Below are 72,089 nucleotides of genomic sequence, written 5' to 3'. Positions count from 1 at the left end.
GTGTGCAGAAGCTCTGCTCCTTGAGGTCCTGGGAAAGAGTAAATTAAGAGCAGAAGGCAGTGAGATGTGTCTTGATTTTAATGCTATGAGGATGAGAAGTTGACTGGTTTTATCGCTGAACTTAAAAACTTGCTTTTTTTTTTCCCCATTTCATCAAACTGTCAGCTGTAATCAGTCAGCTTTTGATATAGCGATAATCCTCTTGGACTAAAACTCCTGATGTGGGAAAATCCTTGATAGAATGACACCCCTTCTATGCTAAAGCTGCTGGAGATAATTAAGCTCGTCACATAGACCTTCTTCAAAAACAGAAAAAAACTTTAGACATTACACAATGCCTGCCCAATGAACAGATTTTGTTATTCATGGAATTTGGACATTGCTGGCTGGGTCCTCATTTATTGCCCATGTTTAATTGCCCTTGAACTGAGTTTCAGAGGCATTTATGAGGCAAAAACATTGCTGTGAGTCCAGAGTCACATGTAGGCCAGACCAGCTAAGGATGGCAGATTTCCTTCCTGACAGGATATTAGTGAATCAGGTGGGTTTTTACTACAATTGACAATGGTTTCATGGTCATTATTAGACTTTTTAGTTCCTGTGCCAGAATTTTCCAACCATTCTAGCCAGTGGCATTTTCCCATCCCGCTGCAGTGAACTGAGATTCGGCTTGTTGCCAAAATTTCCGTCTTCGGTGCAACAGGAGTACGGCATGAATGGGAGGTAATATCGCGCCCCAGATTTTTATTACCATAGAAAAAACCATAGAAAATAACAGCTCAGAAACAGGCCTTTTGGCCCTTCTTGTCTGTGCCGAACCATTTTTTGCCTAGTCCCACTGACCTGCACTTGGACCATATCCCTCCACACCCCTCTCATCCATGAACCCGTCCAAGTTTTTCTTAAATGTTAAAAGTGACCCCGCATTTACCACTTTATCCGGCAGCTCAATCCACACTCCCACCACTCTCTGCGTGAAGAAGCCCCCCCTAATATTCCCTTTAAACTTTTCTCCTTTCACCCTTAACCCCCATGCCCTCTGGGTTTTTTCTCCCCTAGCCTCAGTGGAATAAGCCTGCTTGCATTCACTCTATCTATACCCATCAAAATTGAATTCAAATTTCACCATCTGCTGTGGTGGGAGAGTAAACGCGGCCTTGGTTTAACATCTCCTGTGAAAGGCGGCATTTGCGACATTGCAGCATTCCCTCAGGACGGTATTTTACTGATGCACAGGCTGGCGGGACCTTTCGGTCCCACTGAAGTCAATCAGGATTTGGATGGCTCCCTGCATCTGACATGGAGAAATGCACAGCGGTGGGGCAGGCAACACTTGGCACCAGTATCATATTGAGAGTGTTGATCTGAATTATTCGCTCAAGTCTTCCTGAGAGTGATCTGAAACCACAACCTTCTGTTGCAGACATGAAAGCTAAAGTTTAAAGTTTATTTATTAATGTCACAAAAAGTAGGCTTACATTAACATTGCAATGAAGTTACTGTGAAATTCCTCTGGGTTTCTTATGTACCCACTGCTGTAGGCTCACACAGCAACCATTATGGTTAAAACTAGTCAAAAGCAATGCAGTTGATCGTGTGACAAACCTTTGTCTTTAAGAAATGTATTTTTCGTGTTTTTGTGCAGGATCTGTTGTAGAGGTTTGTTTTTATTATCAGAGCTGCTGTGTCTGGATCCAGCAGCACTGTACAGCCACTGCCACAACATCATTGATTTAATTGCTACCCTGTTTGTTTTAATCTGAACTAATGCAGGGTTCTATTATGTTGTGTTTTTCCTTGGGATATTTCAGAGTGAAGCTTGATTCAGTTGATAGACAAGTAAGGTCATATGACTGGGTACAGCTAGACTTACACAGAGACCTCAAGGCAGTCTGTTTTTTTGGGATCTTTAGAGAGAGGTTTATTTCTCTGTATCTCTTGCTCTGTTTGAAGTGGAAACTGGAATCAGCCAAAAAAGAAGCCTCTTTCTCTGAGATTCTACTGTTTGAGGGTGGAACCTTCTCCAGAAGTTGCTGCATGAGAATGAGAAGACAAGTGTCTGTATGGATAACTCACCAGAAAAGGCTGGAGAACGAATACCTATGTAAGAATCTTTGGTTTCTGTGCTAAGAACAAAGAAGAAAATTACAGCACAGGAACAGGCCCTTCGGCCCTCCAAGCCTGCACCGACCACACTGCCCGACTTAACTAAAACCCCCTACGCTTCCGGGGACTATATCCCTCTATTCCCATCTCATTTATGTACTTGTCAAGATGCCCCTTAAAAGTCACGACCGTATTCACTTCCACTACCTCCCCCGGCAACGAGTTCCAGGCACCCACCACTCTGTGTAAAAGATCTGCCTCGTACACCTCTTTCAAAGCTAGCCCCTCACACCTTAAACCTACGCCCCCTAGTAATTGACTCTTCCACCCTGGGAAATGCTTCTGACTATTCACTTTGTCCATGCCTCGCATAATCTTGTAGACTACTATCAGGTCTCCCCTCAACCTCCGTTGCTCCAGTGAGAACAAACCAAGTTTCTCCAGCTCTCCTCATAGCTAATGCCCTCCATACCAGGCAGCATCCTGGTAAATCTTTTTTGGACCCTCTCTAAAGCCTCCACATCCTTCTGGCAGTGTGGCGACCAGAATTGAACACTATATTCCAAGTGCGGCCTCACTAAGGTTCCATAAAGCGTCAACATGACTAGCCAATCTTTAAACTCAATACCCCGGCCGATGAAGGCAAGCATGCCGTATGCCTTCTTGACTATCATCTCCACCTGCATTGCCATTTTCAGTGACCTGTGTACCTGTACATCCAGATCCCTTTGCCGATCAATACTCCCAAGTGTTCTGCCATTTACTCTATATTTCCTATCTGTATTAGACCTTCCAAAATGCATTACCTCACATTTGTCCATTTTCTAAAGAATGGATTCCTGTCTGTCAGGGGCACAACAAAATTGGAACAATAAAGATAGCTAGCTTTTAAGAAATGTGTTTTTTCATATTTAAGTATTTTAATTGGTAAGAATTGTGCTAATTATCTTTATAATATTCTAACTTGGATGGAACTTGAGTTTAAAGATTGGCTAGTCATGGTGACGCTTTATAGAACCTTAGTGAGGCCGCACTTGGAATATAGTGTTCAATTCTGGTCGCCACACTGTCAGATTTTTTTCAAACTGCGCATGCACAGTTCAGAGCTCTGATCGCTCCACCAGCGCTAAGCCCCGCCCACAGCGCGGATCGGGCCGGAGCCGGCAAAACGTGTATGGGCGCACTGGAAAGAGGATTCCAGGCGCGGATCTATTTGACGCCCAGATCCGGCACTTAGACTCAAAATGGTAAAATTCCCCCCTATATACAAGAAAGCCCACCAATGCCTCTACTTTCTCAGAAGACTAAGCAAATTTGGCATGTTAGCTCCAACTCTCACCAACATTTACAGTTGCACCACAGAAAGCATTCTTTCTGGTTGTATCACAGCTTGGTATGGTTCCTGCTCTGTACAAGACCGCAAAGAACCACAAAAGGTCGTGAATGTAGCCCAATCCATCACGCAAACCAGCCTCCCATCCATTGACTCTGTCTACACTTCCCACTGCTTTGGCAAAGCAGCCAGCATAATTAAGGACCCCACGCACCGTGGACATTCTCTCTTCCACCTTCTTCCGTCGGGAAAAAGATACAAAAGTCTGAGGTCACGACTCAAGAACAGCTTCTTCCCTGCTGCTGTCAGACTTTTGAATGGACTTGCCTTACATTAAGTTGATCTTTCTCTACACCCTAGCTATGACTGTAACACTACATTCTGCACTCTCTCCTTTCCTTGTCTATGTACGGTATGTTTTGTCTGTGTTTTGTCTGTATAGCGCGCAAGAAACAATACTTTTCACTGTATGTTAATACACGTGACAATAATAAATCAAATCAAAAATCTCCACCTTGGGGGGGGACGGGGGGGAGACAGCGGGGGGGGGGGGGGGGGGGGGGGGGGGTGGAGGGGACGCTTTGCGAGACCAGCTGTAAGTCTGTAAATAACCAAATTGAAAAAGAAAATTCATGGTTTCCTTGATTGATCGCAGGGATGTCCAGTGGATTATTCTGTCATCCTGAACGAGCCGGGAAGGTTGCCGACCCTAACTTGCATTTTTTGTGAGTCAGACGTCAGTGAAGATAGGGGCTTCCTACTCAAACATTACATTTGAGTGGTTGGGGAGTAATTGATTAGTACCTGACCAGGAGTGTCAAATGGATGGCATGACTACAATGCCAAGGGAGACAAATCCAAAGATTAACCAACATTGGTGCCAAGGTCTGATTTCAATATCAAGTCTCCAGAATACTAACCCAACAAGATTGTTCCAATTTTGGGCTGCTTGCCTCATTGACAGGAACCCATGGGTCACTGGAATCAAATCGAATCGAATCACTACAGTGCAGAAGGAGGCAATTCGGCCCATTGAGTCTGCGCCAACAACAATCCTGCCCAGTCCCTATCTCCGTAACCCCACATATTTACCCTGCTAATCCCCCCGACACTAAGGGTCAATTTAACATGGCCAATCCACCTAACCAGCACATCTTTCGGACTGTGGGAGGAAACCAAAGCACCCAGAGGAAACTCACGTAGACAGGAAGGACGTGCAAACTCCACACAGAAAGTAACCCAAGCCGGGAATTAAACCCGTGTCCCTGGAGCTGTGAGGCAGCAGTGCTAACCACTGTGCCACCGTGCCGCTCCCTGGGGATGGAGTTGGTGAACAGGAGCACTTCAGCAGCCGACTGTATGAGTGCCATATAACTGGAAACAATGCCTTCAAACATTTGAATTTTCATTACTTGGGATTTCATCACTTGGGACGTGGGTAGCACGGTGGCACAGTGATTAGCACTGCTGCCTCACAGCACCAGAGACCTGGGTTTGATTTCTGTCTTGGGTCACTGTCTGTGTGGAGTTAGCATGTTTTCTCCGTGTCTGCGTGGGTTTCTTCCGGGTGCTCCGGTTTCCTCCCACATTCTGAAAGATGTGTTGGTTAGATGCATTGACCCGAACAGGTGCCGGAGTGTGGCGACTAGGGGAATTTCACAGTGACTTCATTGCAGTGTTAATATGAGCCTTGTGACTAATTTATTTTCTCAATATGAACAGCAATGTTAGTATACCAACCTTTGCGTCCCCATATTGTCCCTGTTGTACATTTTATATATCTCAAAGCAATGCGGAGATGACAGTAGTTTTTACGTGTTTGACAGGTTTGAATCACAGTGCTTCAAAATGTCTGCTCTGTGCCTCAGCTCTGGCTTCCAGCTCTTTCTGCAATCTGTTTGTCTTTCTCTGAGCTCACACCCAGGCTTAATCAATCAAGCACAGAGAGCATCAATAGTAACAGACTCACTTAATCTTATTAATTATAAGGGGTGACCTCAGAGATGTTTTTAAAATTATGAGGGGCATAGATTGGTCCCCTTATTCGAGGAAAGATATAATGGCATTGGAGACAGTTCAGAGGAGGTTCACTAGATTGATTCCAGAGATGAGGGGTTTGTTGTATGAAGAGAGATTGAACAGTTTAGGCCTATACTCTGGAATTTAGAAGAATGAGGGGAGATCAAATTGAGATAATCAAGATGATAAAAGGTGTGGATGAAGTAGACGTGGAGTGAATGCTTCCTCTTGTGGGGCATTCTAGGATGAGAGGTCATAGTCTTAGGATAAGGGGCAGCAAATTTAAAACAGAGTTGAGGAGAAACTACTTCTCCCAAAGGGTTGTGAAACTGCGGAATTCGCTATCCCAAAGTGCGGTGGATGCTGGGTCAGGGAGTAAATTTAAAGAGGAGTTAGACAGATTTTTAATTGGTGATGGGTTGAAGGGTTATGGGGAGAAGGCAGGAAAATGGGATGAGGAGCATATCAGCCACGATCGAATGGTGGAGCAGACTCGATGGGCTGAATGGCCTAATTCTGCTCCTATATCTTATGAACTTATGAGGTGAATAGCTAAAGTATTTTCCCCACTGTAGTCCAAATCTAGGGGGCATTTTGTTAAGATGAGAGGGGAAAAATTTAAAAGGGACCCAAGGGACAACTTTCTCACACAGAGGGTGGTGTGTCTATTAAATGAGCTGCCAAAGGAGGTGGAAGATGTTGATACAATTGCAACATTTAGCATACATTTGGACAGGTGCATGGATGGGAAAGGTTCAGAGGGATATGGGCCAAATGCAGGCAAATGGAATTAGTTCAGTTTAGGAAACCTGGACAGCATAGACAAGTTGGGCCGAAGGGCCTGTTTCCATGCTGTATATCTCCGTGACTCTATGACTCAAATCAAACACAGAAGGATTGAATCATACACTCTCAACGTCAATAATTTCCTAATATAATTTTCATGGTTGTTTTGGGGAACTGTGTCAGATGGTCTTAAATTTGTTGGGTCAGATTTTATTCACTTTCTCGACTGGCGTGGAGACTCTGAGGGCAAATTGATTCATTTTCCAAAATGAAATATTCTCACAATTCTATTCAGAAACTCAATTTTCATTAATATTTTGTATGGTAATTGTGCCTAAAGGTAGGCACATACTTTTTCCATTAAAATGATCATAAATGATAAATAAAGCTACATCAAAAGATATTCATGTGCTACATACTCAGTGTCAGAAAGCTCTATTCTGTGTAACTCTTTTAGTAAACTCTTATATCACATGGAATGATGGGAGTGAGCTGCCATTCTTTTCCTCAATTGAAAATAATTCCTTTTTAAAGAAGTTGAAAAATAAAGTTAAGAAACTGGGTTTGATGTGGTTTTCCGTTAAGTTACCTGGAGTATTTGGAGTATTGTGAGCAGTTTTGGGCCCCATATCTAAGGAAGGATGTGCTGGTCTTGGAAAGGGTCCAGAGGAGATTCACAAGAATGATCCCTGCAATGAAGAGCTTGTCGTATGAGGAACGATTGAGGACACTGGGTCTGTACTCGTTGGAGTTTAGAAGGATGAGGGGGGATCTTATTGAAACTTACAGGGTACTGCGAGGCCTGGATAGAGTGGACGTGGAGAGGATGTTTCCACCAGTAGGAAAAACTAGAACCACAGGGCATAACCTCAAGCTAAAGGGACGATCCTTTCAAATAGAGACGAGGAGGAATTTCTTCAGCCAGAGAGTGGTGAATCTGTGGAACTCTTTGCCACAGAAGACTGTGGAGGCCAGGTCATTGAGTGTCTTTAAGACAGAGATAGATAGGTTCTTGATTAATAAGGGGATCAGGGGTTATAGGGAAAAGGCAGGAGAATGAGAATGGGAATATCAGCCATGATTGAATGGCGGAGCAGACGCGATGGGCCGAGTGGCCTAATTCTGCTCCTTTGTCTTGTGGTCTTATGGACAAAAATACAAACATGGTCGATTGTGACTCTGAAAATGACCCACTTATGAAGTGCTGTTGTAATGTCGGAAACACATCAGACAATTGTGCCGACAAACGACAGTGTGATCATCGTAGAGTCAAGGGTTGACATCAGGAGCACCTGATACTAATGTAATGGCTGATGTAACTAGGATGAACAGACACCTGATTCAGTCACCTTGTGTATAAATTGGAACAGAAGTCGGCCATTCAGCCTGCCAAGCCTGTCCCACCATTCAATACAACCATGGATGATTGGATACTTCAATGCCAATTAAACCCACTGGCCGGGATTTTACCGTTCTGCCCTCCACGGGAATCGGAGCGGGTGAGGGACAAACCATCGAAAGGTCCATTGACCTCAGGTGGGATTTTACGGTTTTGGGATGAGCAGGGCTATAAAATCCCACCCATTATCCCCACAATCCTTTACATTATTGTGAATTATTAAGTTCAAGTTAATAATATTAGCGTCACAAGTAGGCTTATATTAACACTGCAATGAAGTTACTGTGAAAATCCCCTAGTCGCCACACTCCGGCACCTGTTCGGGTACACTGAGGGAGAATTTAGCATGGTCAATGCACTTAACCAGCACGTCTTTCGAACTGTGGGTGGAAAACGGAGCACCCGAAGGAAACCCACGCAGACATTGGGAGAACGTGCAAACTCCACACAGACAGTAACCCAAGCCAGGAATCGAACCCGGGTCCCTAGCATTGTGAGGCAGCAGTGCTAACCACTGTGCCGCTCATAGAAACTATCTGTCCCTACCCTAAACATTCTCAATGAATGAGCTTCCACAGCCCTCTGGGTTGGGGAATTCCAAAGATCAACAACCTTCTGTGCAAATAAATTTCCCCTCATCTTGGTCTTAAGTGGCCTTCCCCTTATTTTGAAATTGTAGATTACTGAGATGTATATATATACATATGTATATCTATAGATCCTGGAGTAAACAGGAATGTTTTCTCTGAATAATAGTCAATGACAGTTAGAGTAACAGGATCCCAAAATAAACCCCAAAATAGATCCTGAATGCAAGACAAAAGAATAACCTGTTTTTTTAATGTTGCTTTATGAATAAATATTGGTCTGGACACTGGGGATAACTCCTTGCTCTTCCTCAAAATATTATCCTGGGATCTTCTATGTCCACCTGAGAGATTGAACAAGTCATCAAATGGTTCAGTACTCCCTCGGTACCATAATAAGTGCAACTTTGATGTTTATGCCCAAGTACTGGAATAGACCTTCATAACGTTGTGACTCAGAATTTTTAAAAAAATTTATTCATGGGACATGGACATCGTTGGCTGGCCAGCATTTATTGCCCAACCCTAGTTGCCCGAGGGCAGTTGAGAATCATCCACATTGCTGTGGCTCTGGAGTCACATGTAGGCCAGACCAGGTAAGAATGGCAGATTTCCTTCCTTGTGAACGATGTGAAATGAGCCACGGGTCACACCAGGGAAATATAGGTGAAGTAATCAAATAGGTGGGTTACAGAAAACATGGACACCAACATTGAACAGTCCCTGCACTGTAAAGGTCTATGTAATATTGCTCAGAAATGTCATAGAATTCTTATCACGCAAAAGGAAGCCATTCAGCCCATCGAGTCTGCACCAGATCATCCCAGTAAGAAGTTTAACAACACCAGGTTAAAGTCCAACAGGTTTATTTGGTAGCAAAAGCCACACAAGCTTTCAGAGCTCCAAGCCCCTTCTTCAGGTGAGTGGGAATTCTGTTCACAAACAGGGCATATAAAGACACAGACTCAATTTACATGAATAATGGTTGGAATGCGAATACTTACAGCTAATCAAGTCTTTAAGATACAAACAACGTGAATGGAGAGAGCATCAAGACAGGCTAAAAAGATGTGTATTGTCTCCAGACAAGACAGCCAGTGAAACTCTGCAGGTCCAGGCAAGCTGTGGGGGTTACAAATAGTGTGACATGAACCCAATATCCCAGTTGAGGCCGTCCTCGTGTGTGCAGAACTTGGCTATCAGTTTGGCTATCAGTATAGGATATAGGAAGGTGTTTGATAAGGTGCCGCGCAGAAGGTTAACAAGGTGAAATCACATGAGGTTAGATGCAATTTATTAGCTTGGATAGAAGACTGGCTAACTGACAGAAGAAGTCGTCTCACAACACCAGGTTAAAGTCCAACAGGTTTATTTGGTAGCAAAAGCCACTAGCTTTCGGAGTGCTTGCTGCTCCTTCGTCAGGTGAGTGGGAGTTCTATTCATAAATAGGGCATATAAAGACACAAACTCAATTTACAAAATAATGGTAGGAATGCGAACCTTTACAGGTAATCAAGTCTCAAAGGTACAGACAATGTGAGTGGAGAGAGCGTTAAGCACAGGTTAAAGAGATGTGTATTGTCTCCAGACAGGGCAGTTAGACAACAGTACAGAGTCGCTGAGCAGAGACTGATAGCCAAGTTCCGCACACATGAGGACGGCCTCAACCGGGATCTTGGGTTCATGTCACACTATCTGTAACCCCCATGACTTGCCTGGGCTTGCAAAATCTCACTAACTGTCCTGTCTGGAGACAATACACATCTCTTTAACCTGTGCTTAACGCTCTCTCCACTCACATTGTCTGTACCTTTGAGACTTGATTACCTGTAAAGGTTCTCATTCCTACCATTATTTTATAAATTGAGTTTGTGTCTTTATATGCCCTGTTTGTGAATAGAACTTCCACTTACCTGACGAAGGGGCAGCGCTCCGAAAGCTAGTGGCTTTTGCTACCAAATAAACCTGTTGGACTTTAACCTGGTGTTGTTAGACTTCTTACTGTGTTTACCCCAGTCGAACGCCAGCATCTCCACATCATAACTGACAGAAGGCAGAGAGTTGGGATAAATGGGTCTTTTTCTGGTTGGCAAGATGTAACTAATGGGATGCCACAGGGTTCAGTCCTCGGGCCCCAACTATTTACAATCTATATTAATGACTTGGATGCAGGCACTATCGCCACATTTGCAGATGACACTAAAATAGGTGAGAGAGTAAGTTGTAATGAGGAAATATGAAACTTACAAATAGATGTAGATAGGTTAAGTGAGTGGGCCACAATGTGGCAGATGGAGTTTAACATGATAAGTGTGAAGTTATCCATTTTGTTCAGAATAATCGAAAGGCAACTCATTATCTAAATGAGACAGACTTCGGGTGCTTCGGTGCAGAGGGATCTGGGTGTCCTCATGCATGAGTCGTACACAACTGGTATTCAGGTACAGCAGGTAATAAGGAAAGCAAACAGACTTTTGACATTTATAGCTAAAGGAATAGAGTATAAAAGTAAGGAAGTGTTGCTGCATCTATACAAGGCACTGATGAGTCCACACCTGGAGTACTGTGTACAGTTTTGGTCCCCTTATTTGAGGAGGGATGTAGAGGCATGAGAAGCAGTTCAGTGGAAGTTCACTGGATTGATTGCAGAGATGAGGGGTTTGCCTTATGAAAGGAGATTGAACAGTTTAGGCCTACACTCTCTGTAGAGTTTAGAAGAATGAGAGGAGATCTAATTGAGGTACAGAAGATGATAAAAGGTATTGACAAAGTAGATGTGGAGTGGATGTTTCCTCTTGTGGGGTAATCTGGAACGAGAGGTCATAGTTTTAGGATAAGGGGTAGCAGATTTAATACAGAGATGAGGAGAAATTATTTTTCTCAAGGGGTGGCGAGTCTGTGAAATTCACTACCCCTAAGTGTGGTGGCTGCCGAGACATTGAGTAAATTTGAGGATGAGATAGACAAATTTTTAATTAGTAAGGGTTTGAACGGCATATGGAAAATGGGCAGGAAAGTGGAATTGAAGCCAAGGTGAGATCAGCCATGATGGTATTGAATGGTGGAGAAGGCTCGAGGGGCTGAATTGCCCACTCCTGCTCCTAGTTCTTATGTTCTTATGTCATGAACCCTGATTTCTGACTCAGCAGCCAAACGGAACTATCCCTGTATATCCACGAGTATCTCGTCACTTCGTCATCCTCCCTATTCCTAACTCAGTAGAAAACACCCAATCATACAGGTAACCTACTCATACCAGTCTGTCGCTGGAATGATTCAAATATAAATATTTATGGATGCTCTGTTCCTGCAGCGTATTTTGCACTCTTTTATATCAATTTGATGAGGTAATTTAGGAAATTTCTCTTCACAATCGCTATCTGACATTATAATGATTATAGAATTGGTTGGGGGGCGAATTTCACTAGCAGAATGTTGCTGATTACGTTCATCAGCCCAAATGACGAATGCTGCTGTATATAATGTTTTAAATCTGTATAACATTCTTCCTGTTCCATTGTGCAGAATTATGAGGAACCCTCAAGCAAGTTCCGAGAAACATTAATGTAGCCTGATAATGTGTTTGTTCCTTAATCTGTTCACTCTTCATTTAACATGCTAGTCTGTTGATAGTTATTAGTCCATTCATGCTTCGCTTATGGCTAGTGACTTAGTTTTCTATTTGTACTTAGTACTATGACTGTTTATCCTCAACCATCTCACTCTGTATTCATGTCCATCCAATTTATTTTTGTCTCTTTAACTAGCTGCTGCTCTACTCTTGGTACTCTGTACCAGTCACTTTGATTTAGTTTTATTATGTGTCTGCTCCTCGAGTGAAAGTAGGATAAAGAACAAAGTTGTGTTTATGTAGAGCTTTGGATGACATGGGGAAAACAGGAAATTCTTTCCAGTATTCTGCCCAGTATTTTCCCCTCAACCAATAAAAGCAGCTAACTGGTCATTATCTCATTGTTGTTTGAGGAATCTTGTCCTACAGTCCAATATTTTTATCACATTGTAGTCAGGGTTCCAGTGCTGAAGTGAAAAAAGAGTTTATTCATTATTGTCACAAGTAAGCTTACATTAACACTGCAATGAAGTTACTGTGAAAATCCCCTAGTCACTACACTCCGACGCCTGTTCAGGTACACTGAGGGAGAATTTAGCATGGCCAATGCACCTAACCAGCACGTCTTTTGGATTGTGGGAGGAAACCGGAGCACCCGGATGAAACCCACGCAGACACGGGGAGAACGTGCAAACTCCACACAGACAGTGACCCTAGCCAGGAATCAAACCCGGGTCCATAGTGCTGTGATGCAGTAATGCTAACTACCATGCCATTATGTATAAGATTGCTTCAATTAAACTTCAGATCAATGGTAACCCCCAGGATGCTGATGGTAGGGAATTAAGCAGTGGGAATGCACTTAAACATAACGGGAGGTGGTTAGATTCTTGCTGAAGATGTTTATTTCCTGATCCTTGTGTGGTGCAAATTTTACTTGCTACTTATTTGCAAGCCTGAATGTTAGAACATAGAACAGTACAGCACAGAACAGGCCCTTCGGCCCACGATGTTGTGCCGAGCTTTATCTGAAACCAAGATCAAGCTATCCCACTCCTTATCATCCTGGTGTGCTCCATGTGCCTATCCAATAACCGCTTAAATGTTCCTAAAGTGTCTGACTCCACTATCACTGCAGGCAGTCCATTCCACACCCCAACCACTCTCTGCGTAAAGAACCTACCTCTGATATCCTTCCTATATCTCCCACCACGAACCCTATAGTTATGCCCCCTCGTAATAGCTCCATCCACCCAAGGAAATAGTCTTCGAACATTCACTCTATCTATCCCCTTCATCATTTTATAAACCTCTATTAAGTCTCCCCTCAGCTTCCTCCGCTCCAGAGAGAACAGCCCTAGCTCCCTCAACCTTTCCTCATAAGACCTACCCTCCAAACCAGGCAGCATCCTGGTGAATCTCCTCTGCACTCTTTCCAGCGCTTCCACATCCCTCTTATAGTGAGGTGACCAGAACTGCACCCAATATTCCAAATGTGGTCTCACCAAGGTCCTGTACAGTTGCAGCATAACCCCACGGCTCTTAAACTCCAACCCCCTGTTAATAAAAGCTAACACACTGTAGGCCTTCTTCACAGCTCTATCCACTTGAGTGGCAACCTTTAGAGATCTGTGGATATGGACCCCAAGATCTCTCTGTTCCTCCACAGTCTTCAGAACCCTACCTTTGACCCTGTAATCCACATTTAAATTAGTCCTACCAAAATGAATCACCTCACATTTATCAGGGTTAAACTCCATTTGCCATTTTTCAGCCCAGCTTTGCATCCTATCTATGTCTCTTTGCAGACTATAACAGCCCTCCACCTCATCCACTACTTCACCAATTTTGGTGTCATCAGCAAATTTACTGATCCACCCTTCAGCCCCCTCCTCCAAGTCATTAATAAAAATCACAAAGAGCAGAGGACCAAGCACTGATCCCAGTGGCACTCCGCTAGCAACCTGCCTCCAATCCGAAAATTTTCCATCCACCACCACCCTCTGTCTTCGATCAGACAGCCAGTTACCTATCCAATTGGCCAACTTTCCCTCTATCCCACACCTCCTCACTTTCATCATAAGCCGACCATGGGGGACCTTATCAAACGCCTTACTAAAATCATGTATATGACATCAACTGCCCTACCTTCATCAACACACTTAGTTACCTCCTCAACAAATTCAATCAAATTTGTGAGGCACGACTTGCCCTTCACGAGGTCTTACTGGATGTGGGATAGACTTGTTCAGTATTTGATACTGAACACTTTGCAATCAGCAGTGAGCATCCCCACTTCTGATTTTATGACTGAGGGAACCTCATCGATGAAGCAGTTGCAGATTGTGGGACAGGGCAGACGCATGACTGGTGGTGGAGGAGTCTGCGAAGTAAGTTCGTAAGTTATTACTCATTGAGTATAACTACGTCAGGCAGTTGCTTGACTGGTCTGCAGGACAACTCTCGCTATTTTGGGGCAAGATCCGAGTGAAAAGGGCTTTGCAGGGTCAACTGGGCAAGGTGTGCCTTTGTCATTCACAATGCCCAGCTCAATGTCAGTAGGTTTCAGGGCAATCCTCCATAGTTTAAAAGGACTCAGGAGAAACCTGACAGTTTAAAAGTGGCCAACTCTGGCTGCTGGCTGATAAAACCTCCCAGAAGGCTCGGCAGGACAAACATAACCTGCCTGTGGACTGTGCTAAGGAAAAGGTGTGAGCACCCTGAATATGCAAGTGGCCAGGTGCGGCAGAAAGGCAGACACACCAGTGTTCTAATCATCAGAAGGACAAAGGGAGATGGAGACCAGCAGACGAACAGTAAACAGACCAGCAGGGAGACAATGGCCACAGAAATCAGCCCATCCACAGAAGACAAGAAGACCCATCCCACTAATGGGATACCGTTCAGGAAGCTCTGGAGGAGCATTAAAAAAACAGTAAAATAACAACCAATGGGGGTCAAGGCAGTTCCAGCCTTTTGTGCTTGGACTTGACTCAATTAAACCGAGACTGCCAGTGATCGAAAGCCCATTGTCCTTGAAAATCACCTATGGGGGCAGGGAAGTTGGTTGTTAAATTGGGCTGAAGTTAAGATCAAGAGAGGCAGACAAGCCAAACCAAGCTCTCTTCCAGAATCGCAAGCTCATGTGCAGAGGTGAAGACCAACAGCAGCCCAGTTTCAACCCTGAACTAAGACATTTGAACCCATCACAAAGGAACCCCTTTTAGAATTGTGAGTATCCCAGCTAACCTTGTGAAGCTCCCGAGGATAGGATAGAGGTTGAGGCAAGGGGAGGGGTGATGTATTGTAATTTTAAAGTTCAGTAATCTTGTTTTGAACTGTGTAAAGTAAGATTTTACATTGTACCCGTTGGCATTTCTCCCATAGTGATAGTATAAAGTATAAGTTTTATTCATGTGTGGTGTGGTATTGGAGAGGTTGATTCTATTGTTAAATAAATCACTAAGTTTTGAAACTCGTTTGGGAGTTCGTCTTGCCTCTTGTTCTCTCATCAGCGCACTCTGGCGTGGTCACAGTTTCAATATCCCTTACCATAAATCCGGGGTCTAGAACAGAGGGTGATCTGAGCGATTCGAACCCGCTCACTCAAGGGAGACTGCTGGTCAGGAGATAAAGAACAGAATCTCTCTGTTCTCTCTCTTGGAGACCTACTCGAGTGGAGTGGGTGCAGGGTGGCCGTTGTCCCACCGACAAGGGAGAGGATCACTCAGGCCTTGGTGGCAGTTTTGGGATGGCTGTGTGATATAAGTATCAGGTTACCGGTCAGGTATAAACGGTGAGCCTGGTTCAGCGCTCTCTCTCTCCTGCGGAGTTGCCCCAGTGCAGCATTCCCCGGCCTTTGAAATTTCAAGGCCTGTAAGAGAGAGACACTCGCAGCTATCGGCAGACCCCCAAATACTGGCCTGTAAGTGGAGTAAAGAGAAAGATCCCGCTACAGTCAGTCGATCCTTTACTTTGAATACCACTCCCTCCTGTGAATGCAGGATACCTCCCAAATATTAAACTGCATACTTAAGAAGAATGGGGGTGTGGGTGCGGGGGAATGTGGTTGGGGGTGGTGGTGAAACATGGAATTATAGAATCCCTACAGTACAGGAGGAGGCCATTCGGCCCATCGAGTCTGTACTGACCACAATCTCACCCAGGCTCCATTCCCGAAACTCGACGTATTTACCGTGCTAATCCCCCTGACGCAAAGGGGCAATTTAGCATGGCCAATCAACCTAACCTGCACATCTTTGGACCGTGGGAGGAAAATGGGGGAACTGGAGGAAACCCACGCAGACACGGGGAGAATGTGCAAACTCCACACAGACAGTGATCCGAGGCTGGCGCTGTGCAGCAGCACTGCAAACCACTGTGCCACCGTGATGGGGGTTGAATTCAAATGTAAGAAAAAATACAGGGTGGAATTTTCCCGTCCCGCCCGCCACGGGAATTGTAGTGAGTGGGGCACGGACCATGCAGAGGTCCCTTGACCTCGGGTGGGATTTTCTGGCTTGGAGTGAGCGCGGCTGGAAAACCCTGCCCATGGTCGACAACATCCAACAGATGAAGTGGGTAGGGTGAATTGTGGAAGGATTATTAATACCAGAACAGAATAATTGGGCTGAATAGTTTGCCTTGGTGCTGTATGTGCTCTGGGCATAGCAATATGAATGTAAGGAAGGGAAAACTGAAAGGGTCTATAGTTCAAACATAGGAAAATGAGGTAAATTTAACCAGAATATTTTATTTCAGAAATAACAGCGAAAGGGTAGAAAGGTTGAACTTTTAGAAAAAGAAGTGATCCTGAAAGATTTAAAAGCTAAAATAAGGTAAAAAAAACATTTGAAGAAATAATCACTAAAGCGGATGGGACAAGCATCTGTCCAATTTGTAAAGAGTATCAAATATACTTACAGCATTCAGAGTCAGTGAGGCATAACTACTTAAGTTCAAAAGACTCAAAACATGTAAATCCCTGGTGACAAGTTTTATATATTTTTGAATTCTGCGGCAGAGCAAGTTCATGGGACACTGATTGAAGTCATGTCGGACTCATTGCCAACAAGAGGGCTTTCACAGGATTGGATGCAATTTAATCTCAGAAACATATGGGAGAATCTTGTCAGTCCATCAGGTGTCGCGCCTGCCGGCCACCAGGTCAGTGAGAGAAACTCGATGCATCTTTTCCAGAAGGCCCACTTCAGCGCAAATCAATCAGACAGTGGCTACGATACTGATGGGCCTTTGCCTGAATCAAGACCCCAGGACGGGGGCGGGGGTGGTCTCAAATTCCCAATCAAAAGCCAACAGTTCTTGTTGCTCGTCCACCTCACTGAGGAGTCCGTGGCCCGGTAAGACACCATCCCCTCCACCACCACCCCTGGAGCTCCAGCATCATGGAGGATCAGGCTACAGGTGAATAATTTGGGAAGGTTTTTGGGGTTTTGTTTTGGTTTTATGTAGCGGGGGGTGGGGGTCACAGGGAGAGGAAGGTGGGGAGGATGGAAAGCAAAGGCTGCGGGGGATGCCGGAGTGGCGGGGGTGACTTTCTATGGCACCACCCATTGCCTGCACTCCCCCGCATCATACCAAGATAACAAACAGCCCACATGCAACTGGTATGCTTGTTGCAAGGTGACAGGCCTGCCTGCATCTGGGTTAATCCCAGTGGCACTGGCCTGAGGCCCCTAAGCATTATTAATCATAGAATCCCTGCAGTGCAGAAGGCGGCCATTCAGCCCATCAAGTCTGCCCCAACCCTTCTTACCCAGGCCCACAATTATAGAATTGTTGCAACACAGATGGAGGTCATTTGACCCATTGTACTGAGGGGAGGTGGTGGCCTAGTGGTATTATCGCTGGATTATTAATCCAGAAACTCAGCTAATAACAAAGAACAAAGAACAAAGGAATAATACAGCACAGGAACAGGCCCTTCGGCCCTCCAAGCCCGCGCCGCTCCCTGGTCCAAACTAGACCATTCTTTTGGATCCCTCCATTCCCACTCTGTTCATGTGGCTATCTAGATAAGTCTTAAACGTTCCCAGTGTGTCCGCCTCCACCACCTTGCCCGGCATCGCATTCCAGGCCCCCACCACCCTCTGTGTAAAATACGTCCTTCTGATATCCGTGTTAAACCTCCCCCCCCCTCACCTTGAACCTATGGCCCCTTGTGAACGTCACCACCGACCTGGGAAAAAGCTTCCCACCGTTCACCCTATCTATGCCTTTCATAATTTTATACACCTCTATTAGGTCACCCCTCATCCTCTGTCTTTCCAGTGAGAACAACCCCAGTTTACCCAATCTCTCCTCATATCTAAGCCCTTCCATACCAGGCAACATCCTGGTAAACCTCCTCTTCACTCTCTCTCAAGCCTCCACGTCCTTCTGGTAGTGTGGCGACCAGAACTGGGCGCAGTATTCCAAATGCGGCCGAACGAACGTTCTATACAACTGCAACATCAGACTCCAACTTTTATCTTCTATGCCCCATCCTATAAAGGCAAGCATGCCATGTGCCTTATTCACTACCTTCTCCAGCTGTGACGTCACCTTCAAGAATCTGTGGACTTGCACACCCAGGTCCCTCTGTGTATCTACACCCTTTCTGGTTCTGCCATTTATCGTATAGCTCCCCCCCCCCCACGTTAGTTCGACCAAAATGCATCACTTCGCATTTATCTGGATTGAACTCCATCTGCCATTTCTTTGCCCAAATTTCCAGCCTATCTATATCCTTCTGTACCCTCTGACAATGTTCCTCACTATCTGCAAGTCCAGCCATTTTCGTGTCGTCCGCAAACTTACTGATCACCCCAGTTACACCTTCTTCCAGGTTGTTTATATAAATCACAAACAGCAGAGGTCCCAATACAGAGCCCTGCGGAACACCACTAGTCACAGGCATCCAGCCGGAAAAAGACCCTTCCACTACTACCCTCTGTCTTCTGTGACCAAGCCACCTCCCCCTTTATCCCATGAAATCCAACCTTTTGCACCAACCTACCATGAGGGACTTTGTCAAACACTTTACTAAAGTCCATATAGACTACATCCACGGCCCTTCCCTTGTCAACCATTCTAGTCACTTCTTCAAAAAGCTCCACCAGGTTAGTGAGGCATGCCCGCCCTCTCACAAAACCATGCTGACTATCGTTAATGAGTTTATTCCTTTTTAAATGCGCATACATCCTATCTCTAAGAATCCTCTCCAACAACTTCCCGACCACGGACGTCAAGCTCACCGGCCTATAATTACCCGGGTTATCCTTCCTCCCCTTCTTAAATAACGGGACCACATTAGCTATCCTCCAATCCTCTGGGACCTCACCTGTGTCCAGTGATGAGAAAAAGATTTGCGTCAGAGGCCCAGCAATTTCATCTCTCGTCTCCTTGAGCAGCCTTGGATAGATTCCAACAGGCCCTGGGGATTTGTCAGTTTTTATAGTCCCTAAAAAACTTCCTCCCTTGTAATGGAGATTTTCTCTAACGTGTCAACACTCCCCTCCGAGACACTCCCAGTTAACACATCCCTCTCCTTTGTGAATACCGACGCAAAGTATTCATTTAGGATCTCCCCTACTTCTTTGGGCTCTAAGCATAATTCCCCACTTTTGTCCCTGAGGTGTCCAATTTTTTCCCTGACAACCCTTTTGTTCCTAACGTATGAGTAAAATGCCTTTGGATTCTCCTTAATCCTGTCTGCCAAGGACATTTCGTGACCCCTTTTTGCCCTTCTAATTCCTCGTTTGAGTTCTTTCCTACTTTCTTTGTATTCCTCCAGAGCTCCCTCTGTTTTTAGCTGCCTGGACCTAATGTACGCCTCTCTTTTCTTTTTGACCAATCCATCAATTTCCCTGGTTATCCACGGTTCTCGAATCTTACCCTTCCTATCCTTCTTTTTTATAGGCACATGCCTATCTTGCAGCCCTAACAACTGTTCCTTAAAAGACTCCCACATGCCAGATGTGGATTAACCTCAAACAGCCTCTCCCAATCAACAGCTGCCAAATTCTGCCTAATCCCACTAAAGTTAGCCTTCCCCCAATCCAACACCTTACCCTTGGGACACCACTCATCCTTTTCCATCACTATCCTAAAGCTAACAGAATTGTGGTCACTATTTGCCACATGTTCTGGGGATCTGGGTTCAAATTCCGCCACGGCAGTTAGTGGAATTTGAATTCAATAAAAAATATCTGCAATTAAGAATCTACTGATGACCATGAAACCATTGTCGATTGTCAGAAAAACCCATCTGGTTCACTAATGTCCTGCAGGGAAGGAAATCTGCCGTCCTTACCTGGTCTGGCCTACATGTAACTGCAGAGCCACAGCAATGTGGTTGACTCTCAACTGCTCTCGGGAAACTAGGGATGGGCAATAAACGCTGACCAGCTAATGACGCCCATGTCCCACAAATGAAAAAAAAAACTCATGCCAGCTCTCTGCAAAGCAACTCAGCGAGTCTCACTCAAACTGTATTGTTATGCAAATTATTTTTCTCTTCAGCCGCTTGTCTAATTCCTTTTTGAAAGACGTGCTTAAACATACCCCTCCACCTTCTCAGGCAGTGTACTGCAGATCCCAGCGACTCCCTGCATAAAAACAAGCTGTGGAGAAAGATGTTATTATTTTTAATAATTATGGGGTTATTATGTTATTTTGTGAAGCAGGCTTGAGGCTGTGTGTGTGTGTGTGCGTGTCAGTTAATTAAGTAGGGGACTGAGTGTCTACAAAGTCTCGGTGTGAAATGCATGCATTTGAAGTAAATATGGCCAAATTGAATTTTCTTCTCATCATCAAAAATACAAAATGATTCCCCCCAAAGTCTGTCCACCATCTTTAAGGCACAAATCAGAGTGTGATGGAATACTTGCAACTTGCCTGTGTGGGTGCAGCTCCAACCACACTCAACATTCCTTCCCTATCACTGGATCAGAACCCTGCAATCCCATAGAATCCCTACAGTGCAAAAGGAGGCCATTTGGCCCATCGAGTCTGCACCGACCACAATCCCACCCCAGGCCCCACTCCCACACCCCACATATGTACCCTGCTAATCCCCTAATGCTCGGGTCAATTTAACATGTCCAATCAACCTAACTTGCACATCTTCAGACTGTGGGAGGAAACCGGAGCACCCGGAGGAAACCCACGCAGACACGGGGAGAATGTGCAAACTCCACACAGAAGGTGACCCGAGGCCGGGAATTGAACCCGGAATCCTGGCGCTATGAGGCAGCAGTGCTAACCACTGTGCCACCGTGCTGCTCCCTACACCACATAGACTGAAGCGATTCAAGAAGGCAGCTCACCTCCACCTTCTCAAGGGAAATTAGGGATGGACAATTAATGCTGCTCTAGCCAGAGATGCCCACATCTCATAAATTAACAAAGAAAACACAAAATAGATGAAGCTTTTTTTCCAGTTTTCCTTCATATCTCTGAAAGTGCCTCAACCTTTATCCGAGTGGTAAATTTTCATGTGCGTTTCCAATTAGCGAGTTTCAAATGGATGTTTGTCCTTGGAAGGCATCCCAGTCAAAGCCCAATTCTGTCCGTGTCTAAGGCCCACTGAAACATGCTTTCTAGTGAGGACATTCTGGTAGCCTTCAGGTGCAGGAATTGCCGCAAATTCATAGAAACCCTACAGTGCAGAAGGAGGCCATTCGGCCCATCGAGTCTGCACCGATCATAATCCCACCCAGGCCCTACCCCCACATATTTACCTGCTAATCCCTCTAACCTACGCATCCCAGGACTCTAAGGGGCAATTTTTAACCTGGCCAATCAACCTAACCCACACATCTTTGGACTGTGGGAGGAAACCGGAGGACCCAGAGGAAACCCACGCAGACACGAGGAGAATGTGCAAACTCCACACAGACAGTGACCCGAGCCAGGAATCGAACCCGGGACCCTGGAGCTGTGAAGCAGCAGTGCTAACCACTGTGCTACCGTGCTGCCTATCCCTATCACTGACCCTGCCTTTTTTAGCACTACAGTATCCAGTGAAGTACACCGGAAACTGAAATCAGCCAATTCTGCATCTGCCTCATCACTTTTCTCATTCTCCTGGGCTTTTTGTGCTACTTTTTGTCTTTAGGTGTCAGCTGTTTCTTGATGGGTAACACTTTGGTCCACGTGGAAAATTTTCAATTCCCATGCCCAGAAGACATCAGCACATTACCCAGGCTGACCGTCCCGGTGCAGTACAGACCATGTTGAGGGAATACTGAGTGCCGGAGGTACCATTGAGAGCTTCAAGTTTTTAGGTGTCCAGATCACCAACAACCTGTCCTGGTCGCCCCATGCTAACGCTATAGTTAAGAAAGCCCGCCAACATCTCTACTTTCTCAAAAGACTAAGGAAATTTGGCATGTCAGCTACGACTCTCACCAACTTTTACAGATGCAACATAGAAAGCATTCTTTCTGGTTGCATCACAGCTTGGTATGGCTCCTGCTCTGCCCAAGACTGCAAGGAACTACAAAAGGTCGTGAATGTAGCCCAATCCATCATGCAAACCAGCCTCCCATCCATTGACATTGTCTATACTTCCCACTGCCTCGGAAAAGCAGCTAGCAAATTAAGGACCCCATGCACCCCGAACATACTCTCTTCCACCTTCTTCCGTCAGGAAAAAGACACAAAAGTCTGAGATCACGTACCAACCGACTCAAGAACAGCTTCTTCACTGCTGCTGTCAGACTTTTGAATGGACCTACCTCACATTAAGTCTCTCTACACCCTGACTGTAACATTACATTCTGCACCCACCTGATAGAAATCTACAAGATTCCTGGTGGAAGTTTACAAGATTATGAGGGGCATGGACAGAGTGGATAATCAGATGCTTTTTCCCAGGTGGAAGAGTCAATTGCTAGGGGGCATAAGTTTAAGGTGCGAGGGGCAAGATTTAAAGGAGGTGTATGAGGCAGGTTTTTTTTACACAGAGGGTGGTGGGTGCCTGGAACTCGCTGCCGGAGGAGGTGGTGGAAGCGGATATGATAGTGACTTTTAAGGGGCGTCTTGACAAATACATGATTAGGATGGGAATGGAGGGATATGGTCCCCGGAAGGGTAGAAGGTTTTAGTTAAGTCGGGCAGCATGGGGTTGGTGCAGGCTTGGAGGGCCGAAGGGTCTGTTCCTGTGCTGTAATTTTCTTTGTTCTTTGTTCTCTCCTTCCCTTCTCTATGAACGGTATGCTTTGTCTGTGCAGCATGCAAGAAACAATACTTTTCACTGTATGTTAATACATGTGCCAACAATAAATCACATCAAAAATCAAATCAGGTGTGGTATTGAAACAGAAGTCTCGCCTGCCCACGCCAGTGAATGTGAAAGATCCCATGGCATTATTTCGAAGTAAAGCAGGAGGGTTTCTCCCTGCTTTCAACCGAGGTACTAAAAGAGTTTATTTTATCTGGTTGTTGTGGTAGTTTGCCACACACACAATGGCTGCCGCATTTCCATTACAACAACAACACTCCAAACACACCTCACTGTCCAGAAAACGCACAGGGCCGTGCCGAGGTTGAGAAAGGCGCTACATAAATGCAAGGGCTTTCATTTTCTGACCCATCAGTGCTAACTCCAAATATCATTAACACCAATTAACGAGGTAATGATTCTGAGCAGTATTACTAACGCTTGTTTACAGAAAGAAATTTAAACAGCAGCACAGTGAAAAAAATAATAAAATGGTACAGTCCTCCAATAAATAAGGATCGGGCTTTGACACGCAGCTCATTTGGAGTTCTGAGTGCCTCATAAAATCTGTGATTTATCAATTTAAGCTGGGTTTACAGGAGCTGATTTATAAGCAGATATGCAGGCACATTTTATATTCCGTTTGGCAGCTTGAGGAAGTTCAGTTGCACTCGATATATAGCTCCATTTCCACAAAAACGAATGCATCTAAAACCTATTATAGTTAAGCCCTGACAGTGCGGGTGAGAGAGGCAGAACTGCTCACACTCTCTCCTTTGATGAAGTGTGCCATTACCCTAGTTAGTTGTTTTTTTATATATGCTGGGGATTTATCGAGCTGTATTCTGTTGGAAGATGGGATTGGGAAGTTAATTTTTGTTTACAGAAGCAGTGACAGTCAGACAATCAAACACACTCCCCAATGGCACTGGTTGCCTTCAGTGGTTTGTTCATTGTCGGGACCTGGAGCTAAGATGTTGCTTGTGAAATGGAGAATTGCAATTTTTTTTTCCCCGGTTAAAACTGTGGTTTTATAACTGTAAATGGTGTTGCACAATGTTGTTAAAACATCAAGCAATCCAAGGATTGGATGGTCGATTATAAATCCCACTTCTAAGTTCAGTTCAATCTCATTGTGTTTATGGTAGCACAGTGGTTTGCACTGTAGCCTCACAGCGCCAGGGACCCGGGTTCGATTCTCCAGCTTGGGTCACTGTCTGTATGGAGTTTGCATGCTCTCCCTGTCTCTGCGTGGATTTCCTTTGGTTTCTTCCCACAGTCTGAAAGATGTGCTGGCTAGATGCATTAGCCATACTAAATTTTACCTCAGTATACCCGAACAGGCACCAGAGTGTGGCAAATGGGGATTTTCACAGTAACTTCATTGCAGTGTTAATGTAAGCCTAATGGTCATCCTATTATAGAAAGGATATTATTAAACTAGAAAGCGTGCAGAAAAGATTTACTAGGATGCTACACGGATTTGATGGTTTGAGTTATAAGGAGGGGCTGGATAGACTGGGACTTTTTTCTCTGGAGCGTAGAAGGCTGAGGGGTGATCTTATAGAGGTCTATAAAATAATGAGGAGCACAGATTAGCTTGATAGTTAATATCTTTTCCCAAAGGTAGGGGAGTCTAAAACTAGAGGGCACAGGCTTAAGGTGAGAGGGCAGAGATACAAATGTGTCCAGAAGGGCACTTTTTTCACAGAGGGTGGTGAGTGTCTGGAACAAGTTGCCAGAGGTAGTAGTAGAGGCGGGGACAATTTTGCCTTTTAAAAAGCATTTAGACAGTTAAATGGGTAAAATGGGTATAGAGGGATATGGGTCAAATGCGGGCGGTTGGGATTAGTTTAGGGTTAAAAAAAAAGGACAAGTTGGGCCGAAGGGCCTGTTTCCATGCTGCAAATCTCTATGACTCTACTTGTGATACTGAAAAATAAAGTTTAAAATTAGTCATCTTCTTCGAAAGGAGACTGGGAACGTCTGCCATCATATTTTCTTGTGCATGGGCAGCACGGTGGCACAGTGGTTAGCACTGCTGCCTCATAGCGTCAGGGACCCAGGTTCGATTCCCAGCTCGGGTCACTGTCTGTGTGGAGTTTGCACATTCTGTGTCCGCATGGGTTCCCTCCGGGTGCCCTGGTTTTCTCCCACAGTCTGAAAGATGTGCTGGTTAGGGTGCATTGACCCGAACAGGCGTCAGAGTATGGCAACTAGGGAAATTTCACAGTAACTTCATTGCAATGTTAATGTAAGCTTACTTGTGACTAATACATTAACTTTAACTTTATGGGGCCCCATGCACAAGAGGGGCAAATTCACGTGAGTTCCAAATATCCACTAAGTTTAGGCACCAGCAGCACCACTCAGCTCCAGATCTTATTGGAGCTTCGGTCCATTCAGTGATGAGGGAGGAGCGACTGTCCTTCACATCAAGGTAGAATTCCAATGAGTGCAGCACCAGCCAGCCCCAGTAAAATGAAAATCAATGGGGATCAAGGAGAAAAACCTTCAGTCATTGGAATCTTTCCGACCATAAAGGAAAATGGAACCGTAGAATCCTACAATGCAGAAGGAGGCCATTTGGCCCACTGAGTCTGCACTGACCACAATCCCACCCAGACCCTATCCCCTTAACCCCATGTATTTGCCCTAGCTAGTCCCCCCGACACTGAGGGGCAATTTAGCATGGCCAATCCACCTAACGCGCACATTTTTGGACTAGTGAAGATGGTTAAGAGAATTATGAAGGCAAATAGCACAGAAGATGACCACTCTGACCTTTGTTCTTTTTCCATAGACTTGCCTTTCCTTTTCATTTCAAGTAAGTACCTGAAGCCCTTAAGCTATGATTGAATCTATTTCTACTATCTTTCATGTCGAGTGTTCCAGGTCATAACTGTGTAAAAAGAAAATCTTCATCAGCCCTTTGATTCTCCTGCTAAAAAGGAAATGGTTGTTTTTTGTTACATTCATTTCTGGGACCTACACAGAACATAGAACATTACAGCACAGTACAGGCCCTTCGGCCCTCGATGTTGCGCTGACCAGTGAAACCAATCTAAAGCCCATCTAACCTACACTATTCCAATATCATCCATATGTTTATCCAATAACCATTTGAATGCTCTTATGACCTGGGCATTGCTGGCTGGCCAGCATTTATTGCCCATCCCCAGTTGCCCCTGGAGGGCAGTTCAGAGTCAGTCACATTGCTGCGGCTCTGGAGTCACATGTAGGCCAAACCAGGTAAGGACGGCAGATTTCCTTCCCTAAAGGCCATTAGTGAACCAAGTGGGTTTTTTGTTGGTGGTCAATCATCTCGGCTCAGGACACCAGAACCACATCCTTAATCAAAGGTTTGAATAGGAGTCACTACAGCAAAAGAGTTTGTAAAGTAGACCAACCATGTTCTATATAGTATGGACTGGACTGGTGTGAATTGACGGAAACAATTACCTGGTACCATCCGGCAATGAAAGACACGAGGTAGCCATTCACATCAACTACAAAGAGCATTTGTTTCCAAGACAGCATATCAACAGTTTGTTGTGTCACAGCTTGGTATGGCTCCTGCTCTGTCCAAAACCGCAAGAAACTACAAAGGGCCGTGAACATAGCCCAGTCCATGACTCAAACCAGCCTCCCATCCATTGACACTGTGTACACTTCCCGCTGCCTTGGAAAAGCAGCCAACATAATTAAGGATCCCACGCACACCCCGGACATACTCTCTTCCACCTTCTTCTGTCGGGAAAAAGATATAAAAGTCTGAGGTCATGTACCAACCGACTCAAGAACAGCTTCTTCCTAGGTTGTGATGAACAAAGCATCGTAGCTGTGAGGGACAGCTCGGTGGATAGGATATTAGTATGTAGATAGGCTGGAAAATTGGGCGGGGATCCTGGATTCAGGATTCAATCCTGGACCGGGGAGCGGCGCGGGCTTGGAGGGCCGAAGGGCCTGTTCCTGTGCTGTATTGTTCTTTGCTCTTTGTTTGTTCTTTGTTCTTCCCTGCTGCCATCAGACTTTTGAATGGACTTACCTCACACTAAATTTATCCTTCATTACACCCTAGCTATGACTAACACTACATTCTGCACTCTCTCCTTTTTTCCTTCTCTATGAACGGTATGCTTTGTCAGTGTAGCACGCAAGAAACAATACTTTTCACTGTATGTTAATACATGTGACAATAATAAATCAAATCAAAATCAAATCAACAAACATTCCCTCCTCACCCATCCGCCACACTCCCCCCCCTCCCCCCCCCATCTGCCCCCCCCGCCTCCCCCCCACCCCTCCGCCCCTGAGAACAATCTTACAATGCAACAAGCTGCTTAAGGAAATAGTCACTGCCCAAATCACTTCTCAATATCATCACCACTATATCAGCAGGCCATGTCTGGTTCAGCTAGCATTAACCACTTATATAAATGCTAGCCAAATGCGGATGTGAATCTCTGATGCCAACATAACCAAGGAAGTGTTTCTCAAGCCCATGTCCTTCACCCTATCCTCTTCATCTATTTCACCAATGACCTCCACAGATCATAAAGTTAAAAGTGAGGTTGTTTGCTTCTGTGCAGCTGATTCGTAATTTCATGGAATCTATAAAGTGCAGAAGAGGCCATCCAGCCCATTGGGTCTGCACCGACTCTCCGTAAGGACATCCTACCCAAGCCTTCTCCCCCTTTCTATCCCTCTAAGCCCTCACATTTTTACCATGGCTAATCCATCTAACCTACACATCTTAGAAGACTAAGGGGCATGGCCAATCCACCAAACCTGCACATTTCAGAGATAATGATGTGGTCCATGCCTAAAGGCAGCAAAACCTGGATAACATTTGTGCCAGATAAATGCCAGGCAATGTCCATCTACGGCAAGAATCACACCACTACCCAGTGACATTCCATGGCATTACCATAATCAAATCTCACTCAATCTACATTCTTCTTATTGTCAAGGAACTCATTTGGATGCGCGTTGGGTAACAAAAACAAACTCTGATGTCTGAAGCAGGCAAGTCAGCTACATTCCAGGCAAGAGGTGTTAATTAGAAAGGCAGTATGACCTATTATTTGGCCTTGGGATGGTTGACCTGGTTTCAGATTCTGAGACTCCTCCCTTTTGATTTCAGTGACCTCCACAAACAAAATCCCTGCAATCGGATCACCTTGGCTAAAAAATCAATCGGAAGCTGACTCATGCTTTGTACTACTCAAGCTCCATACTGTGGACAGAAATCTCAGCTGACAATACTGTGCAGTACAGAGGGAGTGCCACACTGTCAGTGGTGCTTGCAGATCCCATCTACTCTGTTAGGTGGGCAAAAAGATCCCACAGTGGCATTTTGATGAAGAGCAGGAGAGTTCGCCCTGGTTTGCTGTCCAATCTTTTGTTGTGGTTCAGGTTGGAATCTCCAAAGTGTTCGATGGAGCTCGCCTGAATCATTAGCTTTTCATTTTGAATTTGGCTAGGATAAATGTGAGATGTTTCACTTCAGGTATGATTCAAGTGACCCACGAGGAAGCTTTTATCAAACAGAGTTTCTTTAAGAATACAATTAACATGCATAGTAAGAAAGTTAGCAAGAACTTTTGTCAATTACAAACAAGAAGCAAAAAAACTATTATAACCTATAACTCTTAATGAATATATATCTATATATATATATATATATATATATAAGCTGTCCCAATTAAAGCAAAAACCTCCCATAGACAAAAAACCCTTTTCAGAGGTTTAACACAGCACAATCTAATACTCACATGATGCTGTGATCGAGGCCATTATTTGAATTCTGCAGTCCAATATTCTTGAGACTCAAAACAGTTTGAAGACAAGACACCTTCCCAAAGCACCAGAGAGACTCTTGACTGCAGCATGGCAACCATCCTTTTTTTCAGCTAACTGGTAAACTTTTCAAAGCAAAACAGAGAGAAAAAGATGTATTTTCCAGCTTGCTTCTAAGACAGCCTCTTACACTGCAGCCCAAAACAAAACTGAAAGCTGAAAAACCTCTGTCACCTGACCCGCCCAGTTAATTTTTCGCCTTCCAGCATTGACATCACCCAAGATGGAAAAAAACTTCTTAAAGGTACACTAACATCACACTTTATTGTTGAATGGCATCACTAAAATAGGTAGTCTGGTCATTCTCAAATACTGTTTGTGGGAGCTTGCTTGTGGGTGCACACATTGACTGTATTATTTCCAGTAGCAATTACACTTCAAAAATACTTCATTGAAGGTGAAGTATTTTGGAATGTCCTGAGGTCGTAAAGGGTGCTGATATAAATGCAAGGTTAGTTTTCGTTAATGAACCTCCATGGGTGGCACGATGGCACAGTGGTTAGCACTGCTGCCTCACTGCCCCAGGTACAAGGGTTCGATTCCTGGCTTGGGTGACTGTCTGTGTGGAGTCGGCACATTCTCCCTGTGTCTGCGTGGGTTTCCTCCGAGTGCTCCGGTTTCCTCCCACAGTCCAAAAGATGTACTGGTTAGGTGCATTAGCCGTGCTAAATTCTCCCTCAGTGTACCCGAACGGGCACCGGAATGTGGCGACTAAGGCATTTTCACAGTAACTTCATTACAGTGTTAATGTAAGCCTACTTGTGACTAATAAATAAACTTTACTTTTACTAATGAACACACACACACACTAGGTTTCCCTTTACTTTGACTGATGTTAATCTGTCTCTAAGGACTTTGGATTTGGGTGAGTGAAATGCGTCCCTCTGTTGTGTTGGGGAAATAAATATTCTGGTCTGTGAGGATTCCTCGACACTTCTGAGGGCAATGATTGATTTCCTGTCTGATCCACATAAACTGTCCTTCTGTTTCTCCAGGACACTGTAAAAGCTGTCTAAATATTGGAATCCATGTTAATCCCCAGTGATCCACAGAATCTTAGTAAATGTAACCGTTATTCCACAGGGACTGCACATACAGGGGAGGGGGGGTGGAGTTTAGACCTTTAGTTGACCCATGTGCAAGGAATGATGATCGACTGCCTGTTCCAGCGGCAAAGAGGCCCCTCTGATTTTATGATCATGACCCTATTGGCAATATGGACAGCACGGTGGCACAATGGTTAGCATTGCTGCCTCACAGCGCCAGGGGCCCAAGTTCGATTCCCAGCCTCGGGTCATGTTTGTGTGGAGTTTGCACATTCTCTCCGTGTCTGCTTGGATTTCCTCCAGGTTCTCCGGTTTCCTCCCACATACCAAAGATGTGTGGGTTAGGTGGATTGGCCGTGCTAAATTGTCCCTTAGTGTCAGGAGGACTCGCTCAAGTAAATGCATGGGGTTATGAGGATAGGGGCTGGGTGGGACTGTGATCGGTGCAGACTCGATGGGCCAAATGGCCTCCTTCTGCACTGTAGGGCTTCTATGAAAATGACACCCGGTGTGATGCTGAATCCACACCGGGAGTGTCTGAATGCCTCACCGAAGATGCTCGTCCCTCTCAACAAATTATCGACCAATCCCAATGGCCAATGGATACCTTTGGCTCATGTGTGTGCGGGTGCACTCAATCTTGGCCTTGACCACTGTCTAGTGGTCACCGCCCTCGACCACCACCCGCCTCCGCTCAAAGCTGGGTGTGAGTGAAGGTTGGATCAGGCAGTGCTGCAAATCCTTCACTTCAGGAGAGGAAATGTATGCCACAGAGTGAATGGAAATGTAGAATTAGTGTCATCCTACAAAGCCAAAGAGAAAGAGAAATGAGCTGGTACCTCTGCTAAACGACTGATACATTTTCAAACTGTTTAGCCCACACTGCACTGCATAAATGTCAAGCAGCCTTCAGATCAATCAATAACAGTTTTTAAGATATTGTTCCACCCACTAATACTTCATGCATTTTAATGCCTCGTTTTAATCCTTGTTTTTTTTTATAATCTCTCTCTGTTTTCATTTAATTCTGCTCCACATCCGTGCGAGGCCAGAGATGAACAGAATTTCTTTACCTTGAAGTTATGAATATGTGGAGTGCAGTCCTGGTGAAACTGTTTTAATGACCTTCATTAGAAGGTCTTGCTTATTTTGTTTGGAGCAGACTAACTGCAGGGCAGGATGGTCGATGCGACAGTCCCGGGGTCATGCACAATCTGCCCTTACCAATCTGACCATTAAAGCCCCAGGAAAGTTGGTCTTAATTTCTCTTCAAATTCCTTCAACTGATGGCTTTCCTTATTTGAGTGATATTGGGTTGGAATTTTGGAAAAACAATCTTCGCACTGTTGCCTGGTTTGAATCATAGAATCATAGAAACCCGACAGTGCAGAAAGAGGCCATTTGGCCCATCGAGTCTGCACCGACCACAATCCCACCCATATCGCTACATATGCGTTGGTTGTTCCTCGATTTGAGGATGATGCCCACTCAGGGTTGTGAGTTTCTGTTGTGGGTCTTTATGTGACTGAACAGGCCAATTCCCAACCCACAAGGTACAGGGAGGGTCGTACCCTTTCAAAATGGCTCCCCAATTTCCGAAGAATCTTCCCTATTTAAGCCCCACCCTCTCAATGCCAGTGTAAATCATACCCTTCTCCAAAAATGACTAAACGTGGGTGGATTGTGATCGGAATGTGCCCACCCACCCAGCAGGAATCACATTGGGATTCCCACCCAAGATCATAGAATCACTACAGTGCAAAAGGAGGCCATTCAGCCCAACGAGCCTGCATCCAAATACAATCCCACCCAGGCCCTATCCTTGTAACCCCACCTATTTACACTACTAATCCCGCCTGACATTAGGGTCAATTGTGGGAGTGTGGGAGGGAACTGGAGCACCTAGAGGAAACCCATGCAGACATGGGGAGAACGTGCAAACTCCACACAGACAGCCTCCCGAGGCCGGAATTGAGCCCAGGTCTCTGGTGCTGAGGCAGCAGTGCTAACCACTCTGCCATCCTGAATGGCTGGAGTTGATCTGATGAAGACTAATCCACCAAGTGGACTTCCAAGATCCGAATAATTGCCTCATTAAAAGAAACATTTAAAGAATTGTAACTTTGATAAACACAGGCATTAGAACCTGAAGCCATTTCTGAAATGGCCACAATGAAAAGTCTTAACTCTTTTAGCCCTGGTACTATTCATTCGGGTCCATGGTGCTGTGAGGCAGCAGTGTTAACCCCTGTGACACTCAGTCATTTGTTGGGTGAATGGCGTGTGATTCAAAGCATGATGCAGCCTGACAAACAAATCGTCACCATTCTGAACGATTGGTAGCCAGTTCCTCCCACCCATTAACGCACTGCTGCTGTACTTTGAAGAGAGTCTCAGAGTGTTTCCCAAGTATTTTCTTTTCCCTCCCCTGGAACATTTGCCATTTGCGATTTGTGAAAACATAACCTGGCACAGGAGACGGTCATGGTACCCCAGGCCACTGAAGTTGATTTTGCATTGACAGATCGATCCTAAATCAAATCATCTCTATCTGTTAGAATCAAGATGTGGAGATGCCAGCGTTGGACTGGGGTGGGCACAGTAAGAAGTGTGACAATACCAGGTTAACGTCCAACAGGTTTATTTGGAATCGGAGCTTTCAGTCCTGTTTGAGGAGCAGCGCTCCGAAAGCTCGTGATTCCAAATAAACCTGTTGGACTTTAACCTGGTGTTGTGTGAGACTTCTTACTATTAGAATCAACTTCTTGGGAGATATGAAAATTAATAGGAAGAGGATTAGGTTGACCTCACATCTCTAAAGGGGTGCTCTGTTCTTGCTGAAAGATTGGATATATTCGTCTTAGATAAAAGGAACATTACTGTATTACATTGACAAGCTGTTCATCAACTAAAGGTGCTTTGGTTAAATATGCTAATAATTTAAGTCAGTTGCAGACATGTATCAGCAAAGAATGCTCATCAGTATGCAAGTTGTCCAATGAAGTTTCTAATCCCATAAATCCCAGTCTTCCTTCTCCTTAATTTGACGTTTCCTTTTAAATAATGATCAATTATTCAATGATTGTGACTGCGCACACGCATACAGACAAATGCATGTAAACACACGCGTGTATATGCGCACATAAACACACATGCGCACTCAAATGTCAGGATTGGAATGTCAATTGTGTAACAAATTTCCTCTTAAAGGTCACCAGCTTGATGTGTAGAGACAAGTAAATGACTTCACGATCCAGTGGGCTGCTGTTAGGCAGGTTTAAGTGTCGGTAACAAAGCAACTCAGAGAGGGTGTTTGAAAGTCATTGTGTGTTCATTATAGGAATGAAAAAGATCTTCAGATTAGCTTGAGGATAATAATATCAGTAAGAGATTTACAAGGCAGCAATCCAGTCCGAAGGCTCGAACGGCCCCGTATTTCACAAGAACAAAGCTGGGGGAACTGTTAATGTTCACCAGTTGAACAGTCAGATTGAATTGCCACTTAGATCCACTGATCATTACTAAGAGCATCAAGTGGCAGTGTTTCTTTTCAAAAATTGAAACGCGGAACACTGTGGATGCTGGAACTCTGAGACAAAATGAGAAAATGCTCAGAGGTTCCGGCAGCATCTGTGGAGAGAGAAATAGAGTTAACATTTCAGGTCGATGGCTTTTCATGAGAACTGAGAAAAGTTTGAGGTTACAAAGAACAAAGAAAATTACAGCACATGAACAGGCCCTTCGGCCCTCCAAGTCAGCACCGACCATTCTGCCCATCTGAACTAAAACCCCCTACCCTTCCCGGGACCAAATCCCTCCATTCCCATCCTATTTATGTATTTGTCCAGACGTCCCTTCAAAGTCACTATGGTATCTGCTTCCACTACCTCCCCCAGCAGCGAGTTCCAGGCACCCACCACCCTCTGTGTAAAGAACTTGCCTCGTACATCTCCTTTAAACCTTGCCCCTCGCACCTTAAACCTATGTCCCCTAACCTTAAGCCGAGGCGGAGACAGTGGTGTTGTGATATTGCCATTGGACCAGTACATTCAGAAACCTAGGGTCATGCTCTGAGGACTGGAGTTAAATCCTGTACTGCAGGAGGTGGCATCTGAATTCGATAAAAATCTGGAATTAAAAATGATGACCATGAAATGACCGTCTTTAAAAAACCCAGTTGGTCCCCTATTGACGTTAAATCTGTTATCCTTGAGGGTGGCACGGTGGCACAGTGGTTAGCATCGCTGCCTCACAGCGCCAGGGACCCGGGTTCAATTCCCGGTTTGGGTCACTGTCTGTGCGGAGTCTGCACATTCACCCCGTGTCTGCCTGGGTTTCCTCCGGGTGCTCCAGTTTCCTCCCACAGTCTGAAAGACGTGCTGGTTAGGTGCATTGACCCAAACAGGCGCCGGAGTGTGGCGACGAGGGAAATTTCACAGTAACTTCATTGCAATGTTAATGTAAGCCTTACTTGTGACGAATAAAAAAACTTTAAAAACTTTAAACTTTAACTGGTTTGACCTACATGTGGCTCCAGATCCACAATAATGTAGCTGACCTGTTTGATACAGGAACCTTAGAATCCCTGCAGTGCAGAAAGAGGTAATTCAGCCCATCAAGTCTACACCAACACTTCAAAAGAACATCCCACTGATCCCATCCCCTCCGCCCTATCCCGTAACTCTGCACATTTGCTATGACTGATCTACCTCGCCTACACATCTTCAGATACTAAGGGGCAGTTTAGCACGGCCAATCCACTCAACCTACACATCTTTGGACGTTGGAAGGAAACCGGAGCATTTTCCGGAGAACACGCAGACTCCACATAGACAGTCACCCAAAGCTGGAATCAAGCCCAGGTCCCTGGTGCTTTGAGGCAGCAGTGCTAATCACTGTACCACCATGCCATTCACAACTGAGTGGCCTAGCAAGCCAAAGGCAGTCATTCTCATTTCACCTCTGGGGTTCAGCTGTTTTGTCCCTGTTTTGAACCAAGGTTGTAATGAGTTGAGGAGTCAATTGACTCTGGTGGAACCCAACTGAGCATCAGTGAGGAGCTTATTGCCAAGCATGTGCCACTTGATAGCATAAGTAGTGACTCCTCCCATCACTTTAGGTTGATTGAGAATAGATCCATGAGGCAGTAATTGGCTGGGTTGGATTTGCCCTGCTTTTTGTGTACAGGACATAACTTGGCAATTTTCCACATTTCCAGATAAATATCATTGTTGTAGTTGTATTTGAACAGCTTGGCTAGGGCTGTGGCAAGTTCTGGAACAACTGTCTACAGTACGGTTGCTGGAATATTAGATGTGCTGCAGGAGGTCACTAAGGCTCCTTAGACAGCACCTTCTAAACCCACAACCACTACCATCTGGAAGTGCAGGGCAGCAGGTACATGGGAACCCCACCACCTGGAAATTCCCCTCTCCGCCACCCATGATCTTAAGTGTTTAAAAAAGTTTATTTATTAGTGTCACAAGTAGGCTTAAATTAACACTGCAATGAAGTTATTGTGAAAATCCCCTAGATCCTATGACTATGAACAGCACGATGGCACAGTGGTTAGCACTGCTGCCTCACAGCGCCAGGGACCCGGGTTCAATTCCGGCCTTGGGTGACTACCTGTGTAGAGTTTGCACTTTCTCCCCTTGTCTGCATAGGTTTCCTCCGGGTGCTCCGGTTTCCTCCCACAATCCAAAGATGCGCTGGCTAGGTTGATTGGTCATGATAAATTGCCCCTTAGTGCCAGGGGGATTAGGACTGTAAATATTTGGGGTTATGGGGATGGGACCTGGGTGGGATTGTTGTCGGTGCAATTTCAATGGGCCTTCTACACTGTTGATTCTATGATTCTATGACATCTGACCTCTTGTTCTAGATGATGTGCTTGACTCTCTGGAATGGGACTTGAAACCACAACTTCTAACTGCAGGGCAAGAGTGGTGAGCCACAGCTGGACAGGATTAGGAGAGAAGAGGGTTAGAAGAGTTTCTCAAGATCTTGGATGGAGAGCTACTGAGCGAACACTGCCCATTGAGCCACAAATAGCATGGGTTGGCTATTGGGTTGCTCCCCAAATTTGGCACCCACCAAAAGCAAAATATTGTGGATGCTGGAGATCTGAAAGCACAACAGAAAGTGTTGGAAACACTCAATTGGTTGGAAAGAAAAACAGTGACAGCGTTTCAAATCGATCTAAAATTAAGTGTGGCACGAGTTGGATACACAGTGAAACTCCTTTTATTTTGCTCTGACAATGTTGCTCAGATGGATTTCAGAATAGAAATCCTTGGTACATTGGTATTACATTCAATTTCTCATTCCATCCTTTGAGCGGTAATGTCGGGCGGAATTCTCCCCAAGAAATTCTAAGTGTTGAATTCACAGGAAAACTGGAGTAATTCACACTGTTTTTTTGGTGGGAGTTCAGACGAGAATCTCCCACACTCTGTGCAATGCAGAGACCACTAGCATGGATCTTATTAGATTTCAGAGGGCAGGGCCTAGTCCCACCAGGGAGATTGAAACCAGTGGGCCTCTGCACATGCGCAATGGCTCCGAACTTTCAGCCACCTGTTTGCTGGGCAGCTTGATCACTGACCAGCCCGGGACCCCCACAGTGCTGCCCCTGAACCCCCCACAGCCCAATCACAACCCCCCTGACCATTCCCGGGCCCACTCCCTGGCCCGGAGCGCCGTGATCTCCAGCCCTCCACCCTCCCGTAGTGGCAATTCCCCCCACCCCCCCCACAGCAGGTATCCCTGCAGGCAGAGCACCCCCCAGCTTTTTTGCTTAGCATGATGTTCATTACAAGCACTGCACTGGCTGATTTGTATCTTGATCTCATTGCTCATGTTTGGTCAGTAGAGCACTTCTCTTACCTTCTTCAGACTAGACTCAATTCCTTGATGGCGTAGACACTTGCCAACATCTCTCTTGTCATCTCCTTCAGGATAACCATTGAATCATAGAAACCCTACAGTGCAGAAGGAGGCCATTCAGCCCATCGAATCTGCACTGACCACAATCCCACCCAGGCCCTGTCCCCATAACCCCATGCATTTACCGTAGCTAGTCCCCCTGACACGAAGGGGCAATTTGGCATGGGAGGAAACTGGACCACTTGGAGGAAACCCACGCAGGCACGGGGGGAATGTGCAAACTCCACTCAGACAGTGACCTAAGCCGGGAATCGAACCTGGGTTCCTGGCGCTGTGAGGCAGCAGTGTTAACCACTGTGCCACCCCCAACTGATTCTAGTTCATTTGTACAAGATGTCACCTTGGGTGATCATCTCATCTCTGCATGCCCAATACTCTCATACATCAACAAGTGTATGCCTGATGGTTCCAGGCCAGCCTTGCATCGCTATTTCCCATACAATTGAAGAGTTGTATCTCATTGTGCTGTTTGCTTGACCTGAGCAAGTTGTTTCTCTGTTTGATCCAATGGGCGGGATTTTCCTGCTGTGTGCGCCACAACAGTGGAAATTCTCGCCCGAGCTCGACTGACCTTTAAATGTTCTGCTGCATTTCCTGAATCGCCCGCTCCGATTGCCGCGGCGGGTGAGGCGGGAGAATTTCAGCCAATGTCTCTGCCGGGTTGATGATTTGCCGAACATGTCATGACTCAACAAAAGATACAAAAGTCTGAGGTCACGTACCAACCGATTCAAGAACAGCTCCCTGCTGCTGTCAGACTTTTGAATGGACCTACCTCGCATTGAGTTGATCTTTCTCTACACCCTAACTATGACTGTAACACTAAATTCTGCACTGTCTCCTTTCCTTCTCTATGAACAGTATGCTTTGTCTGTATAGCGCGCATGAAGCAATACTTTTCACTGCATACTAATACATGTGACAATAATAAATCAAATCAATCAAAAATGTCATGTTGTTGCTTCTTGTTGAATCTGAAACATTTCTCACGAACATCATCACTTTACACAAAGGGAGTGCGGCTCTCAATAGCATGTAGGTGATGCACACCCAGTTCCCCTGCTTGTACTTCACTTCCAAATGTTATCTCTGCAAATGAAGTGACATCCTTTGCAGATGCTTTGGAACACATGGAAGCAATCTGACAAAGGTGGCTTGAAGTGATTTGTGGTCAGACTGCACCATCACTTTCCCTTTCCTAAACAGGTACTGATTAAAACGCTCACAAGCAAAGTCAATAGCTAGGAATTATTTCTCAATCTGATTAAGTTTATTCATTAGTCACAAGTAGGCTGACATTAACACTGCAATGAAGTTATTGTGAAAATCCCCTAGTCGCCACACTCTGGCGCCTGTTCGGGTACACTGAGGGAGAATTTAGCATGGCCAATGCACCTAGCCAGCACATCTTTCGGACTGTGGAGGAAACCGGAGCACCTAGAGGAAACTCATGCAGATATGGGGAGAATGTGCAGACTCTACACAGAGTCTCAAGTTGGGAATCGAACCCGGGTCCTTGGCACGGTGAGGCAACAGTGCTAATCACTGTGCCAACCTGCTGCCCACATCGCGTTGTGCATTTTGTGTTGACACTCGGGATGCGAATGCAACTGGTATGCTGGAATTTTCACACAGGGCAGGTTTCACGGTGGGCGGGAATGGAGAATCTAGCTGCAAGCAAAAATCCAGAAACCCACTAGGGTAAAAACAGTTTGCAGATTTTCCAATGGTGGGTTAATGGCGGCTCAGTTTTCCTGGAGGCGTGAACACAATTTGCATTAATTTGCTTCTCATAGATACTCATTAAAATAGCTGCTCATTGGAATCTTGTCGTGCTTTCCAATCTTACATCATACCAGCGGGAAATTATGCTCAAACCCACTTGAAAATGAGTGGCATGCATAAGTAGGACCTCAGTTCGCTCGTGACTTTGGGGTGAGTGCAACATATGTAGCCTACCTAACATAGCGCCATGTTGCTTTTTTTTATTCTTTCATGGGACATGGCCGTTGCTGGTTGGTCAGCATTTTTTGTACATCCCTAGTTGCCCTTGAAGGGCAGTTGACAGTCAACCACATTGCTGTGGCTCTGGAGTCACACATAGGCCAGACCAGGTAGACTTCCTTCCCTAAAGGACATTAGTGAACCAGATGGGTTTTTCCGATAATCGACAATGGTTTCGTGGTCATCAGTAAATTCATAATTCCAGATATTATTGAATTTAAATTGCACCACCTGCCATGTCGGGATTCAAACCCAGGTCCCCAGAACGTGAGTTGAGTTTCTGGATTAATAGTCTTGCCATAATGCCACAAAGCCATCGCTTCCCCTTTTGTTCTGTTCATTGCCACACTGCCGGGGCTGTATGGTTGGTGCCCTCCTGCTCTATGCCAAGGTCATGTGTATGGACAGCACAGTGCTGCGGGCCTCATGGAACCTATACTTTGACTCAAAGTTCAACCATGGTTGGGGTATGTGCGAAGGATGGGGCTGACAAAAGCATGGGGGACAATGGGAAAGGAAGGATGTGCAAGGAAAGGGGGCAGAAAGAGATGGTGGTACAATGGAAGGCAGAGGGACAAGGAGGTGGAGGGGGATGACTAAATGGAAGGCAGAGGGAACACCCAGGACTGGGAAGCTGGAACTCGACAAGGCTTGTATTAAATGCTGACAGGCAAGGGGGTCAAAGGAATGCCCACATCCCACATATAAATGAAAACAAAATATGACTATGGCAAGCCATAGTACTGAATGTGGGGTGGCACAGTGGCACAGTGGCTAGCACTGTTGCCTCACAGCGCCAGGGACCTGGGTTTGATTCCTGGCTTGGGTCACTGTCTGTGCGGAGTTTGCACGTTCTCCCCGTGTCTGCGTGGGTTTCCTCCGGGTGCTCTGGTTCCCTCCCACAGTCCGAAAGACGTGCTGGTTAGGTACATTGGCCACGCTAAATTCTCCCCCAGTGTACCCGGAGAGGCGCCGGAGTGTGGTAACTAGGGGATTTTCACAGTAACTTCATTGCAGTGTTAATGTAAGCCTACCTGTGACACTAATAAATAAACTTAAACAAGAGGCAATTGTGCTAAAAGACATTTTGCCAAGCTATGCGCATTGATTGTCCACCCCTAAATACCCTTGAGATGCTGGTGGTGAGCCACCTCCTTGAACAGTTGCATCCTGGGCAATGAAGGTAGTCCCACGGCTCTGTTAGGGAGGGAGCTCGAGGATTTTCACCCACTGAAGATGAAAGAATGGTGATCGGATTATATATAATTTGGAGGGAAACTTTCGAGATGGTAGAAATTGTGGGTTTGGGGGTGCTGTTGAAATGGTGATGGTTTGTTGCTGCAGTGAATTCTGAAGTTATTACCGCTGCACACCTCCAGACAAGTAAGAAGTGTTGCATCACATTGTGGACAGGGAAAGGCTTTTGCAGATCAGGAGGTGAGTTACTTGCCACTGGACACAAGGCAGAAATCAACATCAGAACAGCAAATTCTATCAAATCATCCCTGATGTCTACTTGTGTCTACTTACATCTTGCTAAACCCACATACGGTGGGAACCGAGGGAAATGGCCCCATGGGACACAAATCATAAGCAAGTGGCGTAAACCTGTTACAGTGAAGACTTCAAGGTAACCTCGCTGAAATTCTTCGATTAATCTGGCACAGACGATTGCTCACCTTGACAAATGGTTCAAAAACTGGGACACCTAATTTCAATGCTAGTGGTAAAAGGGAGAATGAATAGGACTGTTTTACTCCCAGGGCAGGGACGTCGGGAAGGTCAATGAAGCAAATAACATCTTGTTTCACTCTCAGCAAAAGTCCCGCGAGAAACATTCTTTCATGTAGACTGCCCATTGGTAAAAGTAAACTCAAGACACAATTCGACAAGGGAAATGTTTGACGTTTCTTTGTGAATAGAATGGGGCAGCAGTGCACTCCAAATTGGGGTATACATCTTACTGTCCCAGTCCAGTCATCGACCAGTCTGCTGCCCATTTGGTAGAGACTTGAAATGAGGTGCTCAGAACTACTGTTGAGAGCAGGGCTCAATCTAATATTGAAGGCCTAATCCTGTGCTACTACTGGGTTTGACAGAGGGAAAGTGAGTGGTAAGCGCTGCTGCCTCTCAGCGCCAGGAACCTGGGTTTGATTCTGACCTTGGGTCACTGTCTGTGTGGAGTTTGCACATTCTCCCCGTGTCTGCATGAGTTTCCTTTGGGTGCTCCGGTTTCCTCCCACAGTCCGAAAGACGTGCTGGTTAATTGCATTGGCCATACTAAATTCTCCCTCAGGTTATGTGGATTGGCCATGCTAAATTGCCCCAAGATGTATAGATTTGTTTATGGGATAGGGGTATCGCTGACTGGGACAGCATTTATTGCCCATCCCTAATTTCTGGCTTGCTGGAGGGAGCATTGAATAGTCAACTCTGGATTTGGAATCACATGTAGGCCAGGCCCGGTAAGGACAGCAAATTTCCTTCCTTAAAGGACATTAGTGAACGAGTTGGGTTTTTCCGACAATCGACAATGGTTTCATGGTCATCAGTAGATTCTGAATTCCAGATTTTTAATTGAATGGTGTGGTTTTGTACCATCACTGAATGTTGGAAGTACCCCAATGAATTTTCTTCCTGCACTCATATAGCGACTGTGACAGAGGGATTGCTAGCTGCCATTATTACATTTTGCGTTGCCCTGCAGCAGATAATATTGGTGTTCTGGACTAATGTTTCTTTTACCCACAGTTTATTTTTTGCCTGTGTATTTCATTACACCCTTATGGGCCTTGAAGGACCATCATTCAAGCCTGCTGGTTTGGACCACTATCAGAGAGTATGGAAGTTACGTTCGTTCTCCTGCCCAGGTTTGCCTCTATCTTCCATTGTGATTCAGAAGGAGCAGACGATAAGAAGCAGTATTATAGGATGAAATCCTCTGCATAGGGAGAGATCCATTAGTCCATGGAAGAACAATTCTTTCCTTTGTGGCCAAACCTAAGGGGCGGCACAGTGGCACAGTGGCACAGTGGTTGGCACTGCTGCCTCACAGCATCAGGGACCCGTGTTCAATTCCAGCCTCGGGTGACTGTCTGTGTGGAGTTTGCACATTCTCCCCGTGTCTGCGTGGGTTTCCTCCGGATACTCCAGTTTCCTTCCACAATCTGAAAGGCATGCTGGTTAGGTGCATTGACCCGAACAGGTGCCGGAGTGTGGCGGCTAGAGTAATTTCACAGGAACTTCCTTGCAGTGTTAATGTAAGCCTTATATTTGACTAATAAATAAACTTTAAAAACATTTTTAAAGTCTAACCACTAAGCCACCATGCCGCCCAATTAATATTCACACCACAGAAGTGACGGGCAATAACTCATCACCAGCAAGAAAGCATCTAACAAGAGAGTATTTAACCAGTTCCCCTTGACATTCAATGGTGTTACCGTTGCTGAATCATCAAACATCAGCATGCTGAGGGGTACCATTGGCCAGAAGCTGAATGAACCAACCATATAAGTACTCATAGAAATCATAGAAACCCTACAGTGCAGAAGGAGGCCATTCGGCCCATCGAGTCTGCACCGACCACAATCCCACCCAGGCCCTACCCCCACATATTTTACCCGCTAATCCCTCTAACCTACACATCTCAGGACTCTAAGGGGCAATTTTTTAACCTGGCCAATCAACCTAACCCGCACATCTTTGGACTGTGGGAGGAAACCGGAGCACCCGGAGGAAACCCACGCAGACACGAGGAGAATGTGCAAACTCCACACAGACAGTGACCCGAGCCGGGAATCGAACCCGGGACCCTGGAGCTGTGAAGCAGCAGTGCTAACCACTGTGCTACCGTGCCGTCCTTACTGTGGCTGCAAAAGCAAGAAGTTTAACAACACCAGGTTAAAGTCCAACAGTTCTTTAACCTGGTGTTGTTAAACTTCTTACTGTGTTTACCCCAGTCCAACGCCGGCATCTCCACATCATGCAAAAGCAAGATCAGAGGTTGGGAATTCTTTGTCGAGTAAATCACCTACTGACTCTCCAAATCTTGTCCACCAGCGACAAGGCACAATTCAGGAGGGTAATGGAATACTCTCCCCTTGCCTGCATGTGTGCAGTTCCAACAACACTCAAGGAGCGTGAGGCCATCATGATTCCATGATGTTTAAGTGCAAAACTGTTGGAGTGGAATTTTCCCATCCCGCCCACCACGGGAATCATAGTGGTAGGAGAGCTGAAGTCCATTGACCTCAGGCAGGATTTTCCGGTCTTGGGGCGAACGCGGCCGGAAAATCCCACCCTTGATATATAAAGCAGTTGTCATTTGTTGCATCCTTCCAGACCGGTTGTTTCATACTTAAAATACCTTTTGACACCAAATTTGCTGATTCACAAAATGATCCAGGAGATTGTGCTTGATATTAGTCAATCCTTTTCAACATATATACCTTTTCAGAAGAAGGTCATTTGACTTAGGGCCACTGGAAACAACTTGAGAAATAACTTGAAAGTCCTTGAGTTGCTTGGGTCTCAGTGGTAAATTCCTTGATGTCTCTGCAGTGGAGAACATCTCTGATGGTGTAATATACTGCAGTCTAAGTTGCTCAGATACTTCTGGGCAATTCCAGTCCGCAATGTCCTGCTCTCAGCAGGGAACATCGCTTCATGAGAGGCTGGGTCAATGACTTGGCGCTTCAGTATCCATTGTGTTTAATCTGGGTATGCCCCTTGGCTGATATACTAGATTTAATTAAAATAATATAAATTAAATTAACATTCACACCACAGAAGTGACAGGCAATGACCTATCACCAGCGAGAAAGAATCCAACAAGAGAGTATCTTGTCCAGAAATCAGTCCAAAAATGTGCAGGTTAGGTGCATTGGCCATGCTAAATTGCCTGGGGTGTGTAGGTTAGAGGGATTAGAGGGGCAAATATGTGGGGTTGTGGGGATAGGGCCTGAGTGGGATTGTGGTCGGTGCAGACTCGATGGGCCGAATGGCCTTCTGCACTATATGGTTTCTATGTTTCTGTGTATCTAACCAGTTCCCCCTGACATTCAATGGTGTTACCGTTGCTGAATCTCCAAATATCAGAATGCTGGGGGTTACCATTGGCCAGAAGCTGAACTGGACCAACCATATAAATAGCATCAGAGGTTGGGAATTCTGTGTCGAGTAATTCACCTCCTGACTCTCCAAAGCCTGTCCACCAGCAACAAGGCACAAATCAGGAGGATAATGGAATACTCTCCCTTTGCCTGGATGTGTGCAGCTCCAATGACACTCAAGAAGCATGAGACCATCCCGGATAAAACAGCCTGTTCGATTGGCACCTATTCCAAAACATTCACTCCCTCCACCACCGATGAACAGTGGCAACTGTGTACACCATCTAAAAGATGCACTGCAGCAAATCACCAAGGCTCCTTTGACTGCACCTTCCAAACCCCCAACCTTGACCATCAAGAAAGGAAAGGGCAGTAGTATCATGGGAACATCACCACTTGCAAGTTCCCTTCCAAGCCATACACCATCTTAATTTGGAACTATATCATCCGCCAGCCTGCCTATCTGTCTATCTATCTCTGAGATTCCCTGTCTTCTGAATTGTGGTGTTGTGAAATCAAACGTGGAAAGATGGCTGTTTAGCTCATCGTCTCTGACTCTGAATCAGTGAACCAAGCAGATCCATGTCCTTACTCTTTTCCTGTAACCTTGACTTTTTTCTTTCAGACTGAAGTCAAAGAAAGAAATGGATAGCTTGAACAAGGGATCCTGTGAGGTGTTTTTGTTGGACAGTTCAATAGTTTCATTTCAGATTGAAAACACGTGGGGAAGTGCACAAAGAAAGGTCTGCAGCTCAGCTTCGGAGGGTCATGTGGCATCCCAGGTGATTATACTCTTCCTTTCAGAGCTTGGTGGTTCAGTCAGCACTGTCTGAAAGTAGCAAACATGCCCTCTGAGAAGGCAATGAGAGCAAGAGGCGATGGACTGTGAAGAATGATGCAAGAACCTACATCCCTTTTGAGATGAGGCACAGACTAGAAATTAAATTCGGTTAATTCTTCTACTTGGAAGCATTATTGAGGCATGTTTCAACTTTAATACTGAGTGAAAGATTAATGTCTGTTCTTCAGCTGAAGAACAAGAAGCATTTAATTGAAGAAAGAGAAACCACAGTTCCCTAGAAGTCTCAATTGGTTTAAGTTCAGTTGAAGTTTATGTATTAGTGTCACAAATAGGCTTACGTTGACACTGTGATGAAGTTACTGTGAAAATCCCCGAGTGGCCACACGCCAGTGCCTGTTCAGGTACACGGAGGGAGAATTTAGCATGGCCAATGCACCCTAACCAACACATCTTTTGGACTGTGGGAGGAAACCGGAGCACCCGAAGGAAACCCACACAGACACAGGGAGAACGGGATCCGGGGTCAATTCCCGGCTTGGGTCACTGTGTGTGTGGAGTTTGCACATTCTCCCCGTGTCTGCGTGGGTTTCCTCCGGGTGCTCCGGCTTCCTCCCACAGTCCAAAGATATGTGGGTTAGATGGATTGGCCATGCTGAATTGCCCCTTAGTGTCAGGGGGACGAGCTAAGGTAAATGCATGGGGTTATGGGGATAGGTTCTGGATGGGATTGTGGTCAGTGCAGACTCGATGGGCCGAATGGCCTCCTTCTGCACTGTAGGATTCTATGGTTCTATTATGCAGGCTCCACACAGACAGGCACCCAAGCTGAACCCGGGTCCCTGCTGCTGTGAGGCAGCAGTGCTAACCACTGTGCCACCATGCCGCCCACTCTTTGAACATTATAGGTCACTAAGGTTCAGAGTTTGAAACCTGGATTGCATTCAGTTATTGGATCTTATTGTGGGAGGTGAATGCGATGCTGTGGCACCCTTCGGCACCCTGGCTAAGAGAGAGGGTTTTCCACATTTGTTAGTATTTGTATCTTTTTAATTGTTTTCTTGCAATAAAAACAGACTGATTTGATTTTGATTTGATTTATTATTGTCACATGTATAAGTATACAGTGAAAAGTATTGTTTCTTGCGTGCTATTCAAAGCATACCGTTCATAGAGAAGGAAACGAGAGAATGCAGAACGTAGTGTTAATTGAAGCATTGTTAGAGAGTTTAAAAGAGTTAGAGTAAAGTTTTAGGAGCATAGAACGAGAGTAAAAGATAGAATTAGAATGTATGCTGGGCACAACTTGCACGAAGTTGCCATGCTCCGGTGTCATCTTGGACTTCATCAAAACTCCTGGAGACTCCAGGCCAATCCTGGAGGGTTGGTCGGCAACCCAACCTGGAATTCTGCTGGTGTTCTGATTTCCCATCCCATTATGTCAGGAAGTTTTACTTCTATCCCTGTCCTCCAGTTTTGGGGATGTTTAGTTTATTTATTAGTGTCCCAAGTAGGCTTACATTAACACTGCAATGAAGTTACTGCAAAATCTCCTAGTCGCCACACTCCGGTGTCTGTTCGGGTACACTGAGGGAGAATTTAGCACGGCCAATGCACCCTAACCAGCACGTCTTTCGGGCTGTAGGAGGAAACCAGAGCACCCGGAGGAAACCCACACAGACACAGGGAGAATGTGCAAACTCTGCAGTGGTCCAAGCTGGGAGTCGAACCCGGGTCCCTGCCACTGTGCGACAGCAGTGCTAATCACTATGATACCGTGCTTGAAGCCTTTACCCCCACAATGGGCCAAACCAGAAATGTAGGAGCACAACCAATGTTCGGTAAATCTTCGTCAGAGCACTCGAAACATCAGTTCGGTTCTCTCTCCACAGACCTGCTGAGATTTTCCAGCATTTTCTGTTTTTGCTTCAGATTCCAGCATCCGCAGTAACTTGCTTTTATACTGGCCGGAATTCTCCGGTCTCGGATAGCCCGCTACCACTGCTCAAAAGGACGGAGAATTTGACGCTGACCCAAATCTCCATTCACAGCAGCGGGACCGGATAATCCCAGCCACAGGCGAGGTCGGAAAATTCCAGCCATTATGTTGGTAAACCTTAGGGGTGTTACATGGGGGAGTGGGGGTGGATGGGTTAGGGTTGTGGGCAACCCCTGTAAATAAAACCTCAAAGAATTAGTAAAATACAGCTTCGAAAGAGGAATGAATGCAGTGAAACAGGGATTCCACCTACTAAGCACATCCAGCAGAATATTCTCAGTTTGTAGTTGGACATTTTAATGGGAGACTATTTGAATAGCATTTTTACAGACAGATATCTCATCTGCATTTGCATTGAAATTGTTGATCCATGCTTCTGCTTGTCATACATAGAATCCAGAGAATTCCGACAGTGCAGAAGGAGGCTATTCAGCCCATCGAGTCTGCACTGATTCCCCAAAAGAGCATCATACTCAGGCCCAACACCCCTCCCCTGCCTTCTCCCCATAACCCCACTCATCTACCATGGCCAATCCACCTAACCTGCACATCTTTAGACACTAAGGGATTATTTAGCATGGCCAATTCACCCATAAGGGAAGGTGGGGGCCGAGTGGTATTATCGCTGGACTATTAATCCAGAAACTCAGCTCATGTTCTGGGGACCCGGGTTCAAATCCCACCACGGCAGCTGGGGGAATTTGAATTCAATTAAAAATATCTGGAATTAAGAATCTAATGATGACCATGAAGCCATTGTTGATTGCTGGAAAAACCCATCTGGTTCAGTAATGTGGGCGGCACGGTGGCACAGTGGTTAGCACTGCTGCCTCACAGCGCCAGGGACCCTGGTTCGATTCTTGGTTTGGGTGACTGTCTGTGTGGAGTTTGCACGTTCTCCCTGTGTCTATGTGGGTTTCCTCCCACAGTCTGAAAGACATGCTGGTTAGGTGCATTGACTTGAGCAGCCGCTGGAGTGTGGCGATGAGGGGAATTCCACAGTAACTTCATTGCAGTGTTAATGTAAGCCTTACTTGTGACTAATAAATAAACTTTAAAACTTTAAAAAACTTTTAATGTCCTTTAGGGAAGGAAATCTGCCGTCCTTACCCGGTCTGGCCTACATGTGACTCCAGAGCCACAGCAATGTGGTTGACTCTCAACTGCCCTCTGAAATGGCCCAACCAGCCACTCAGTTCAAGGGCAATTAGGAATGGACAATAAATGTTGGCCCAGCCAGCGATGCACATGTCCCACGAATGAATAAAAAAATTTTAAAGGTTGCCTCAGTATTTCAAAAGTAAGTTCACAAAGGGGAAAGGGAAAGATTCAGAAGTGTTGAAGATAGGGAGGGAACACACAGTGCCTCTTCGTCATCGGATTGCTGGCAAGTTCCCCTTTTGTCGGTGTTTCCTGAGGCTGCCTGGTTTGCAATAGCGCTCTCCATTCATGCAATCAGTTGAACACTTCTGCCCCAAACCACAATCAGTACAACAAAAATTTAGTTGCGAAGCAAAAGCTGGCTACTTGGCAACATTTTATCCAGTACTATTAATATCAATCAGTATTTCATTCAGGATCAAATATGCCTGACAGATCCATCAAGATTCAATTGATGGTTGCTCAAGACTTCATATTAAATTCAAATGGACAGTTGGAGAGTTGGAACCACTTGTATGAATCACTAATCTAATACCGTATTCAGGCTCTTTAAATGTTGATGGAAAAGCTAGATTAATAATAAATAGAGTTCACCTTCTGGTTCTTGTGTACTGTCATTGTAATGTCAACACAATCTCCATTTGCTTGCCGATATATTGGTTGTATTACTTGTTTAAGTCAGTATTTGTTCTTGGAATTTTCAGAGCCCCAGTACATCTTCACAGTGCTCGAGGCTGTTCTGTGAAAGCCCTTTCGGTGCCTTTGTAACAGGATCGGTCCATTATAACCTATCACTCACCGTGTAACATGCTGCTGCTCAGGAGGGGTTGACTGCTACGTGACACATCCCTCTAAGATGCCTCGGTCTTAAGGATGAGTAAGCATCATCCTGAAGACAATTGGATGTCTGTACCTTTTGAGGTACATCCTGATGTCAATTGGAGGTCATTTCCGTGAATGGGGAATTTTTTTTCTGAGAAGCCTGAAAGAAACAAAGTTTTTCATTCTGTTGGCATCTGAATTGTTAGCTGCGACTCTCACCAACTTTTACAGATGCACCATAGAAAGCATTCTTTCCGGTTGTATCACAGCTTGGTATGGCTCCTGCTCTGCCCAAGATCGCAAGGAACTACAAAGGGTCATGAATGAAGCCAGGTCCATCACGCAAACCAGCCTCCCATCCATTGACTTTGTCTACACTTCCCGCTGCCTCGGCAAAGCAGCCAGCATAATTAAGGACCCCACGCACCCCGGACATTCTCTCTTCCACCTTCTTCCATCGGGAAAAAGATACAAAGTCTGAGATCACGTACCAACCGACTCAAGAACAGCTTCTTCTCTGCTGCCGTCAGACTTTTGAATGGACTTACCTCGCATTAAGTTGATCTTTCTCGACACCCTAGCTATGACTGTAACACTACATTCTGCACTCTCTTGTTTCTTTCTCTATGAATGGTATGTTTTGTCCGTATAGTGCGCAAGAAACAATACTTTTCACTGTGATAATAATAAATCAAATCAAATCAAGACAAAATCAAAGAATCATTGTTGACATGACTTCTTAACTTCTTAAAATGTGGCACGGAACTTTATATGTATAACAAAACAAGCCATTTGGGATGTTGATGGGCCTCAATTTGTTTAAAAATTTGCTTCTGTAAGAATAGAAATAGAGTGCGAGAGAACAAAGCAAAATGTAGTTTAGAAATAACTGGAGTTACATTTATACAGCACTGTTCTGACTTCAGGGCAGTCTACAGTGTTTTATTGACAATGGCCTGGAGTTTATGGTTAGGGTCCAAGCAAGCGTGCTCGCTGCTGATCTTCAATGAAGTTTCGCTGAGAGTTCTAGTGAAAATTTCCATTCTATCGCCACGCAGCGGTTACTGCAGCTGATTACAGCGTTCTTCACTGCGATTCACCTTTGTGGCAGTGAGTTCCATATTCTATCCATTCTCTTCAGCACACAATCTAGGTTAACATTTCATTGCTGTATTGTCAGATACATTACACTGAGCATTTGTCCAGCACCTCATGTGGACATACCTCTTGGTGCTAGTCAATGACTCCCATGTCTAACATTTGTAAGCACAGTAAGAAGTCTCACAACACCAGGTTAAAGTCCAACAGGTTTATTTGGTAGCAAATACCATAAGCTTTCGGAGCACAGAAGGAGCTGTACTCCTTCATCAGAAGGAGCTGTGCTCCGAAAGCTTATGGTATTTGCTACCAAATAAACCTGTTGGTCTTTAACCTGGTGTTGTGAGACTTCTTACTGTGCTTACCCCAGTCCAACGCCGGCATCTCCACATCATAACATTCGTAACTCAGCCAATGATCATCAAAACACAACTCATTAACTGGTCATTATTTTCATTGCTTTTTGTGGGACCTTGATATGTGCAAATTGGTGGATAAGTTTACCTATCTAAGAATTTAACGGTGAAGCACTTTGGAAGACCTGAAACTGCCTATGAACTCACATTTTCTGTTGCTTTCATTGATTGAACACTAAACCCACACCCTTGTACACTTATGTGATTAATAGTAAGTTCGCTGTTGCGTGTTCTATCAAGTGTCAACCATATTGTCACACGTGATGTCAGCTATTGCTCGGTTGGTCGCACTCTTGTGTCTAATTTAGGAAGTTGTGAGTTATGCCCCAATCTGGAGGTGTGAGCATAAACATCCGGGGGTAGGACCTGGGTGGGATTGTGGTCGGTGCAGACTCAATGGGCCGAATGGCCTCCTTCTGCACTATAGGGTTTCTATGATTTCTATGTTTCTATGAATGCCTTGCTGACAGAGATGCTGTTTGTCAGATTAACCTGACACCACATCTGCCCTCACACATGGGTGTAACAGACCCATGCCACTATAACAGGGGAGGTATCCTTCCCAATATCTATCTCTCAGCAAAGATCACAAAGGCAGATTGTTTGGTTATTAACATGTTGCAGTTTGTGGGAGATTGCTGTGTGAAAATTGGCAGCTATGTTTCCTACAGTACATCAGTGACGATGCGGTTTAAATACTAACTGAACTGGAAACTGCTTTGTGACTTCCTGAGCAGAATTTTACCAGAATTTTACAAGAATTGTAGCGGGCAGGACATGGACCATGCAAAGGTCTATTAACCTTGGGTGGGATTTTCCAGTCTTGTCGTGAGCGTGGCTGGAAAATCCCTCCCCGTGAGTTTGTATAAGGTACTATATACATAAGGTAAAAGCAAATTGCCGCGGATGCTGGAATCTGAAACCTAAAGAAAAAATGCTGGAAAATCTCAGCAGGTCTGGCGGCATCTGTAAGGAGAGAAAAGAGCTGATGTTTCGAGTCCAGATGACTTTGGACAAAAGCTCTTTGTCAAAGCTCTTTTGGGACTATATACATAAGGGGATGGTTCCTCCGGCCAGTCACGCCCCGTAGCCACTGCAAATGCAGGCGGAAAATTTGGCGTTCAGCCAAATCTTTGTTCACAGCAGCGGGACCAGAGAATTCTGGCGGTGTGAAAATTCAGCCAACTGCAATGGGCTATGTCTATTGCTGATTATACATTCTTTTTCCAAAGCTGAAAGCTTCTTTAGTGCATCGCCACATATCAATAGAAAAATAATTCAATACCACCTTGGCTGCGTCGGGTGGCACCACGATTCCCAGACAGAATGAAGATGATCAGGCGTCAATCACACGTGGAGAGCACCCTGACTGGAATTGAGTTTGCATGCAAAAATTCTATCTATACTGTACAATTTCATAAAAATTGGATTTTATAACTATCTACTGCTCACTGAATTTTGCTGGCAAAATTACCCTGTTAGTGTTAGGAGATGTTGCTGCAGTTTCAGTCCTGAGTATTGTTTGCTGTAGTTTGTAGGGACACTTTCAATGGACTCTGTAGACTGCTGTAATGCAATATTTAAACAGAGGATTTATGGATAAGTAGACTTTGTCATGAAATTTGATTTGATTTATTATTGTCACATGTATTAACATACAGTGAAAAGTATTGTTTCTTGCGCGCTATACAGATAAAACATACCGTTCATCGAGAAGGAAACAAGAGAGTGCAGAATGTAGTGTTACAGTCATAGCTAGGGTGTACAGAAAGATCAACTTAATGCGAGGTAGGTCCATTTAAAAGTCTGACAGCAGCAGGGAAGAAGCTGTTCTTGAGTCGGTTGGTACGTGACCTCAGACTTTTGTATCTTTTTCCCGACGGAAGAAGATGGAAGAGAGAATGTCCGGGGTGCGTGGGATCCTTAATTATGTTGGCTGCTTTGCTGAGGCAGCGGGAAGTGTAGACAGAGTCAATGGATGGGAGGCTAAAATACACTAGTTGGCGCAAGTCTTGTTCAAAGTTTAAAGTTTATTTATTCGTGTCACAAGTGGGCTTGCACTAACATTGCAATGAAATTACTGTGAAAAGCCTCCATTCGCCATACTCTGGCGCCTGTTTGGCTACACTGAGGGAGAACTTAGCACGGCCAATGCACCCAACAGGCATGTCTTTCAGATTATGGGAGCAAACTGGAGCACCTGGAGGAAACCCACGCAGACATGGGGAGAACGTGCAGACTCTGCACAGTCACCCTGTCAACTCACTGTTGTGAGGCAGCAGTGCTAACCACCACGCTGTAAGTCCCGTCCACTTCCAGCTCTTTAGTAGCACCGCTCTGCCAATGAATTCGGTGCGCTGCATCATCCAAAAGCTGAAACAACTTAATGCTGTGCAGACACAACAGAATTAAGTGTGCTTGTGAAAACTTTGGGAAAAAATGAAGTGTCAATAAAGAACCATTAAATATCAGGGACTCCATTAACTTATTGTGGCATTAATTTCTTTTAATGATTGCTAATTTTATTTTCCAGTTCTCTTTGTTCAAAACTAATTAATTTATACGTTGCATATGATCAGTCAAAAGGCAGGTCTGAACATATTCCTTGATCAGTTAAGTATTTCGAAGCTGTCAGCCAGTTCAGCAACTTAGTCTATAGACTTTGGTTAATTTATTGCAGATCAAGTGTTAGCGTGACATTAATTAACTCACCGGGGATGTTTATTCAGACTTCTAGCCGTTCTTGTCAAAAACCCTTGTAAAATATTTATGTTGTTGATCAAAGACAATTGTAAGAGGCAGCAAATATAATGTTAATTGTGTCCTTCCAGCATGCCATTTTGATTCAGGCTCCAGTTGAAGGAAAAGTGCATTAGTAGCTCAAACTTAACAGGCTAAACTCAACCTGATTTCACACGTATCTAATATTGGTATCATGGTGGTTTGGTTTCAAGAAGGTGGGAGACATATTTCTATTAAAATAAGGGAAAGAGGGTGATGCGCGATAAATCACACGGGAGGCAGGATGTACCCGGGAAATAAAGGCTTTTATTGCCAACAATAACGGAGCTACTATATACAATATACAATCCCAGACTAAAGGGTCACCAGGCAGAGCAGTGACCTTTATACCTCTCCCAGGAGGCGGAGCCAAATGGGGTGTACCATAGGACTATATTAACAGGTAGAACAGCCCAACCCTAACCCCAACTGTAACATATCTACAGACTCATAGTGCTGGCCAACCATGGCTCAGCACTCCTGGTGGTAACCAACAATGGTTCACCACAGAGGGATATGGGGAACAGGTAGGGAAGTGGATTTCAGTCCATCGAGAGATCAGCAATGATCTGATTGAATGGCGGAACAGGATCGAAGGGCTGAATCTGCCCACTTCGGCTCCTGATCCCTATGTTCCTATATACCTACACTTTATAATAATTTTCAGACATCTCTGTATCTCCACAGCTGTTCCTTCACCAGCCAAAGCCAACACACGACTCTCACCAACTTTTACAGATGCACCATAGAAAGCATTCTTTCTGGTTGTATCACAGCTTGGTATGGCACCTGCTCTGCCCAAGACCGCAAGGAACTACAAAAGGTCGTGAATGTAGCCCAGTCCATCACGCAAACCAGCCTCCCATCCATTGACTCTGTCTACACTTCCCCCTGCCTTGGCAAAGCAGCCAGCATAATTAAGGACCCCACGCACCCCGAACATTCTTACTTCCACCTTCTTCCTTCGGGACAAAAATACAAAAGTCTGAGGTCACTTACCAACCGACTCAAGAACAGCTTCTTCCCTGTTGCTGTCAGACTTTTGAATGGACCTACCCTGCACTAAGTTGATCTTTCTCTACACCCCAGCTATGACTGTGACACTACATTCTGCACTCTCTCATTTCCTTCTGTATAGTGCGCAAGAAACAATACTTTTCATTGTATGTAAATACGTGTGACAATAATAAATCGAATCAAATCAAATCAAAATCAACAACAGTGACAGCTGAGTGAATTCAGTCGGCGATCTTGAACAGTCAACTGTTGAGGGTTTTCACCTCAAAGTAATGAAGGATATTGTCCCAACAGCTTTGCATGCTTCAAATTCATGATTTGCAATGGAATCATGGTTAATATTTGGTACAAAAATGCAAAGATGAAAGAATTTGAATTCATATCACACAAAATCACAAATGGAAGGGTAGAGTGTGGTGGAAATAATTTTTTGAGGTGTGTCTATTTCAATGCCAGGAGTATTGTAGGGAAGGCAGATGAGCTGAAGGCGTGGATAGACACGTGGAAATATGACATTATAGCCATTAGTGAAACTTGGCTACAGGAGGGGCAGGACTGGCAGCTCAATGTTCCAGGGTTCCAATGTTTCAGGCGGGATAGAGGCAGAGGGATAAAAAGTGGGGGGGTGGCATTGTTGGTCAGGGAAAATGTTACAGCGGTACTCAGGCAGGATAGATTAGGGAGCTTGTCTACAGAGGCCCTATGGGTGGAGCTGAGAAACAGGAAAGGTATGACCACATTAATGGGCTTGTATTATAGACCACCCAATAGTCAGCGAGAATTGGAGGAGCAAATCAGCGGAGAGATAGCTGACAACTGCAAGAAACACAAAGTTTCACATATAGATTGGGACTCGCATACTGTTAAAGGTTTAGACGGGGTAGAGTTTGTAAAATGTGTTCAGGAGAATTTTCTACATCAGTATATAGAGGTGCCGACTAGACTATTGGGAAATGAGTTAGGGTAGGTGATGGATGTGAGTGTGAGGGAACACTTTGGATCCAGTGATCATAATGCCATTAGTTTCAACCTGATCGTGGATAAGGATAGATCTGGTCCTCGGGTTGAAGTTCTGAACTGGAAAAAGGCCAAATTTGATGAAATGAGAAGGGATCTGGGAAGTGTGGATTGGCACAGGCTGTTCTCTGGTAAGGATGTAAATGGAAAGTGGGAGGCCTTCAAAGGAGAAATTTTGAAAGTGCAGAGTTTGTATGTTCCTGTCAGGATTAAAGGCAAAGTAAATAGGAATAAGGAACCTTGGTTCTCGAGGGAGATTGTAACACTGGTTAAGAGGAAGAGAGAGTTGTATGAAATGTACAGGCAGCAAGGAACACATCAGATGCTCGAGGAGTATAAAAAGTGCAAGAAGCTACTTAAGAGGGAAATCAGGAGGGCTAAAAGAAGACATGAGGTTGCTTTGGCAGACAGAGTGAAGGAAAATCCAAAGAGCATCCATAGGTATGTTAGGAACAAAAGGATAGTGAGGGATAAAATTGGTCCTCTTGAAGACCAGAGTGGTAGACTGTGTATGGAACCAAAAGAGATGGGGGAGATACTAAATGGGTTTATTGCATCCGTATTTACTGAGGAAACGGGCATGGAGTCTACGGAAATAGGGCAAACTGGTAGGGAGGCCATGGAACCGTTACAGATTAAAGGGGAGGAGGTGCTTGCTGTCTTGAGGCAAATCAGAGTGGATAAATCCCCAGGACCGGACAGGGTATTCCCATGGACCTTGAGGGAAGCTAGTGTTGAACTTGCAGGGGCCCTGGCAGACATATTTAAAATGTCAGTATTCACGGGGGAGGTGCCGGATGATTGGAGGGTGGCTCATGTTGTTCCGTTGTTTAAAAAAGGTTCCAAAAGAAATCCGGGAAATTATCGGCCAGTAAGTTTGACGTCGGTGGTGGGCAAGTTATTGGAAGGTGTGATGAGGGATAGGATCTACAAATATTTGGATAGACAGGGACTTATTAGGGAGAGTCAACATGGCTTTGTGCGTGGTAGGTCATGTTTGACCAATCTATTAGAGTTTTTCGAGGAGGTTACCAGGAAAGTGGATGAAGGGAAGGCGGTGGATGTTGTCTACCTGGATTTCAGCAAGGCCTTTGACAAGGTCCCTCATGGGAGGTTAGTTAGGAAGGTTCAGTCGCTGGGTATACATGGGGAGGTAGTAAATTGGATAAGACACTGGCTCAATGGAAGAAGCCAGAGAGTGGTTGTGGAGGATTGCTTCTCTGAGTGGAGGCCTGTGACTAGTGGTGTGCCGCAGGGATCGGTGTTGGGTCCATTGTTGTTTGTCATCTATATCAATGATCTGGATGATAATGTGGTAAATTGGATCAGCAAGTTTGCTGATGATACAAAGATTGGAGGTATAGTGGACAGTGAGGAAGGTTTTCAAAGCTTGCAGAGGGATTTGGACCAACTAGAAAAATGGGCTGAAAAATGGCAAATGGAATTTAACGCAGACAAGTGTGAGATATTGCACTTTGGAAGGACAAACCAAAGAAGAACGTACAGGGTAAATGGTAGGACTCTGAAGAGTGCAGTTGAACAGAGGGATCTGGGAATACAGGTTCAGAGTTCCCTAAAAGTGACGTCACAGGTGGATAGGGTCGTAAAGAGTGCCTTTGGTACATTGGCCTTTATAAATCGGAGTATCGAGTATAAAAGTTGGAGTGTTATGGTAAGGTTATATAAGGCATTGGTGAGGCCGAATTTGGAGTATTGTGTACAGTTTTGGTCACCTAGTTACAGGAAGGATGTAAATAAGATTGCAAGAGTGCAGAGAAGGTTCACAAGAATGTTGCCGGGACTTGAGAAGCTGAGTTACAGAGAGAGATTGAATAGGTTGAGACTTTATTCCCTGGAGCGTAGAAGATTGAGGGGAGATTTGATAGAGGTGTATAAGATTTTGATGGGTATAGTTAGAATGAATGCAAGCAGGCTTTTTCCGCTGAGGCTAGGGGAGAAAAAGACCAGAGGGCATGGGTTAAGGGTGAAAGGAGAAAAGTTTAAAGGGAATATTAGGGGGGGCTTCTTCACGCAGAGAGTGGTGGGAGTGTGGAATGAGCTGCCGGATAAAGTGGTAAATGCGGGGTCACTTTTAACATTTAAGAAAAACTTGGACGGGTTCATGGATGAGAGGGGTGTGGAGGGATATGGTCCAAGTGCAGGTCAGTGGGACTAGGCATAAAATGGTTCGGCACAGACAAGAAGGGCCAAAAGGCCTGTTTCTGAGCTGTAATTTTCTATGGTTCTATGGTTCTAAAGAACAAAGAACAAAGAACAGTACAGCACAGGAACAGGCCCTTCAGCTCTCCAAACCTGCACCGATCATGATGCCTGCCTAAAGTAAAGCCTTATGCACTTATGGAGTCCATATCCTTCCATTCCCATCCTATTCATGTATTTGTCTAGATGCTCCTTAAATGCCGCTATCGTACCTGCTTCCACCACCTCTCTGGGCAGTTCATTCCAGACATTCACTACCCTCTGTGTAAAAAAAACTTCCCTCACACATCTCCTGTAAACTTTTCCCCATGCACCTCTGTCCCCTAGTTGTTGACCTTTCTACCCTTGGAAAGAGCATCTGACTATCCACTTTGTCCATGCCATTCATAATCTTGTCAACCTCTATCAGGTCACCCCTCAACCTCCATCGTTCCAGTGAGATCAAACCGAGTTTATCCAACCTCTCCACATAGCTAATACCCTCCTGATCAGGCAACATCCTGGTAAACCTCCTCTGTATCCTCTCTAAAGCATCCATATCCTCTGGTAGTGTGGCAGAAAGAATTGTGCGCAATATTCCAAATGAGGCCTACTAAGATTCCATGGTTTCTTCTTTCTTCTTCCCTCAACCAGATCCAGACAAAGCAATTGCTTCAATCCTGATGGATCAGTGTTAGTAACCAGATCAGGAACTCCAAGGTATATTGTGAAATTAGCCTCGACTCTAAATTTGTTTCTGATGTCGGTATCATGGCAAGCATAAAATGTTTCACTGTAGCTGTGATTCGATTGGCCCACTAGGAAGTTTATATTAAAACAAGAATTATTTAACAACAGTTAAAATATCACAAAAAGAATTTGCATAACTTTTACCAATTGAAATACTTAAACATGACAAGGTATAATCCTTAACAGCTATCTATCTCTGTAATTCCAATGTAAGCAATATCCCCCCAGGCGTACAGCTTTCTTCAGAATCAGTTAGCACAAAAACAGATATGCACATGTGAGTGCTGCATTCCAACCTTTTAACCTTCCCCGGACAGATACAGAAAGACACCAGCCTCTGACTGCCATACAGCAGACTACAGAGAAAGATCCATCCCCAAACAGTGGAACTTCAGATAAAGCGACCCATTTCCTGTTAGATCCCAGTTTCCAAATGAAGAGAGAGACAGTCACATAGAAACATAGAAAACTACAGCACAAAACAGGCCCTTCAGCCCCATAAGTTGTGCCGAACATATCCCTATCTTTTAGGCCTACCTATAACCCTCCATCCTATTAAGTCACATGTACTCATCCAGGAGTCTCTTAAAAGACCCTATTGAGTTTGCCTCCACCACCACTGACGGCAGCCGATTCCACTAACCCACCACCCTCTGTGTGAAAAACTTCCCCCTAACATTTCCCCTGTACCTACACCCCAGCACCTTAAACCTGTGTCCTCTCGTAGCAGACATTTTCACCCTGGGAAAAAACCTCTGAGAGTCCACCCGATCTAGGCCTCTCAACATCTTATATACCTCTATTAGGTCTCCTCTCATCCTACGTCTCTCCAAGGAGAAAAGACCGAGCTCCCTCAGCCTATCCTCATAAGGCATGCCACTCAATCCAGGCAACATCCTTGTAAATCGCCTCTGCACCCTTTCAATCTTTTCCACATCCTTCCTGTCATGAGGCGACCAGAACTGAGCACAGTACTCCAAGTGGGGTCTGACGAGTGTCTTATATAGCTACATCATTATCCCCAGACTCCGAAACTCAATCCCTCGATTGATAAAGGCCAGCACACCATACGCCTTCTTAACCACCTCCTCCACCTGCGGGGCCAATTTTAGAGTCCTATGGACCCAGACCCCAAGGTCCTTCTGATCCTCCACAGTACTAAGAGTCTTTCCCTTTATATTGTACTCCTTCATCCCATTTGACCTGCCAAAATGGACCACTACGCATTTATCTGGGTTGAAGTCCATCTGCCACTTCTCCGCCCAGTCTTGCATCCTATCTATGTCCCTCTGTAACTTCTGACATCCCTCCAGACTATCCACAACCCCACCAACCTTCGTGTCATCGGCAAACTTACCAACCCATCCCTCCGCTTCCTCATCCAGGTCATTTATGAAAATGACAAACAGCAAGGGTCCCAGAACAGATCCCTGGGGCACACCACTGGTGACCGACCTCCATTTAGAGAGCTATTTCTTCTCTCTAATGATCCCAAGCAGCAACTGGCTTGATTTCTCTGGGTAAGCCTAATCTCACCCAGGCACATGATTTTTCCTGTCAATCAACCTAATCAAGCCCTACTCGGGAAAACCCCAGGTCAAATCACGAAACTAACAGAACTGCATTCGTCCAAATTAAAACAAACATTCCAACAGTTCGGACCAATTATGCTTCTGCAGTGTCAACAGGGGCTGCCAGTTACAGACAAAGAGGCACCGATAAATAGAACCAACTGCTAAAACATCCTGCACAAGAAACGTGACAAATACATTTACATAAATACAAGGTACAGTATTGTCACAATAGGAATGTTATATATTTAAGTAGTTGCATGATTGCTTTAAGAACCAGTTATATGATTTTATGGTGATGTCATTATGATGTTGCACAGGCTGCTGTTTTAATTTCAGTTTATACTCTGTACAGGTAACATCTCTTTTAATAAACCTGTTTTGTATTACTTGGAATCTACAGGCAGGATTTTCTGGCCTTGCTCACCCTGAAACCAGAAAAGCCCACCTGAGGTCAACGGGAATTTCCACGGTCCGCCCCTCGCCTGCTCCAATTCCCGTGGTGGGCAGGACGGTAATATTCGACCCATATGCGCAAACCACATTGTTTTTGTTTAAACCCCACAACTCCTCACATAGTTAGGTCATTACAAGGAGACGTGGGGACAGACAGAAAAATGGAGATGAGGCCACAATCGCTTCATTCTTGATCTTATCGAATGACCGAGCAGGCTCAAAGGTCCAAATGGCTTACACCTGCATTTAAGTTCTTTGATCCTATGTCTGTTTCCAGAGCTAGTTTTTTCCCAGGATAGGTCGCTAGCCTATTAGCTGAAGCTACAGCTTGAGGGGTGCCACTCCGCATTAAGTATTGCTGATCAAGTGACTCTCCCACTGTCTGCAATAATGTATTGGAAGGTTTTACAGGTTGATAATCTGGCTCAGAGGCAGGGGTGGTAACCATTCCTTCCCAAGACTCCCACTCCATGGCTTCAGAAAGGTCAGAAATGAGGCAGAATCAACAATCTGGCTGACTGAAAATGTTGCATTTCATAGCACCCAATTTTTACAGCTCAAGGTTTCATACATAATCTCAACAGCAAAATCAAAATGCTGTGGCTGCTGACAGTCTAAAATTAAAAACGAAAATGCTGGAAACAATGCATTAGCCAACATCTGTGGAGGGAGAAATGTTTAATGCTTCAGGTTGATTGGAATCATCAGGTTGCGAGCCTTTGATCAGAATCATAGAATCCCTACAGTGCAGGAGGAGGCCACTCGGCCCATCGAGCTTGCACCAACAACATCACACCCAGGCCCTATCCCCGTAACCCCGAGTATTTTACGCACTAATCCCCCTGACACTAAGGGGCAATTTAGCATGGCCAATCAACCTAACCCGCACATCTTTGGACTGTGGGAGACATCCGGAGCACCCGAAGGAAACGCATGCAGACATGGGGAGAACATGCAAACTCCACGCAGACAGTCACTGGGTCCTGGGCGCTGTGAGGCAGCAGTGCTGACCACTGTGCCACCGTCTCGCCCTAAACTGAACTGAAAGGAACTGGAGGTTTAACGTGTTTCAAGAAAGTCTGGAGCTGAGGAAAGGGATCCATGCACAATGTGTAATGTCTGTGATTGGGTGAAGGGGTAGGAGTAACTAAATTACAAAGACGATGATGGTGCAAGAGTAAAAGGCTAATGGGGCATGTTGATCAGATGAGTGCCCGGATGCGTTTAGTACCAACAACACTTAAGAAGCTTGACACCATCCAAAATAAAGCAGCCCACTTGCCTTGCACCCCATCCACCACCTTAAACAGTCTCTCCCTTCCCCATCATAACACAGTGACCATATGTGTACCACATACAAGATGCACTGCAGCAACTCACTACGCTGCCTCAACTGCACCTTTGAAACCCTCAACCACTACCACCTAGAAGGACGTGTGGGTTTCCTATGGGTGATAGGGTATCCTCCCACAATCCAAAGATGTGCAGGTTAGGTGAATTGGTCATTGTAAAATTGTCCCTTAGTATCCAAAGATGTTCAGGTTAGGTAGATTGTCCATGCGGGGTTACAGGTATTGGGCGGGTAGTGGTGGTTGCGGGGGGGTGGGGAGGAGCACAGGGGGGTTTCTGGATGAGATGCTCTTCTGGAGAATCAGTACAGATCCGATGGGCCAAATGACCTCCTTCTGCGCTGGCTCAATGGAAGTAGATGCATGGGAACACCACCAACTAGAAGATCCCCTCCCCTCCAGTCACGCTAGGAAATATATTGGTGTTCCTTCACTGTCATTGGGTCAAAATACTAAAACTGACTCTCTAACAGTGCTGTGGATGTACCTACACCTCAGGGACTGCAGTGGTTGAAGAAGGTGGCTCACCCCCACCTGATTCTCAGCAGGCAGTTCTGCCAATCGAGTCAAAGGAAATGGCCAAACATTTCCTTACTGGTGTGAACAGTTATCTAGCGTTACACTTCCTCTGGCCCATGCTGAGGTGGATGGTTACATGTTTTCCATCAGCTATTAGTTCAACCAACTAGTGACTCTTCATCTGTGCATCTAGACAGTGAGAGTTGGCAGGCTGAGTTAACAAAGAACAAAGTGGATTTGAGGACACAATCAGATCAGCCTTGAACTTATTAAATGATGGAACAGAATCATTATTATTGTTGATTCTCAGGTTGTGAGCATCACTGGTAAGGTTGGCATATTTTGATTATCCCTAACTGACTGACCTTCTTGTATCACTGCATCTTGGTACAACATCATGGCTTGATAGGCCACTTCAGAAGACAGTTGATAAGCAACCTTGTTGGTGTGGGACTGGAGTCAGATACAGGGCAGACTGGTTAAGGATCACAGGTTTCCTCCCTGACGGAATATTAGTGAACTAGGTGATAGCTAATTTCATAATCCGAAAGCTTCATGATCATGCTTACTGTACCCATCCTTTTATTATCTGAGCTTCCTGTAACAATGGGATTTGAACTCATTGTCTGGATTACGTTGGTTCCCTTCAGGTGCTCCAGTTTCTCCCACAGTCTGAAAGGCGTGCTGGTTAGGTGCATTGGCCATGCTAAAATGTTCCTCAGACGCCGGAGTGTGGCGAATAGGGAATTTTCACAGTAATTTCATTGCAGTGTTAATGTAAACCGACTTGTGACTAACAGTACATTTGTTAAAATGGAATTCAGGTTTGGGTACCTCATTAACAATGATACAAGCTGCAGGTTGGTGCTGCCCACGCTATTCATTCGCTATGTGCCAGCCTGTTGTTCAGGGTGGCATTGGTGATGGAAAACCCCAGCTTCTCTGACACCACGAGAAAGCAGCCAAAATTCCCCGACTCCTTTTGAAAATGGAGCCACCCTCAGAGGGGCCGTTGATTTGAGACAGCCAATGCGTTTCTGGCATTTTCTGGTCTTAAATTTCCGACTCGAGGTCTGTTCCCCGATTTTCTTCTCTCTGTGGCTTTTTTGCAACAGCTGGGGGAGAAAAAAAATGATCAACAGCTGCAAAGTGACAGCAATTTGTGTTTACAAAGGCAGGTTCTTCGCGAGTAATTTGCAAATAAGCTGGTGAAAGGTGAACAAGAGGTGCTAATGCAAACATTTTATCACTCGCCGTCTCTCAGTGACAATGCCGTGGCAACATGCCAGTCTGTCGGGCTCTTGCCAGAATTATCCGCCCATTAATTATCTCACAGCAGCCGCAGCAGATGATATTTGGGTTGCCCTCTCAGTCACTTCCACCATCAGTGAGGGTGGCTTGGTTTGCTTGTATCATTTATTTTCCCTTGTTGGGTAGGGGTCCATTATCTTTGCAATTTTACAGGGAGTTTGATAATCCCATCAAGAAGAAATAGCACAAATTCTTACCCATTATTAATCGTTCCCCCAAGGGGATGATTCTGCAAGGAGGGTGTTACCTGGCAATCAAGCATGCTGGGAATATATCGGCTTCATTAGACCAGGATTTCAAACAAAAAAAATTCCGCAAACACAAAATCCCCATTTTGAAGCTAACCTTCTGAGAAGAATTGGGTGGTGTGGATGCCTGATACAGAGCTTCATTGGAACTAGACCCTTCTCAAGTCAGAAGGACATGGAAGGACATAACAGAGCTATTATGGAGCACATAATCCAGGCTAACACTTTAGTGCTCTTCTTCTTTTGTATGGCTTCAGGAGCAGAAGTTGTCAGCACTAAAACACCTTCCCAAATTGTCTCCAGCCCAATATCTCAACAGCCAGGCCTCAAATCCAATCTTTTACTCTCGTTCTATGCTTTTAAAACTTAATGTGGAGATGCCAGCGTTGGACAGGGGTGGGCACAGTGAGAAGTCTCATGACACCAGGTTAAAGTCCAACAGGTTTATTTGGAATCGCAAGCTTTCGAAGCGCTGCTCCTTCATCAGGTGATTGGAGCCACAACACGAGGTTAAAGTCCAACAGCCACATCATGGCTACCATCAACACCGCACACCGTCGGCTCAAAGTGGAGAGGATCTCCAAGATGATCGCGCATATTGACACAGACAAGTTTCCACAAAGATGCAAGAAAGCAGACCTCACGCACCTGACAAAGGAGCAATGCTCCGAAAGCTTGTGATTCCAAATAAAGCTGTTGGAATTTAACATGGTGTTGGGAGATTTAAAACTTAACTGTAACTCTTTCAAACTCTCTAACAATGCTCTATTGCACACCCTAGCTATGACTGTGACACTACCGTCTGCACCCTCTCCTTTCCTTCTCCCCTATGTACTCTATGAATGGTATGCTTTATCTGCATAGCGCACAAGAAACAATACTTTTCACTGTATTTCCACATCATGTGACAATAATTAATCAAATCAAATCAAATCAAAACTCCTGTGGTGCATATGGGCAACCCTCAACAGAATACAGACTAAACATAGCCAATGTGGCCACCTGATGCACAAGTGGAACCTCATAAGCTTGCCTGGCCATTTTAGTTCCAGCACTGAGGAAGTGCTGCAATGTCAGAGGTGCAGTTTTCTAGATGAAGTGTTTTACAAAAAGCTCCTGACTGCCCTCTTAGGTGGATATAAAAATACCCAATTTGGAAGTAGAGAAGGAAAGTTCTTCCTGGAGTCCGGGACAATATTTATTTCTCAAATACATCACCAAGATAGATTGTCCAATCATTACCTTGACGGGGTTTGTTGTGTACACTGTGGAAGCTAGGTTACAAACAATTGTGAAAATTAAAGTTCCATAATTGTCAAAAAACTCTGTCAAATAATGGAAAATGATTAATAAGCAAACAAGGCCTTCAGTCAGGCCTTCAACAAGGCCAACACTTGTATACTCAGGATAAGCAAGTAGATCTAAAACTTTGTTCCATAAACACTGCATTCCAGACTCAGACAACAGGATGAAAACAAAGAACAAGTTACCATGACAATTACCAAATAGCAAGATATGGGGACATATTATGCTCATGAAGGATTGGTTTTCTATTGGATAAGAAAGGGCAAAAGGCTATGCTATGATTGGTGGATACGTATGCCAATGAAGGATTAGAAAAAAATGCTAATTTCTCATTCGCTGTAATTAACTATAACTGCTAAATTTTCTGTATTAATCAACAGAACACCCGGCAATACTTTGCTTGTCTCATGTTCTGACTTGTGCACAAGTTATTAAAGCTTAGAAATGGAGTACTCTGGGCTTAAGTGTTGTTTGTACCCAAGTTGACTGCAGTTTAAATATTGTTTGTACCCAAAACTGATAACACACTTATCCTGCATTACAACAGTGAATACACTTCAAAAATACTGCATTCGTTGTAAAGCACTTTGTGACATCCTAAGGTGTTGTAAGATGCTGAAAGTCTTTCCTTTGGATGGGCCGATATGGAGGCCTCCAATAAAAGTGAGCACTTTAGGTCCTGAGGTCAATGGAGGAAACAGTGGTGTAGTGGTACTATCACGGGACTAGTAATCCAGAGATCCATGGTAACGCTCTGGGGACCTGGATTCAAATCCCAACATGGCAGATGGTGAAATTTGAAATCAATAAAAATCTGGAATTAAGAATTGACTGATGACCATGAAACCATTGTCGATTGTCGGAAAAAAACATCTGCTTCACTAATGTCCTTTAGGGAAGGAAATCTGCTGTCGTTACCAGGTCTGGCCTACACGTGACTCCAGATCCACAGCAATGTGGTTGACTCTTAAATGCCCACAGGAGTGGGCAATAAATGCTGCCCCAGCCAGTGACACCCACATCCCATGAATAAATATATATATAAAATAAAAGCACTGAATGAATATTTTCTTTCTTCCATTCTATCTTACCTGCTCTGGTGATTTCATAGGCAAACACGTAACATGCAAACACACAATATTATGGGGCACTCACACACGCACACACACACAAACACACACTAGGAAGATGGTGTGCGTGTAAATGCCTGTATGTTTGTGTAACTGAAGGTGGTATTTACCAACATTTGCTGTCTAAGGTTACTTGGAAATAATGTCAATTATTCTAATGAATGCTGGCTGCCTGAAAGAGCTACTGGAGTCAGTAGCTTTACAGTGAACTTTACAGTGGCATAAATCAGAAGAAGCAGAGATACCAGCCTATCCATTGTGTTGGATAACCTGTAGGCTGTCTATATAAATAGTACTTATTGTATCTACATGAATAGCCCAGTCTGTGTAGTATTCTTGTAGTGGAATGTACTTAGCTCTCCTGCTGTCACCTGTTCAAGTTTCTCCTATAATACCTGACCTGTATCTGGGAAAGTTCCTCCAGGTCTGACCAGCAGTCTATGCTCCTATTAGCAGTTATTTGTTGGTTCTGTCAAGTGCCTGCAGTGTTTTTGACATGGGTTGAAATTGGCAGGAGCTAAATTCCTAATACAATTCCTTATAACAATTGTTGGCAGCCCCATGACTTTCATCGCTCAGTTTGAATGAGCAGTCCTGTAACAACACTAGTAAGTGAGCTGAACTCTGCACTATTTCCTTTTTGGAAGGAGTGATATTTACCTTTGTTTAGTGTTTGGGTACAGATCAGAAACCCCAAAGTATGTTATGAAGCCCTACTTTTATCTATTGGGGCATTAGTGTGAGAATAAGGTGTTTCACTCCAGGTATGATTCTATTGTCACACTAGAATCATAGATGTGCAGGTTAGGTTGATTGGCCATGATAGCTTTCTCCTTAATGTCAGGGGGATTAGGAGGGTAAGTATTGAGGGCGTATGGAGGTAGGGTGGGATTGTTGTTGCTGCAGGCTCGATGGACCAAATGGCCTCCAACTGTACTGTAGTTTCTATGATTCTGTAGATTCTATGAATCATAGAATCCTACAATGTAGAAAGAGGCCATTCAGCCCATCACATCTGCACTGACCACAATCCCACAGAGGCCCTATGCCCATGCATTTACCCTAGCTAGTCCCCCTGACAATAAGGTGCAATTTAGCATGGCCAATCCACTTAATCTGCACATCTCTGGACTGTGGGAGTAAACTGGAGCACCCGGAGAAAACCCATGCAGACACGGGGAGAATGTGCAGACGCTTCATAGACAGTGACCCAAGGCCAGAATTGAACCTGGGTCCCTGGCGCTGTGAGGTAGCAGTGCTAATACCTGCCATCATGCTGCCCTAGTTTACCTTTCACCGAATGAACTACTTAAACATGACAAAAAAGAATTTTTAGCTGCTAACTATCTCTATTAGTTCCAATTCAAGCAATATTCTTCATAGAGACTGAAACACCTTTTCAAAAATCAGTTAGCAACACACAGGCTTACATGCTTGTAGTTGGGCTGCCAATCCTTGATCCTCCAGAACACCTCATTCTCCCAGTTCCCAAACAGCAGCCTGCAAAGAGAGAAAGAGAGAGAGAGAGAGAACTCTTGTGGCTTTCAGAAGCCTGCAGTAAGTGCCTGCTTTTCACTGTAAGCTTAGCTCCTCCCCTGAAGTATATGACTGTTTCTATCAATCACCCTAATCAAAACCCTACTCTGAAACCCCAAGGGAAAAACAAAATAAACAAAAATGCATTAACCAGATTAAAACAAGCACATGCCTAGCTAAAATTAATCATTCACCAGCATTTTCAGCAAGTTAGTTGCCTGGTGAAGACAAATTGGTGTCGTGTAAAACAAAGCTGAATTTTTAACATACCCCTTACAAGAAACATTATAAAAGAACATTTCCTAAGGGCACGCTTCATCGCATTAGCCTGTTTCAAGTGTTTAGTTCACATAGTTCAAGAAGCTCAACATAATCCAGGTCAAAGTAGTCCACTTTATCAGTGCCCCAACCATCACCTCAAACACCTGGTCGCTCTGCTATCGGTGCACTGTGTCTCTGCAGGATGTGCTGCATCTCCCAAGCATATGACCGCTATAAGCTAAAGTGCAAATGGCTGGTGTATGGGCATTTCATCACCTCAAATATTCCCTCAAGTCCCATTGTCACTGCATTAAATCCAGGAACTTCCTACCCGAAAGGATTTTAAAAAATTCCTTCATGGGACATGGACATCGCTGGCAGGCTAGCATTTATTGCCCATCCCTAATTGCCCTTGAGCTGAGGGAATTTTGGAGGGCAATTGAGAGTCAACCACATTGCTGTTGCTCTGGAGTCACATGTAGACCAGACCAGGCAAGGATGGCAGACTTCTCTCCCTAAAGGACATTAGTGAACCAGATGGGTTTTTACAACAATCGACTATGGTTTCATGGTCATTAGTAGATTCATAATTCCAGATATTTTTTAATTGAACTCAAATTCCACCATCTGCCGTGGTAGGATTTGAACCCAGATCCCCAGAATATTAGCTGAGTTTCTGGATGAATAGTCTAGCAATAGGCCATCACCTCCCTCCGTTGTGTACCTTCACCATATAGAGTGCAGTGACTCAAAAGAATCCCCACCCCAATTTCTAAGGATAAATTGTTGATGGGCATTAAATGTTGGTCTTGCCACAACATTTGGAAGAATAATTAAAGAAAACTCTCTGTAAAAATAAAAGGTACCAGGTCCATGTTTATATCACATCATTATAATATTAACAGCAACTTCGATTCCTATTGGCAAACACATTGCTGCTTTATCAGTGACCTTTCCTGCATTATAAACTCAGAATTGGGAATATTTATTATTGATTTTAGTGTTCTGTACATTCCCACCTGCTCAGGCACTGAAGCAGTGTAAGACTGGATGCAGCAAGATCTGGAAAATATTCCATTCTTGGGCTGATTAGTGGCATGTAACATTCCCGCTCCACCAGTGCCAAAGAGTGCCCACCTTCCGGCAACAGAGAATCTGACCATCTCTTCTTGAAGTTCAGTGACATTGCCATCGCTAACTGTCCATTGTCAACATCTATGGGGTTACCATTGACAAGAAACTCAACTGAACGAACCATGTTCAGAGTGGCATGGTGGCACTCCAGTGGTTAGCACTGCTGCCTCACAATGCCAGCGACCCGGACTTGATTCCCAGCTTGGGTCGCTGTCTGTGTGGAGTTTACACATTCTCCTCATGACTGCTTGGATTTCCTCCAGGTGCTCCGGTTTCCTCCCACAGTCCAAAGATATGTAGGTTAGGTTGGATTGGCCATGCTAAATTCTTCCTTAATGTCAGGGGGATTAGCTAGGGTAAATGCAGGGAGTTATGGGGATAGGGCCTGGGTGGGTTTGTGGTCAGTGCAGACTCGATGGGCCAAATGGCCTCCTTCTGCACTGTAGATTCTATGATTCTCTGAAAATACAGTAGCTGCACCAGCAGGTCAGAGGCTGGGAGTTCTGTGATGGGTAATTTACCCAATGATTTATAATAGAATCTTTGAATCCTTGCACTGCAGAAGGAGGCTATTCGGCCCATCGAGCCTGCACCAACAACAATCCCTCTCAGGCCCTATCCCCATAACCCCATGTATTTATGCTGCTACTCCCCCTGACACTAAGGAGCAATTGAGCATGGCCCATCAACCTAACCTGCAGATCTTTGGAGTGTGGGAGGAAACCGGAGCACCCGGAGGAAACCCACGCAGACATGGGGAGAATGTGCAAACTCCACACAGACAATGACCCGAGGTCGGTATCGAACCGGGTCCCTGGCGCTGAGAGGCAGCAGTGCTAACTACTGTGCTGCCCGCCCACTTTCCAAAGTAAACCGCCACCTCCTTAAAGTCAATTAGAGACGGGCAACAAAATAATGCTTAAAAGGAAGGAATGGGACAGAGAGCAACAAGCGTTGTGGTAAGATGAAATTTAGCGTGACCAGATAGAGAGTTGTCTGAGGTAGTGACACTTCGAGGGCGGTTTTCCATTGCTCCCACTCCCACCTGTTAAACACTCTGTTTTATACTCTACTTCATTGAAGGTAATGGAGCTAAATAATAGGCATGCAGTATGATGGAGGTGGATACCAAATCACCTGTTTTGCACCATCCTCCGATAAGAGAAGGAGCATAAAGTAAATCAATGTTCATAGATTTGATTCTGTCTCCATGGAAATAGAGCTTGGGGTGTTTGCAAAATTCATAGAGGGTGAGACCCAATGGAGCTTTATAAACATCAGTAAATGTGGAGGTAAACTTTTCCCATATTGAAAATATTAAGGTTTTCACCTGTCTGGTTTTAGTCAGGACATTTCTGAGGTCAATCTGTCACAATTATGCATTGTTGTTGTCCCCGATGTGGTTCAGTACTGAATCAATCCTGCCATGTTACATCAAAGCAGTCTCGGTTGAACGTTGCAGTGACTGTTTCATGATAAAGAATAGAGGGCAATGATAAACAAACATGGGTCACTGCTAAGCCATCCAGGGCCTTTTTGTACACGGCCCGCTTGGCTATCCAGAATGATTACAAATATTGAAGTGAGACTTCTCTGTCCAATTCAGAGCCAGACTCCTAAATTAAATTCAACAAGAGGGAGCCTGTCATAAAACAGAAAATGCTGGGTAGGCTCAGCAGGTCACTCAGGGACTCAGAGGGGATCTCATAGAAACGTATAAAATTCTAACAGGCTTAAACAGGATAGATTCAGAAAGAATTTTCCCAATGGTGGGGGGAGTCCAAAACTAGGGCTCATAGTTTGAGGATAAGGGATAAATCTTTTAGGACTGAGGTGAGGAGAGATTTCTTCACCCAGAGAGTGGTGAATCTGTGGAATTCACTACCACAGAAAGTAGTTGAGGCCAAAACATTGTGTGGTTTCAAGAAGAAAATTGACATAGTTCTTGGGGCTAAAGGGATAAAGGGATACGGAGGAAGGGAGGATCAGGATATTGAATTTTATGATTAGCCATGATCAAGATGAATGGCAGAGAAGGCTTGAAGGGCCAAATGGCCTACCCCTGCTTCTCGTTTCTATGGATGTCTGGCAGTTTCTGTGGAGAGAGAAACAGAGTTAACGGGTCGAATTCTCTGAGCTCACCTGCAGCTGGGATTCTCTGGTTTCGTGGCAGTGAATGGACATTTGGCTAAGTGCCACATTGTCCATCCTCACTGGCAGCTGCAGGTGCAAGACCATAGAATTCCGTCCAACGTTTTGAGTCCGGACGACTCTTCTTCAGAGCCCAAGAGGGAGGCTGTGATCTACAAACTCTGCATTCATAATCCAAGAACCTGAATTTACTAATCCAGGTAGCATGAGTTCAAATACCGGTCTGGCAATTTGAGAATTTGAATGTTTTTTTAAAAATCTGGAATAATAAATTGTTGATCGTAAAAGTCACTATGAAGCTGTTAGGTCGTGCTGAAAAAAACAATTATTGTTTTCAGGGAAGAAAGCTTGTTATCCTTATATGATCTGTCGACATGTAACTCCAATCATACACAAATGTGGTTGACTCTTAAATATCTGTGAAATGCCCTGTGACGTTAATATACCTCTAAGAAAGTTTTTTTAAAATCATGATCCCTACAGCTCTCACAGCTTCAGTGGTTTCTTAGCTCACAGCTTCAGTGATGTCATTGTTGCCGGGTTGACTGAAATGTCGTTTTGTTGCTACTTAAATGGCTTTAATGGGGTTGTTTGTGTTTACTTTGGGATTAGTTTTACTATCCTGCATTGTTAGGACGATGGCCATGTGTTTTTGGACAGTTTTTTTCTTTCATTTCCTGTTTGGAGCTGCAGGTTTGAGTTTTTAGTTTTAGAAGGGACAGCAAGCTAAAAATAAATGTTTTCCCTCTCTCCCTTCTGTTTTGAAAATGTTGTTGGTTAGCTGAAAACAAGATCATGTTTTTCTGAAGCGGGAAAATCTGCTGTAGTTGGGTGCTGGACCAGAGTCTATTTGATGGTTCAGGAAGCTGTCTTGTCTTCAAGCTCTTCAGAGTAAATCCAGAGAACTGCAGACTTCAACCAAAGGACTCAATTTCCATGATCTTGTGAGCATTAGTCTGTGTTGTGTTAAATCTATTAAAAGGGTCTTTTGTCTATGGGATTGGTTTGATTGGAACATTAAAGATAGGGTTATAATTATAATTATAATTATCATGAT

The sequence above is a fragment of the Mustelus asterias genome, chromosome 4 (genome assembly GCF_964213995.1).
Source record: "Mustelus asterias chromosome 4, sMusAst1.hap1.1, whole genome shotgun sequence".
NCBI classification, from domain to species: Eukaryota; Metazoa; Chordata; class Chondrichthyes; order Carcharhiniformes; family Triakidae; genus Mustelus; species Mustelus asterias.
This window is presented reverse-complemented; position numbering follows the sequence as displayed.